This window comes from Balaenoptera physalus (genome assembly GCF_965194825.1).
Source record: "Balaenoptera physalus genome assembly, chromosome: 7".
Lineage (NCBI taxonomy): Eukaryota > Metazoa > Chordata > Mammalia > Artiodactyla > Balaenopteridae > Balaenoptera > Balaenoptera physalus.
Genome location: NC_138886.1, coordinates 2,659,131 through 2,728,574, shown reverse-complemented (window position 1 = coordinate 2,728,574; position 69,444 = coordinate 2,659,131). Strand labels below are relative to the sequence as shown.

Genomic DNA, 69,444 nt, shown 5'->3' with positions numbered 1-69,444 from the left:
CTCTTTCCCAGGAGATCGGGCTCAGCGCCAGGCCCCGCTCCCTCACCTCCCTGCTCTGAACCATGCCGGCCCCTCTGGGCGGACAGCTCCCCCAGGCAGGGGGCCACCTAACCCAGCAGATCCCCCCTGCCCTGGTCTGTCTGCACCCACCTCCAGGCCTACATAGACTCCAAGCACCAAAGTCAAGGGCAGGGCCCCAGCTGGGGACGCTCCCGGCCCTCCTTCCGCTCACGAAAGGCGCCCCAGGCGCCCACCCCCTTGCAAGCGCACACAAAGCACAGCGACCCCAGGCTGACCCTGGTGTGGCCCAGGGGGGATTCCCAGCCCAGCCTTGAACAGGGCAGGGCCTGCTGGGAGCCAATGGACGTAGGGCCAGGAGAGGGTCCACAGCAAGTGGGCCTGCCCACCACTCTCTCTGGCTGGGCTGGGGTGGGGGACCTTCCTGCACCTTCACACCGCTTCCCAGAGCATCCAGAGATGCCAACGGCATCACGGTCAGAGCTGGGAAGTGAGGCCCTGGACTCAGGTCGGGGGAGGAGTGGGAGAGATGGCGGAGGGGTTTTAGATCCAACGCCCCCCAACCAGACCCAGGACTGTGGCTTCCCTGGGTGGAGGCCTCTCCCAGACTGAATCCTCTGGCCAGGGCTCCCCCTCCCACCCAAGTCCAGGGCTGATGGACCAGGCCAGCTACCTGCAGGAAATGTACTGGGAACCTTGGCCTTGGCCCCTCCTGGTGCCTCTTAGTTCTGTACTTGCTCCTCCTCGGCCTCTCCTGGGGTTCGGGAAGGAGGGAGCCCTCAGCTTCACCTGCTCCAAGCATAGCTCAGAAGGGCCACCGTCCTGATGGCTCACTACCTCCTTGTCACTCCAGGTCGACCCCCACTCTCTGAGCGGGAATACACCTGAGCGGCTTCCTTGGGGACAGTCAGTCCCGCTCTGAGAGCAGAGAGAGAGAAAACAAAACACCCAGTGATGATGGCCGACAGGCCCGGGTCCTCCTTGGGGGCCTGGACTCCCTAAGGGCCATACGTCTGTGACACTCTAACCCTCACAGAGGCCCCGGGAGGCAGGAGCTATCATCAGCCCCATTTTTCAGACCAGAACACAGAGGCACAGAGAGAGAAAGTGACTTTCCCAAGGTCACAGAGTTCCCAAGCCAGGGGTCCAGGATGCAAACCCAGATAATGAGTTCCAGAATCCATGCCCTTAATCATCACACTGACTGTGAGGGTAAACACCTCCCACCTTCCACTGCCTTGTTTGTTTTCGGTTCTGTTTTTTTAATATATTTATTTATTTATTTATTTATTTATTTATTTTATTTTATTTATTTATTTTTGGCTGCATTGGGTCTTTGTTGCTGCGCGCGGGCTTTTCTCTAGTTGCGGCGAGCGGGGGCTACTCTTCGTTGCGGTGCGCAGGCTTCTCATTGCGGTGGCTTCTCTTGTTTCAGAGCACAGGCTCTAGGCACGTGGGCTTCAGTAGTTGTGTCACACGGGCTCGGTAGTTGTGGCTCGCGGGCTCTAGAGCACAGGCTCAGTAGCTGTGGCGCGCAGGCTTAGTTGCTCCGCGGCATGTGGGATCTTCCTGGACCAGGGCTCGAACCCGTGTCCCCTGCATTGGCAGGCGGATTCTTAACCACTGTGCCTAGAGTGGAATAATAGAATAATAATTTCTATTATTTCCTAGTCCTTTTTAGAAAGGCATGGAACTCTAGTCCCATTTTCCTGATGGGAGTACTGAGGCATGAAGGGTTAAATTGGCACCCTGCCACCTCCAGGGAACCTTCCTGGTCTACCAGTACTCACATTCCACATCCTTCTGTACCCCTTTGGGGACCCTCACCCACACGGCATGTGCTCTCACTTCTATAAGAAAGCTTGGATGGTTCGACCCTATCCCCCAAGATGGCATGTCCCTGGAACCTCACCTTTGTATTCTTTCTTTCTCCTGGAAAACTGCATGCAGTAGGTACTCAAAAATGCTGACCTACTAGATAACTTTGGGGTCACAGTGAGATCGTACCCGACAGTGGAGCTGGAGACCAGGCACCCACGTGTTCCCTGGGGCCCAAGGGGGAAAGGAAGGCAAGGGTGGGGGAGGGGAGGGAAGTGAGTCGTCACTCGCTGAGGGCTCCCACAGCCTGGCCAAGCCAGCTGCTCTGCCTACATCTCCCCCGTAACCTTCAAGAGCCTTGAGTCAGATGGCCTCCCCACTTAGAGATTAGCGAAACGAGACTCCAATCGGTGAAATTACTTGGGAAGAGCCCACAGCCTGCAAGAGGCGAAGTTTGAAATGGGCTCTTGAAGCCACATTGTGCCAGCCCCGGGATACCTGGCATGTGGCAGGTGTCAACAAGCATCAGAGGACAGAAAGCCTCACTGCAAACACAGCTGGCAGCCGTCCCAGAGGGCAAGTCCAAGGCCGGGCTGCAAGGGCATCAGCTTCCCCAGCCCCATGCGTGCAGGTTCAGAGCCCCGTAGGGTTGTTAATCGTCCCCCACGCAGAGGGCAGATGCAATTTATAAAGTGGGTCTTGGACATCCCTGCCTCCATTCAGTAGATGAACGCAGTGTTTTGGCAGCATCCGCTGTATGTGGGCTGTATGTTTGGTCCAGAACGACCCACCTTTGACAATTTCCGCCTGGTGCCTGCAGCAACTAACAGAGTCGAGTCACCCCTTTGCCAGGGGACATACCCTTACCTGGCCAACCGGGGCCGTCTCAGGACCCAGAGGGCAGGGGGAGCTGGGGGACGCTGCTGCCGTGCACACTGGCAGTGACGTTGATCCTCCTCCATCTCCTGGCCAGGTGGTCTCTGGGTGTGAAGCCAGTGAAGGCAGGAGGCTGGGATGGGGCTGAACCTCTCGGAGGAGAGGAAGGAGTGAGTCCCCCGTGCTGGAGGGAAGCAGGGAGGGATGGGGAGTGTTTCTTCTTCTCCTGTTTTCAGAGCCTTCTTCCCAATCCAGGGCACTATGAATAGCGACCACGTCCCAGCCCGGGTCACCTGCACCCCTCTGAGAATGCCCCCGTCCCCTTCAGGCACCTCCATGGTCACCTCTGGCATCCTCTCTCAGGGGCCATTCTCTGGTCCACCTCCTGAGTTAGACCCTGGAGCCCAGATTCTGCTAATGGCCAGCTCCTGAGTGGCGTCCCCTCTCTGAGCCTCAGTTTCCTCATCTGTAAAATGGGTGCCTGTGCCCCAAGGTATGTTTTCTGTGAGGCGAGGCAGGTAAAGCAGTGGGTACAGAGCCTGGTTGGAGAAATGCCCCATGGCAAGGAGCCACGATCATTAATGACGTAGCTGGGGCCTCACCCCTCACCCCACCCTCCTCCAGCCATCCACGGGCCCTGGCCTCCGGCCCGCCCAGCACAAACCCACCCCGGTTCTCTTCCTGAAGCAGAACAGTGCTCACCCGCACCTCTGCTCCAAAACTTCCAAGAATTCTTGTCCACCAAGCCAATCTCAACTCCTACTCTGCCTCCGAGGCTTCTGTGGTTGCCATGGACACAAAGACCTTGCCCGGCCCCACCCAGGCAGCTCCCAGCTAGGGAGGGCTCCGTTTGTCCATGTGGTTGGGTTGGCTCGTGGCAGGAAGGACAAGGGGCCAGAGCCCGGGGAGGGACGGACATCGCCCGTGAGCAGGACAGCTTGCCCGAGACGCAGTGAGGAGAGACCCGGGAGGTCCCGGCGGGTGGGGCCCCCATGCAGGTGGCCCTGCTCCGTGTGTCAGAGGCCCAGGCCCGAGGAACATCCAGTAGGAACATCCTACTCACAGTAAGCGTTCCGGGGATCTTGGCCCTGCTTATAAGCCCACGCGTGCCAAGTTTTTCCTTGTTAAATAATTAGCCACACAGGTTTTTAGGAGAGAGTTGGCCAAGAGTGTTCAAGCTGCATATAAATAGGACAAAGAAAGTGGGGAGTCAGCATTTCTGGGTTTGCTTTCACCCCTGGAAAGCATTTCAGGCCCATGAATGTCAATCTCCATGTGCTCATGGGCAACATGGTGATGAAACAGGGGACAGTGTCAGGGCTTAGTTTCCAAATCCACGAGGGATGCCCATTCTAGCTGCCGAAGGCCTTGGGACCGTGTGCACAGCGGTGCGGCATCTCGAGGACCGTGGGCTCACTCAGCATCAGGACCACCACCACAGCAGCCAGCCCGGGGCCCCAGGTATCACCCCAACTCCCAGGACCTCTGGGAGGCTGAGTTAGACCCAGAGCCTCGCAAGCCCGGGTCCCCGGACCGGGCTCTGGTGGTGCCAACGTCTTTTACCATCAGTGACCAACAAGAACAGGATGTGTGACGGGCCGTCCTCTATTCTGACCTCATGTGACTTTCACTCTCTGGGGGTTTAGATGTCCTTTGTTTTATGAACTCATGGTGACAGCGGGTGGAAGTTGGGTGTTTGTTTTGTTTGTTTGAGGGTCTTGACTCAGTAAAGGAAGAAGTGAGCCACTGTTCGATCCCAGATGGCTGTCTGCACTTTGTTCTGGGCGCTGAGGGATTCAAGCCCTAGAAAGCAACATGTTCTGGGCCATCCTGGGTATCTCATCTGCCACCACCATACCAGCTCCTATTTTGACGTGAGCAGGGCAGAATTTCCACCCTAAGGAGGGAGATGGATGTCTCCTAAGTAAATAAAGAGTATGGTTTCTGGTGAGTGTGATGAATGTCACACAGCAAACAAGCAGGGGCAGGGACTGAGAACGGCAGGGAGGGGTGGGCCCCTTGAGCTGAGGGAGGGAGGGAGCGGCTCCCGTGGGGAACAGCAGGTGCAAAGGCCCTGGGGTGGGATGGAAGGGCATGGCTGGGCAGAGGGTGCACAGAGGACAGTGTCTCAGCGTGTCCACCAGGGTGCGGCGGGGTCAGCGGGGCCTGATGCACAATGATGCCGTCATTTAAGGGGCAGGCGGACACGGGGAAGAGCGGGTTTCTGGTTTGGACACGCCAATTATGAGCTGCTAGGTAATCTCACAATAAAGGTTGTAAGAGGTACAGGACTTCCCTGGTGGTCCAGTGGTTAAGACTCCACGCTTCAAATGCAGGGAGCATGGGTTCGATCCTTGGTTGGGGAACTAGAATCCCACATGCTGTGTGGCACAGCCAAAACATTTAAAATTTTTTTTAATTTTTAAAAAGAAAAAATAAAGGTTGTAAGAGGTTGACACGTTGAGGCGTTGAGTGGGTGGCTGGATGAAGAGAATTCTGGATCTCAGGGTGGGCGGGTGCCCAGGAGCCATGCCCACATGGATGGCATTTGAAGGGCTGGGAGAGGTCCTGGGGGAGGGGCATAGATGGGGCTGAGCCCGGTGCTCCCAAGGGGGAAAGAGCCAGAAGGACCAGCACAGGAGACGGAGAAGGCCCTGCCCAGAGGGAGGAGAAGCACAGGTGGGGCCAACGCTTCGGACCGGAAGGCCGGCCGAGAATGAGAGCCTTTCTGATGACGGACTCGTTGATTGAAGCCGGAAGTGAGGAGGAGGAGTTTGGAAAGAGATGCGGGGAGGGGAGTGAGCTCGGGCGCAGGTTGCTAGGACCGAGCCCACGTGCAGGGAAGCTGATGACCAGGCAAGAGTGAGTGTGGCTTTGGACCTGTCCTGCCCCAAACCTGAGACCAGGTGCGTTCTGGTGCCTAGACTCACCCAACCCTTCCCCCTGAGCTGTGTGCCTCCCTCTGCTGAAGCCCCCATGGCTCCCCAGTGCCCTCAGGTGAAGTCCAGCCCCCATCCTTCCCCAGGAGGCCTGTGCTCCGGCCTTGACCTTCTAAAGCCCCTCCAGGATGCCTGCCCCCCTCCCCTGGGAGGGGGCAGGTCAGGCTCACTCCTCACTGGGGCCACTCACCTCTGCCCCCACCAGACCTCGAGCTCCCAGAGGCCTCGACCGTGTGTCCAGCCCGGCTGGGAGTGAGCACCGAGACACGGCCGCAGAGCCAGAGCGCGTGACAACTGGGGGAGACTGCCGGGGTCAGCCGGGCCAGCCACATGCCCTTCGACCTCCCACCTCTCCTTTTCCGCTCTGCTCTCAATGTCCAGCTTCCCCTTGGATGCCCCCCATGACGGGGTGCTCAGCACCACGCAAGGCAGCCGTGTCCCCGCTCTGGTTATTCCCTCCTGGTGTTGGTTCTAGGCTAGAGCAGGGAACCGGGGCCAACAGGGCCAGGGGTGGGGCGCACTCCCCAGCTCGGGGGCCCCGCCACTTCTTTGCCTCCACGACACCTGTACACACGTGTCGTTGCCTGTTCACAGGCAGAAGATGGACCCACCGCTGACCCAGCTCTCAGACGTGTACAGTGACACACACCTTTTCATTTGGACCCATTATTGTAACCTTGCTGGAAATAAAGCATCTTTCGCCCCGAGACAGAGTCACACGGGTGTTCCCAAATTCTCTTTTAGCACGGCCCTCGGAATCCTGCCCACCATTCATACCCATCATCCGAGAGAAAAATAATGTCGTTTCTATGATGCGCACCCTCTCCATGGAGGCGCTATAAACATGGAGAGATGCCATCGGGGGCAGCACGGTTGTGTGAGTGATGTCATCTTGCGGGGTCGCCTGGCAACCCAACAACGTTTGGGAGGCGCTAACTCTTGAGCGGGGTAAAGTCACATTTCTGCCTTCAGTTAATCAGCTTCCTGGCAACTCCGCCAAGATGATCTCATTTTATTCATGATTATTCGATGCGAAAGGCACTTTTGGCTCTAAGAGAACACAAAGATTTAATTCAAAATCCGCTGTTGCTTTATGTTTCCAAGGTGTCGTTAACATGGCGTCCACGCAGAGAACCATGGTAACGCATGGGTAATTAGTATAGGCGCGGCACGGTATTAATACAGAGCCGGGGCCAGCTCCCAATCAGTGGGGGTTATGACACGTCGTTGCTGGAGTGATGACCTGCGGTAACACACAAATTGAACTAAACGGTCAATTGAAGTAAAGTGAATGGCTTTTCATTCTAGTCCCTAAATAATGTGTCTGCTTGCCTGAGTAGTTCAAGGTAAATAAAACTCTCAAACTGATGGCCTCTCCCCCACCTCGCCCTGGTAGAGAATTGGGCTTCCCTCCAGACAGGTATCCCTGGGCGCCCCCTGCCGTTCCACTAGCTTCCCCATCTCCTAATGGGCACCCCTGAGAGAGGGGGACCCCCGGCCTCCTGTCTCTGCAGTGCTCTGGACCTTATTTTAAAAATCCTGAGGCCTCACACAGCTGTCTTACTCATCCCCCGAGGGAAGAGGGCACAGAACTTTCCAGATAGAGGATGGGGTGAAAAGGCAACGGCCTTCCTCCCAGGGATGTTTTCTTGCCCCTCTGGTAGGTGGGGCAGAATCTCTCGTTTCCTGTTACAGGATGTAAGGGGGGAGGGGGGTCAAAGGTTACTTCTGCCTTTATTAACAGAGCGTTTCTCAAATTCCATAAACTTAGCAGATCTTCAAACAGGAAGTCACCCTGGACCCCTGAAAGGGACCTCCGGGGCATGCACACTCCGAGTTGGAGATGCCTCGCCTTCCTTTTGGAGAAGCAGGGAGCGCCCGCAAGCGGTCCTCAGAGAACGAGACTTGTGCGGCCAGATGCCCAGCGGTGGATAAAAGGGAACCAACTCAGTCTTATTCCAGGCATTACCCACCGACAGAGGCAGAACCAGACAATGGTGAGCAGGCCGGGGGAGTCTGGGCTCAAAACACCCAGAACCCCATTTGATGGAGGTGGATTGGTCTCTCCAGCAGGTCTGGCACCAAGGGCCAGCCTTCCGGACGATGGCCATTGCCCTGCAAGGCCACCAAATGCCACCAAGGCAAAGATGGGGTGCAGGGGGGAGCTTGAAGGGGGAAACCTGGCTGGGGGGGTCTTCTCTCAGGAGTGATATTTAAACTGCGGTCAGGGAGACTGACCAGGAGGCCCTAAGTCTGAGGGCAACTGAAAGAAGGCCACTGATCTTATCACTGTCTCGACATGCCACCCACGCCGAAATTCGTAAAGGTAGAGACACATGTAGAGGGAAGAAAAACGTGACTTCAAAACCCACGGCCATGTCTGCATCTCAGGGTCGGCGGGGGGCAGATTCACCACAGGGGAAACTGGCTCTGTTTCTCAGGAAACATTCTAAAAGGCTTTGGTTTCCAGGGCCAGACCACCCTGTCTACTCTGGTTTGGAGAAACCAAGACAGACAAAGGGAGCAAATCGCACTGCAAAACAAAGGGTGCACCTAAATAGCTCATGGGTACACACTTCCCCCATCCTACTGCTCCAGTGATAAAAGCCACGCAAAGGAGGTGACCCAACACACACGGTGGGCTAAAAACGCAGTAACCTCTCCAGAAATGAGGGACACAAAGTCAGGGTGGGGCGTCCGGACTCTTGGCAGTCCCTGTGGGAGCAGGTACCTCGGTCCAGGTGGGGCCCGACACAGGTCTGTAGAAGGAGACAAGAACAGAGCAGGGCAGCTCCCACACAAGGTTGTCCTTTAGAGGGGCTGCATGCCGTGGAGATGGGAGTGGGGGAGGCAGAGGGAAACTGATGCCAGAGCTCAAGGGGAGAAGCCCAGCCAAGCTGCCTTCTGCCTCCAGGACTGGATCTGCTTGACCCCTATGTCACAACCCTCCATAAACATCACCTCAAGACCTGGTTCTGGACTAGGGGCGAGGGGCTGGTAGACAAACACAAAGCTGATCAGGGCTGGTCAGGGAGGAAGAGAGTGTGAGAGCAAAACCCCAAGTCCTCCAACTCAAAATGAGCCTCCAAACTAATGTTTGAAAAACACAGGAGGAAATGGGAGAAAGGAGAAATTAAGTTTGTATAGCAGTCTGACAAAGACTCTAAGATAACGATGCTTAGGTTCTACAAAGACATAAACAGATGTCTAACATCTATTTAAAATGAACACGATACCTGTACATTTGAAAAATACATGAAGTTAGATGAAATGAGCAAATTTCTTAAAATTAATTAATAAAATAATTCATCAAAACAAAAAAACTCAAGAAGAAATAGAAAATAATAGAAATAGAAAAACTGAGTGGTCCTATGACCATTACATGAATTTAGTCAGCTAAAAAAAAACAGGGCTTCCCTGGTGGCGCAGTGGTTAAGAATCCGCCTGCCAATGCAGGGGACACGGGTTCGAGCCCTGGTCCGGGAAGATCCCACATGCCGCGGAGCAACTAAGCCTGTGTGCCACAACTACGGAACCTGTGCTCTAGAGCCCACGAGCCACAACTGCTGAGCCTGCGCTCTAGAGCCTGCAAGCCACAACTGCTGAGCCCGTGAGCCACAACTACTGAAGCCCGCACGCCTAGAGCCCATGCTCCGCAACAAGAGAAGCCACTGCAATGAGAAGCCCGCACACCGCAACAAAGAGCAGCCGCCCCCTCGCCACAACTAGAGAAAGCCTGCGTGCAGCAGCAAAGACCCAACATAGCCAAAAATAAATAAATAAAATAAATAAATTTTAAAAATATATATTAAAAAAAATTTTTTTTTTAATAAAAAAACAAAAACCCCCACCTTCCTAAATAGGGAACCTCCGGTCATGTTGAATGCAAACAGAAGAAGTTTTATATCTTCCTTTCCAATCTGTGTATATATTTTTTTCCTTGCCTTATTCTACTGGCAATACTTATTCCAGTACAGTACTGAATAGGAGTAATGACACTGCATACCCTCGCTTTGGTCCTGATCTTAGAGGGAAACCATTCAGTGTTTCACCATTAATTATGATGTTAGGTATAGGGTTTTTGTAGACACCTTTTGTGAGATTGAAGAAGTTCCCTTCTCTTTCTGATTTGCTGAAAGTTTTTTTTCATGAGTAGATGTTGAGCTTATCAATGTTTCTTTTTACATCTGTCGAAATATGGTTTTTCTTCTTTAATCTGTTGATATGGTGAATTATAGCGATTAATTTTGGAATGTTGAACCAGACTTGCATCCCTAGGATGAATCCCATTGGTCATGATGGATTATCCTTTTGGGATATTGCTGGATTTGATTTGATAATATTTTATTAAGAATTTTTATGTCCAGTTTCATGAAGGATATTGGTCTATAGTTTTCTTTTCTTGTAATGTCTTTGTCAGGTTTTGGTATCAGGGTAATGCTGACTTCATAAAAAGAGTTGGTAGTTGTTCCCTCCTTTTCAATTTTCTGGAAGAGATTGTGTATGATTGGTATTATTTCTTTTTTAAGTGTTTGGTAGAATTTGCCAGAAAACTCTTCTAGGTCTGGAGTTTGTCGTTGTTGTTGGAAGGTTTGTTTTGTTTTGCTTTTAATATTTATTTATTTATTTATTTTGGCTGTGCCGGGTCTTAGTTGCAGCATGCAGGCTTCTTAGTTGCAGCATGTGGAGTCTTAGTTGCACCATGCAGGTGGGATCTAGTTCCCCAACCAGGGATCAAACCCAGGCCCCCTGCACTGGGAACATGGAGTCTTACCTTCTGGACCACCAGGGAAGTCCCTGTTGGAAGGTTTTTAACATCAAACTCTTTAGTATTAATGGGACTTTAACACATATATGAGCCTGTTTTTTCTTGTGTGAGCTTTGATAGCTTATGTCTTTCAAGGAATTTATCTACTTCATCTAAGTTGTAGACTCTATGGGCATAAAATTGCTTGTAATATTCTTCATTATCCTTTTAATATCTATAGGATCTGTAGTGATGTCCCCTTTTCCATTCTTGGTATTGGTAATTTGTGCCTTCTGTCTTTTTTCTTGGTCCGTCTAACTAGAGCTTTGTCAATTATGTATAATCTTTTTATAGAGGCAACTTTGGTTTCATTCAATATTTCTTCCTGTTGCCTTTCTGTTTTCTGTTTTCTGTCTCATTGATTACTGTTTCCTTCCTTCTGTTTGCTCTGAATTTGCCTCTTTTTCTAGTTTCTTAAGGTGGAAGCTTAGATCACTGATTTTCTTTTTTAATATAAGCATTTAACTCTAAGTGTTCCTTTAAGAAAATTTTCTAAATAAATAAATAAATTTTCTAAATAAATATTTAAATTTTCCTTAAATAAATTTAAGCTATAACTTTTCCTATAAACATTGTTTTAGCTGCATCACACAAAGTTGATCTGTTGTGTTTTTATTTTCATTCAATCCAAAATATTTGGTCACTTCCCTTGCCCGTAACCACTCCCCTAGACTAGCTGTGTGGCCCTGGGTGAATAGGATCATCAGGGGTTGGGTAACACCTAAGCAGAGGATTACCCTCTGGGACTCTGGAACCCCACATCCAGTATCCTGGCTAAGACTCCACATTGCCCTGGGCCAATCCCAAAAGTGCTGTTCAAAGGAGAGAAAATGAGTGAGGATTCATCAGGCCTTCTCGGATACCCTGTTCCAGCGCAGCCCTTCTCAGGCATCCCACCTGGTGCAGCATCAGGGCCTCAGCCTTTCTGATGCTCTGGCAGCAGTTGGTACCCAAGGGCCACTTAACTCATGCTCCAGGATGAGGGACTTCTCGCCTCTGTGGCTCCTTATTCACCAGCCCAAACAAATATGATGCTAGCAGTCAAGAAGCCCTCAGTATACACCAGGGACGGTAGGCTAGCAGTCCCTAAACATTATCTCCCGAGTTTGCAATATTCCTTTCAAAGGAGGGAGAATTATTATTCTTTTTGCATATTCTTTATGGTCACCTGGCCAGCAGGGGCCTGTGTCAGAGCAAAAGCTGCAGGTCTTGACTGTTTGGTTCGTGGAGATCTCCTGAGACCATCCAGCTCCCCAGGATAGCTCAGACGTACCCCGCCCACTGGCTCCATATTTCCTTCCTTCCAGTCTAGAACCTAGGTGGGTGTTTGTATTTTGGAATCAAGGGCATGGATGTTTTTAAGGAGAAGTGCCAAGTCTTGAACTGGCAGCTTCACCCTGCAGCCAGCTGGGACCCAGGCATAGGCACAGACACAGACACCCAACTTGGGGGCTGGCTCTGTCCCACCAGCCGAGCCTCTCCCAGGACAGGCTGTTCCGTGGTGTCCCTGCCGAGTGTCTCACACCACGCTCACCTCCAGGACCCTCCCGTTGCTCCCCATGCAAGGGAGGTGTTACCGACCAGGGTTCTTGACCTCCTTAATCAATAGAAACTGATCAGAGGCCAGACAAGAAATTCAGGCAAGACTTTATTGGGACCCCTGCTGCAGCAGCGGGGAGCACGAACAAGTAACAGGTTCCCTTACAAGTGACAGGTTCCCTTACTCGCTGAGCTGGCGGTGGTGGGGGGCATCTGGTTCCTTATATGGGGTGTGTCCAGGGGTCGGGCCGGAGGGGTGGCTTAGGAGGTTTGCCCACCCCCTTGGTGGCGGTGTGTGCAGGGGGCATGCGCAGGACCCTGCTTTTGCTCCCAACCCCCTGCTTTTGCTCCCGGCTCTTCAGAAGTGGCAGTTGGGCTTTTTGGTCTCTTTGTATCTTGTTGTCCATAATTTGCCCCAACTGTGCATGCACGCAGTTATTTTCAGTCCCTTATAGTTTCTTTGTATTTTGTTGCTCCAGGAGCCTTTTATCCAGGTACAAACACTGCAACAAAGTGTCCCAGGTCCCAGCCTGTCTCAAAGGGAAGAGAGGGAAACTCAGAGACACAGAGAGAGCAAGCACATGGCGACCTGCCTCAGGGTGCAAAGTGAGCCCAGGGTGGCCATAGGCGGACAGAGTCCCGGGCCTCTGCCTTCACCCTGACCTGTCAGCACGCTGGAGCCAAGTTTGCCTTTCCCACCGGCTGCAGGTGCGCACCCCAGCGCCCTGGCCGGGGAAGTGGCTGCAGGGGCCTGGGTGCCTTTGCCCACCCCCCACACTCTATAGACCTCGTGCACAGCAGCCCCTTTGGCCCCCTCTTCTTGCTGCGCCTCGAACAGTCCTCATAATGTTCCCTGTTTCTCCAAGATGCAGAAATTGCAAGTGGCATCCGTGTTCTTGTACCAAATTAGCCACACTTCAGTCAAGTGCCCGCCGCCCGCCCGCTTGCTGCCCGTCTGCCGCTCGCCTGCCTGCCCACCCACGCGCCGAGCCCGCAGTGGGCCTGACTCATTCGTCTGATGCCACTCGAAGTTCACGAGCAGTGGTGGCCCTCGCCCCCCACACAGCCTTGTGATTACCAGGCCATGATTACTGGGCGCCAGGCCAGGCTCAGCTTAGCTGCTGTGTGACTTGGGGCAGTGTGCGCCCCCTCTCTGGGCCTGCTTCCCCTCCGTGGAGCAGAGGTTTGGGGTAAGCCAGACCTCTGAGCACAGATGTGACCCAACAGCAGAGACGCAGCAGCCCGGAGCCCCTCTGCCTGTCCTCTCCACAGCCCACCTCACAGCGAGACCCTGCCAGCCCTGCCAGCAGCTCCTTCTCCTCCAGAGGGACTGTCCCCACCCCGGAGACCCCCCAGTGGCACTGAGGGAGTGGCAGAAGTCTTGCTGGTTGGGGCCAAGCCACGGAGAGGGTGGAAGTTTAAGGCAATGGATTTGGGGGTTTGGGGAGGAGACCTGCCCGAGCTCAGTTCCCCTCCCCATCACTCTCTGGCTGTGTGACCCTGAGAAAGTCTCTTACCCTCTCTGAGTTTTGGTTTCCTCTTCTTACAACATGGGGACGATAATCCCCACGTCGCTGGGTATTAAAGAGCCACTGCGTCTAAAGGAGGTGGCACAGCGCCTGGCACCATCGCAGGCTCCGGGTGTTTGTTGAATGACTGAATGAAAGAATGAACGTGCGCGCGCCTGTGTGCTGGCTGACAGAGCTCTGCATACTCTGTGCAACGGGGCTGATGGCCTCGGTCCCTGGGGCGCCTCCTGGGGAAGGGACCCGAGACCCAGGGTGTGGCTGCACGGAGAGCACTGGATTGAGAGTCCAGAGCCTGAGTCTGGTCTCCTCCCACCCGTGACTCCCGCCTTCTCTGAGCCTGTTTCTGCACCTGTTTACCCCAGACACTCACTCCTGGTGAGGATAGCTTGGACGGGTGGGGGAGTCAAGTTCTCAGCAAAGGGAGGCCAGTCGGGGGCGTTTTCTCCTTCCTACTCGGCACAGCAGAGATGATTCAGAGAGGCTCTTCTAAAATCTACGTTTCGGACTTCCCTGGTGGCGCAGTGGTTAAGAATCCGCCTGCCAATGCAGGGGATGCGGGTTCGAGCCCTGGTCCAGGAAGATCCCACATGCCGCAGAGCAACTAAGCCCATGCACCACAACTACTGAGCCTGCGCTCTAGAGCCCAGGAGCCATAACTACTGAAGCCCTCGATCCACAACTATGGAAGCCCGCGCGCCTAGAGCCCGTGCTCTGCGACAAGAGAAGCCACCGCAATGAGAAGCCCGCGCACAGCAACGAAGAGTAGCCCCCGCTCGCCGCAACTAGAGAAAGCCCGTGCGCAGCAACAAAGACCCAACGCAGCCAAAAATCAATCAATAAATAAAATCTACGTTTTGTTACCTTTCAAAAATTGTACAGGAAAAATATGTAAGAATCTCAGAGAGCTGGAGATTTACCAGTTGTGCCCTTGACTGTATACGAGCTAAACCTCAATTTTTTTCAATAGTTTTTAAATAAAAACAGTAATCCAGCTCACTGGAGAAAAATCCACCACTACAGTAATAAATAAACGTTTCACCCCATCCAATTTCCATTCCCCAGGGGTAACCAGTGTCAGAGGGCATCAGGGAGGCAGGCTTATAACTGGGGGCTCTTGGGGGGCTGGGGGCAGGTACACACTGGGGCATCTTGCATTGTTCTCACCGTGGGACGTTAGGGACTTACAGGCGCTGCTCAGGCCTCCAGGACCCAGAAAGTCCTGAAAATGGGTGCAGGCAGGTGGAGCAGGTGGAGGCCCGCTGAGCTCGGAAAGGAACGGCCGGAGTGTCTGAGCCTGACGGCGGCCCTGGGAGCCTTCCTTCCCCGTGCACGCAGCCTTTACCGCTGTGCGCGTGGTCCTTGTACGTTAAGTTAAAGTCGAGAGAGAGACTTCTGCCCAGGCAGCTCCTCAGGGCCGAGGGGAGGTAATGGGAACCCTCAGGTTCTTGGGCCACGGCCCCCCTGATTCCAGGAAGGCCCCAGAAGCCCCCCTGCTGAGAGAAAAGGTGCATTACCCCTGGTTCTGGGCTCTCCACCCGCCGGGGACCCTCGAGAACGAGTGGACTTCAGACTGTAATGGAAAACAGGACAGCAGAAGCCGCCTTGGGCCCTCAAGTGCGGTAGCCAAGGGCTCGAATCCTCTTGGTCCCTGGCCCTTCTCCTCAATTAAGAGCGGAGTGGGGAGGTAGGGGGGCTTCAAGGTGACGCGGGAGGAGGGACCACAGCCACAGGGGAGATGGCTGGGGTGCACTGGCGCCGCTGGCCTGCTTCCGCGGAAGCTTCTGGGGCAATGCCACACACAGCAAATGATGAAGGGCACTGCAAGGGGTCGAAGAAGCACTAGCCTCATTCTTAACCTTGCCCATCATGGGCCATCCGTCTGCCTCTGGGCCTCTCTCCAACTCCCCCTCCTCCTGCTTCCTCGGCCCACCTGGGCCAGGCCACGCCACCCTCGGGTACCCGGCCCCACAGCCTCCAGCTCCAGGCCCCTTGCCCCTCACCCCGGCCCGGTTCCTTCCCCCACGTAACTCACACGCAAGCTTCAGGAGCCGCCTCCTCCTGGAAGCCTGCGGGGATGCTCCACAAACCCGGAACTTGTGCGAGCTCAGCCCTCCCTCAGTCCCGTCACCGCGTGCTCTCTCGTCTGTCCCGACAGCCACCTCGGGCACGGCCGACACGTGTGTCTCCCGGACACAGGTCAGTGCTCAGGAAACATCTGGTGAGTGAGAGGGTGAGGGCGGGGAGGGCGTGAAGCCCCCAGTGGCAAGCCCCCCCACACACACTGCCTCTTGCACTTTTTGACTCGAGATTCCCAGCTTCGTGGATTCCCGCTGGGCCCAGGGCCCTGCAGCTCCCAACACGCAGGGGCCAAGGAGGCAGGGCCTGGGGGAAGCCGGGGGGGCGGGGGGCCCCTCTCTGTCAGCAGAAAAGGGCCTCCAGGAGCAAGGCAGGACCCCAGATCTCAAACTCCCGGGGCTCCTCCAGTGCCCAGAGCCTGGCAAGCCCTCAGAGACGTCACCAGATTGTTAGGAAGCCAGGTCCTGAGGGCACAGCTGAAGTCGGCCTTGCGAAGGGGGAAGGAACAGGAGTGAGACGGAGGGCGTGCCAGCTTTCGGGGTCTGGAGGGCGAAGGGGAGGGGCTTGAGCTCTACTTGAGGGCACTGGTCGGGGAGGCATGTCAGGGATTCCAGCTGGATTCCAACGGGAATAATAATAACAATAACAACGGAGATAATAGTAATCCCCAACACCCGGCCGCTGGCCCTGCTCTCGGTCCCTCAAAGGCCCCAGAGCCCCCGCAGTCAGGGTGCAGGAGGCCTGCCTGGAGCTGACCGAAGCTGGAATTCTGGCCCTTGAACTTGGGTTCTCTCTGCACAAGCCTCCTTCCTGCCCTCAACAACGGAGTCGCCACCCCCCCTCAACCCCCTCCACCCCATGCTGGGCACTGGGCCGGCCCCTCATCTGTGAAGGGAGGACCCAGTAGCTCCCTGACTTGTGGTCGCCAGGACTAAACGGGGCACCCACACTTGGAAGGCCAAGGCCACTGTGGTCCAGAGCCGCACCGTCCACCACGGCCCACTGGCCACGCTGGCCACTGAGCACCTGCAACAGGCCGGCCCGAAGAAAGGTGCTGCAATGTGAAACACGGTCCTGCCTGCAGAGACTCAGCCCGAACAGCAGATGCACCGATCACTGTTTCCTAGTCATTACGTGTTGACATGATCGTCTGTGGGGTACGTTATGTTACACAAAACATTATTGAGGCTAATTTCACCAGTTTATTTTTTTTCATGCAGCTGCTGGAAATTTAAAATTTAAAATCACGTCACCACGTTTGCAACTTGCATTCTGGGTCCCGTGGTGCCTCCGCTGCAGAGACAAGGAACGCAGAGGTTGGAGGCACCCTGGGAGCTGAGTTGGTGCCGGCTGAGGACCAGGCCGAGGGAGAGGACCGGCGTGTGGGAGATGGCTGGGAGGGCACCAAAGAGGTCCTGGTCACAGCAAAGGGGTGACTGCGTGAAGCAGCTTCCTGGGCTCTGGGCCTTCAACCCCACTGTCCGCAGGGCCAGTGTCCCTGTGCCTGGTCCCTGGTTTCCAGTCTCCCTGCTTCGGGCTCTCACCCTGCTGGCCTCTGATGGTCAGGCCGAGCCTGGCAAGGCCTTTGGGTCCTGCACCCCCTGGGGCCCAGCCTGAGCCTGTTCTGAAGGCCTGATCTGCAGGGATACAGGAAGGAAGGAGGGAGCGAGGACCCAAGTGCCAGGGTCCAGGCCACCCCACGGGCTGCCGCTGCAAGGCCAGCAGTGCCCCGCTCCGCTGCCACCCCTCCACAGACCACCAGAAACCAACCAATGACGCTTGCCTCCCCGATCCCTCGACCCCATCGCACCTCCTGGGTTTTCCCCTCCCCTGAGCTCCCCTCTCTCTCTCTCTCTCCTCCTTCTCCCTGCCACCCCCCTCCCACCAATAGCGCTGGTGGAGAGAGAACAGCAGCCCGTGCACTGTAACAAATCTTCTGCGTTACCCCCTCTCCTTTATTTACACCGGGCGCACAGTAGCAATTCAGTCTGAAAAAGTGCCGTGTTTTCGGAGGCGTGCAGCCCGAGAAATTGATGTCTGTGTTAATCAGTCTTGCAGCAGCCTGTGGGGCTCGCAGAGGTAGACACCAGAGAATTCTTCTATTGATTAATTGGACTCTGAGCGGGGAGGAATGGGGAGAAAATCAAACACTCTGTGTGCCTTCAAGCTTTGGAGATGGGTGGGGTTCTGTCTGCCCGCCCCTGCCCAGCCTGAGGTGTGTTTGGGGGGCCCTTGGCTCTGGGCCCTTCTAACTTCCTCCTGGCTCGGCATCCAGCACCAGCTGGGGGCCAGGACTCCTGGCTCCAGGGCCAGCTCTGCCCAACCCCCTGTAGGACTTTGGGGTGACCTCTTTCCTGTCTGAGAATGCTGGGCCCGGGGGCATCACTGCCTCACATGCCACCCTCTCACTGCCCACCTGGCTGGGTCTAACCCCTCCAGAGGCTCCAGGGCCTCCATGCTGAGTGGTCCCCGTGTGGCCCCTTGGCCAGTGCAGACAGGGCCTGGGCTCTGGACAAGTGTGGCTTTGTGTGCCGGTGAGGGGACCAGAGCCCCAGCACTGGGCTTCCCGTGGCCTCCGCCCAGCACCTCCCGACGGAAAGCCTCTGGGCTGGCCCGGAGCTGCCCGTCTGCTGGCTGGGCTGGTGGAAATGAGGCAGGCGCTCAGGTATTAGAACCAGCCCGCGCCCATCCGAGACAGGCCAGCCGTCAATCCAGAGGGCACACCTCCTGGGTTCAGGGATCCAGACACTCTGGCCCAGACACTCTGCGACGGTTCCTGGAGCATCAGTTGGCCTCTTTCCCAGGGCCTGAGAGAACCAGGAAGTGGCAGGTGAAAAGTGCAGGGAAGTGTCGAGGTGCTCTGCATTGTAGGACGCCCGCGGGGCTGACACAGGAACGGACTCTGCCTGCTTCTCACTGATGGCGAGGGACGCAGACCCATCTTACAGAGGAGAACACCGAGGCTGAGCTGGAGAAGGACAGCCAGGACTGGAAAACAGGCCTCAGGACCCCAGGGCCAGTGCTCTATTCCGAGGCCCCTCATCCCCAGGAGTCCAGGGACCTGGTGCCAGGACCCCAATCTCATCACCCAGGGAGGTTACAGGGACATGTGAGGTGGGCCCACTCTAGGGCATCCTTGGGAGGTTGGCCATCTGACCACTTCTCGGTTGGCTGAAGGTTTATTTGGGAGGCAGGGTACTTGCCCCAACAGGCCCATCATGAGAGCGTGAAATCATCCCTTCCTCCCCAGGCCGGGAGCCTCATGGGAATCATTAATGTAAAAACAATCACAACGTGAAACCAATTCTACACCTTTCTCTTCTGTCATCACCGGCATTGACTGGGCACCAACTGTCTGCCAGCGACTGTATTCTCACCGTCTGATGGGACCCTTGCCATCATGACCCTAGGCTGGAGGCGTCTTCCCCATCTCATGGGGGCAAAACCTGGAGCCGTGAGCCTGACCACACCTGAGTGGCAAGAGGGTGTCTGTTTCCAACACAGTCAAGTCATGAGGCAGAGACAGCCCTGGCGGGGTGTGGGGCAGGGTGGTGGGGATCCAGGCCTACCAAGGCTCCCACCGGCTCTGTGACTTTGGGCATCTTGACCCCATCGCCAGGCCTCAGCTTCCCCATCTGTAAAGTGGGTCTGAAGAGAGACATAGGCAGTGGTCCCCAACCAGGGCATGGTGCTGGGAAGCCTGTCGGCCAAGCAGCCTTTGTCCGGAGCAAACGCGACCTCTACCTGACATGACAGAATGTGCTGGACACGGCTCAAGGACTCCTGTCTTCGCCCACACTGGGGGAGCCGCCGGATGCTGAGGGGAAGCCTGGGTGCCTCGGACACCCATGTGCTGCCCCCGGCCAACCCTCCCTTTGCTTGCTGCCTCCCACCCTCCCCCTGCCCCCCACCGGCAGGGCTCTCCCATGATGGGAGGGCTAAGGGCTCAGGGAGGGGCCCAGCCCCCTCGGCACTCTGCACTGAAAAGGAAGTGGATTTTTAAGGATGGTCAAAAGGCGTTTTTTTAACTGCTAATTGGGTGAGTCTTGCTGCGCTTCCCTACACACGCTTGCACGCACACCCACACCCGTTCACATATCTTTGATTTTCCAACAAACAAACAAAGCATAATCTCTGTTACTGCACAGAATGTCCTGTTTAGGTTGACAGGAACCAAAAGGGATGACCCCAAACTGTCCCACCACGAAATGCGTTTCCAAGAACAGTTCAATGGCACGGGCACGTCCCCACCCCGCCCCGGCAGAAAGCCCCCAGTAGTGCGGGCTCCAGTCTCAGAGAGCAGTCCTCCCCACCCACCGTAGCCTCACAGTGACGGCGCCTGGCCAGGGGCTGCCCTCTCCCCAAGGCCCCCCCACCCAACGCACACCAGCGTGACCACCGTCAAGGAAAGAGCAACTTGAACGGATCCAGAAAAGCGTTAATGTTCAAACTCCAAAGACAAATTACAGACAGAGCCAAAGGACAAAAAAGACAAACTTGGAGAAGTACTTGCTGCATATACGGCTGGAAAAGATTTTCTATTATTAGTATAGAAAAGGGTCCTACAAGCACGTAACGAAGATGGTTATCCCATCAGGTAAAAAACGGGCAAAGGACAGGAACACCAATTCACTTATAGTCAACAAGCACTTCAAAGTGTTTCATGCCACAAAATTCAAAAGTTAAAAGAAAGAAGACATCTCTTTACCCCTCATGAATTGGCAGTGATTGTTCTGCTAATACCTAAAATTAACGAGATGGAGGGAAAAGGTACTCAGTTTCCCCGTTTATTGTCCTGGAAGGAAACAGGGCAATTTTCATGCACACAAACACACACACACACACGAAAGGCACAAAGACCTACACCAAAATGCTGTGGTCTCTGGGTGGTAGAACTGATTCTCTCTTTTTCACTTTTCTATTCTTTCTGTTCCATTTTTTGTATACTGAATATTTGAGGGTTTTTTTCCACAACTAAATGCTGAAACTTCCCTCTTTTCCAAAGCTCTCCTCAGAGCCCAGAAATGGGCCACAGAAAGGCACCTGGCCTGGAACAGACCGCGTGATCTTCAGCAGGTCACAGGGCCTTGGAGCTCACCTGGGAAGGGGGTGACACCTGACTCCCCCCACCCCAGGGTCTCTGGGGGTGAAATTGGAGGGAGCTGTGGCCACGTCAGCAGCAGTGGCCTTTGAAACCACCAGGTGACCGAGCGCCTTCTCAGCGCGGGAACTGAAAGTCCGCCTTCAGGACCTGGCACTGGAATCTCGCGCATCACCCCCGGCACGTGAGCCGGACCTGGTGGGCAGGCGGCCGGTCTGTCCGCTGCTCCCACATCGCAGCTGGAAAGGCAGGGGGGACCCTGCTGGAGCCCCACCCCTCCAGCGGCATCCCCACCGGCCCCCCACGCCGCCCGGGCTGGTCATGAGACTCCTGTGACCCCCGGGCAGCATGCGTCCTGGAGAGACACCTCAGCAGACAGGTGCTTCTGAGGTCAAAGCCAAGTCCCCCTGCCTGCCGGGGGCCTGCCCCTCGCTTGCTCAGTCCAGAGCCAGCGTGGAGACCAGCTTTCTCCCTCCTCCGTTTTCTCCCATCAGTGAACGAGGGGCCGCCGTCCGAGACAGGATGGTGCAGGGAACTGGTCTGGGGGCGGCAGGCAACGGGGTGGCCAGGACTCCTGGTTGGACGTGTCGCGGACACCCCCGTGCAGGAGCTGAAGGGAGAGGGGTGTTGGGTCGTCGGCCCATGGAAGGGACTAGAAACCGTGGCCTGGACGACGCCTCTAAGGAGTGCAGACAGCCGAGGGGGGCGACTGGGACCCACCAGCCCCCGAGGCCAAGCACGCGGGCAGCCCGCAGGTCCCGGCAGGGAGGGCTCCGCAGCCACGTGGAAGAAGGAAGGGTAAAGACGCTCCAGTTGGAGAGGATGGGGGTCTGCACAGGTGACCCTTGGAGGAAGGGGAGCCACGCTCGGGGCGGGGGGGAGGCTTTCCTGGGCAAAAGGAGGCGGGGCTGCAAGGGGAACACGCCTCTCAAGGGGCCTCTGGGTAAGGGGAGCGGAGGCATGGGGTGACAACAAGGGGGGCGTGGGGACGGGGCTCTGGGTGTGACGGCAGCCACGGCGGCAGATGGACGGCCTGGGAGGGAGGCGGCATGACGGGGGTGGCAACCAAAGAGGGGATGCCACAGGAGTGACCAGGGCAGAGCCCAGGGGAGGGTGGCGGTGTGGCAACAGGGAAGGCAGGCACGTGGGTGGGTCAAAGCTTCACCCTTAGACGTTGAAGCTGAGCCGGGGGACGTGCGGTGAGTGTAAGGAATGATGAGCGCCCAGGGGTTGATGGATTCAGGGCCACACGGCAGACGTCAGGAGCCCAGTGTGGGGGCCAGGACGTTCAGAGCTTGGGATCGGGAGCAGAGGGGGCTGAGCCCAAAGACGGCAGCAAAGGAGGCCCTGAGGCCCTCCGGAGCGCCACCCCTGCAGCCTCATCTGTTTTCATCCACCGAGCTCATCCCCCTCAGGGCCTTTGCACGTGCCAGACCAGGGTTCCCTTTCTCCAGATCACCGTGTAGCTAGATCCGTCCTCGCCTTCCCATGGAAGCTGGGTCGGGAGAAGCCTTCCCTGACCTCCCAGCCGAATTCAGCCCCGTCCACCTCCTGTCCTGTGCACCTTCCTCATTTTCCCTGTGTTTTGATCAGTCTCCTCCTTCTGGAAGGTGACGCCCACCAGAGCCAGACGTCCACTCACCTCTCCTTCTGTGAGACCTTCCCGAGAGCCCCCAGCTGAGGGCTTGCTTACGTCCCCGAGCCCCGAGATGTGCCCTCACTCCCACAGAAATGCCTGCCACACTCAGGGTCACACCTACTGTGCGCCCTTCGGGGCCCCTGGCGGTAGGCGGGGTCACCCCCTTTTCCAGAGGAGGAGACGCGGGGGAGGAGGCCCCGGCCACGCTCAGTCCACACTTTGCTGCCTGATGTGGTCAGCACAGGGCCGCGTGTTCCAGTCCCCCAGGCCCACCCTGGACACCGGCCCGGAAGGGAAGAGGAGCCCTGGGCCCAGAATCCCAAGGTCACGGGCCAAGTGTGGAGGCTGCTGGCTCCCAGCTGAGCAGAGGCAACGCAGGGGTTACTCCAGGCTAAATAAACAAGAGAATCGGGCAGGAAGGGATGAGTGGACCCGGCACGTCAGCTAGCCAGCCAGCCGGCCCGTGAGCCAGGGCTGTGGGGAGCCTGGGGCAGTACCGTGGGGCTCACTGCTGGCCAAGGGGGCTGCGGGCTGGGGCAGCTGCCAGCCTGTTTGGTGAGGAAAAGGCCCACGGCCACACCTTCAGGGCCGAGGGGCCCTGGGCAGAGCTGCAGCCTGGCCCCAGCCCTCCTTTCCTGCCCTCAGGCCTGAAGGTGGAAACCTAGCCTCAGCTAGGGCCAGTGCACCGTTCTGCCCCCCAGCTGCCTACACAGCTTCGCCAGCCTCCATGTTTCATTCTGGGCCGAATGGATAGCACGAAATGAACCCAGGTTCTGGGGGGCTTTCAGCCCCTGGAATCGTGAACATAGCAGCATTTTTATGGAGTGGGAAGAGGCTTCTCTCAGAGCCTAAAAGGCCTATGACTCCATCCCCCTACCCCCAGCAGGAATCTTCCCATTTCAAAGATGCAGGAGCAACTTCCCCAAGGTCTCGATGGGCCTGATGACAGAGCAGGGCCAAAGCCCAGGTCCTGCTCCCCGAGGAGGGGCTGCTTCACTGGAGGGGACTGAGCCCTCTGCGGGTAAAGGGGGAGGTCCAGGCTGGGCACAGAAACAGCAGCAGCTAGCTCTGCTCAGTCCCATCTGGTCGTCACGATGGGCCCATTTCCAGACGTGGAGACTGAGGCTTGGAGAGTATAGCTGGGTGAATGCCAGCCCCACAGAGATATGTCCCCTGGAACCCATGAATGTGAGCCAAGGACGCCTGGGCCCCCAGCAGCTGGAAGACGCAGGAAGGACCCTCCCCTGGAGCCTCTGGAGGGAGTGCGGCCCTGCCACACCTGGATTTCAGACTTCAGGCCTCCAGCACTGGGAGACCATGTGTTTCTGTGGTTTTCATCGCCCCAGTCTGTGGTGCTTTGTTACAGCAGCTGCAGGAGCCTCAGGCAGACAGCTTCATTTGCCCCTCCCCACCCCACCGAGGACACAGCGGGGATGCAGCCCGGTGGGTGGGACCCCGGAGTCCGAGCCGAAGACGACCCTGCTCCATCCTCACAGAGAGCCCCAGAGAGCAGAACCGGGCCTTCCTGCCTTTACTTTAGGCTCTGGCCACACCCCGACATCTGGCCTGGTTAGTCGGGGGTACACAATAACCACCTCCCTGCCTTTGCAGCGAGCTCAGGGGGCCAATGTGGCTCTTGTCCCCTCTGTGGGCAGCGGGCCGAGTGTGGAGCCTGCAGGGAGCTGGGGACGTGATCGGGCCAAGGCTCAGAGGGGCCAGAAATAGCAGAGGCTGCCGGGGCAACAGCAGGGTCATCAGGTCAGGGCAGGATGCTTCAGTGAGCTGGGCCGGGCCAGCAGCGTCCAGGCCTCCCCCCCCCCGACCTCAACCCCTCCGGCCCCGCCCTCTGTGGGACCTTCTCAGTCACGCCTGCCTCTGGGGCTGAGCCCTCGCTGTCCACAGAAAGTCCAGGTTAGGGCACGTGACCCAAAAGATGACACCCACCCCCACTCTGCCGTGATCCCATCCTGTGCTTGCTTCCTTCATCCGTAAATGGGAGACCACGCCCTACCTCGTGGTTCTGGGGAGGCCCAGGCTGGCACGGAGCCGGCCCCGGGCGTGGACGCTGCTGCCGCCACCACCATCCCGGTACAGGGAGGCGCCGGAAGTAGGGCAGAGGTTGAAGCAGTGACTCCCCACCTCCCTCACCCAGGGCAGCCCCGGGGAGATGCCTTATGCTCAGTCACCCCCAGGGCACCCCCTCCAAGCCCGGCACGGTGATGGTCCAGGCCTGGGCCCCCGCCATCCAGAGTGCGTATCCAGAACCGCATCCCAAAATTTCCGACATACGCTTCTCAGCCCTCTCCAGAGCAGCATGTCCTGCATCTGGGGCCAGTGGGGTTGGCCGGGAGGGGCAGGCTGCTGGGAGAGGGCCCTGGGCTGACCATCTCCCCGAGGGGACACATGGGCAGAGCCCCCGCCAGCCTCCCTGAGTGCAGCACCCTGGGGCCCCGACCAAGATGGAGGGCAGGGCAGGGGCTGTCTGACGCTGGGAGGAGCATTGAGGCAGAGCCCACCGCTCCCAGGGCAGACCAGCCGCACGTCCCACCGGACGACCGCAGTGACTCACTGGGCCACCTCCTCCGTGCTGCCCGCTTTTGCCCTGGGGAATCCAATCCTGTTGCCTGGCCCCTCCCCCTGCTGCCTCTGCGGCCTCCCAGACTCCTCCGCGGGCGTTCCTGTGCATCTCTCCTTCCTTTCGGTCCTGGAGGGCGCTGCTCTTTCCTGCCCCAGGGCCTTTTCACTGGCGGTGTCTTCACCCCAAAGCCCTCTCCTTCTTTCCTGGGCAAACCCTGACTCCGACTCCAGGTCTTGTCCTTCCCTGCCCACCCCCCAGACTAGTTCCCTCAGCCCCTGGAACCCTCACGAACCTAATCCAGGAGTCACTTGTTCACTGCCGGCTCCCCGCCAGGCCTGAAGCTCCAAGAAGATAGGGTCGTGTGCCTCTGGGGGATGTCTTCTTGCCGGAGCTGATCTTCCACAAGCCCTGGTCCCCTGAATGAAGAGCGTCTACAACCACTGCTGGGCGAGGTCTTCCACTGTGTCTCCCCTGAAAGGTGGGCACCGTTTCCATCTCCATTCACCGTTGAGAAGAGGGGTGCAGAGAGGGGAAGGTCTCGCCCCAGGGCCCTGAGGCTCCTACAGAGGGGCGTCGGGTGTTCCAGGGGCGACCGGTTGGGTGGTCCCATCCTCACCGGCCTGCCCCTGCCCCGTCCCTGGAAGGACCATGCAGGCAGGAGAGACCATCCACCCCCACGCTTCCTGGAGCTCACAGCCTTCCTCCTCCTCCTTCCCTACAGGGCAGCACTCTTCCCAATGCACGTCTGTGGAGCCCTAGATCCACGACGAGGGGGACGGGGTGCTATCGGCGCTGCTCCGTGGGGACGGGGCTTTGGGAAGTGCTGGGCGGGCAACGGGGAGCAGAATTCTTTCCCACAGGACTTCTCGGAGCCTTTAGGCGCTGTGCACACCGGCCCTGGGGGAGAACTCGAAGCAGACATCCCACAGTATTTGGCCAGGGGGTGGGACCAGACCCCCGAGTGGGGCTGGGGGCTTGGCTCTTGGCAGAAGTCTCCGTCCCCTGGTAGAGAGCAGCGGCTAGCCCGGGCTTTGCAGTTACCCGAAGCTGCCTTCACATCCCTCTCTGTTCTCTTCTGGCTGGGGGTCCTCTCTGAACCGCAGCTTTCTCCTCTGTCACCTGGAGAAAGCAATGCCCAGGTCCCAGGGCTGGAAGTCCTCCGCGCAGCACCTGGCTGCAGCCTGCACTCAGAGGGTGGGGCGGCTTTGATCGGCCTGAGGGGGAGAGGGGCAGGGAGCCGGTGCCCGCCACTTCCTCCTGGGTCAGCCGTGCTCTGTCTGGCAGCCTTTTTTAAGCAAAATTCTTTCCAGTTTCACTCTGAAGGGTGAGTTTTGGTGCCCCAAGCGAAGGGCGTGTAAATGTTTCATCATTTTGAGTCCTCCAGCACCCCTGCCAAACTTGACCCACCAGGGCCAAGAACTAAGAGGGCTGTGCTCCGTCCCAGGCCTCCGGGGCTCCGTGACCCCGGCACGCTGTCCAGGGGGCAGAACGGGGCCTGCCGGGGGGCAGGGCGATGAGAATCACTGCTGATTATCCACACCAGGCTATCTGGGTCCTTTTAACAGTGCTGGGAGCGCTTGCTTCTCCCTCCAGCAAGAGTTTTTCCAGATTCCAACCGGAGGGACCAGAACCCAGGCCCCAGGGGCTACATCCCTGCAGCCTTTTGGGAGGAGCCCAGATGCCCAGCCAGGGGCCGCAGTGGGATGGCTGCCAGCGCCACTCCTCCCGGCTGCGGGGCCCGGAGTGGGCATCTCACCCGCGGGGCGGGGGCAGCAGAGCTGTGCGTGGACCAGTGAGGAAACCGAGACAGAGCACCGGCGCAGCCGGGCCCAGACGAGGTGCAGGACGTGTGCCCGCACAGCCTCCTGTCGGCCAAGTTGTTCCGGCAATGGCTCGTTTAAACGTTTGTCTCCGCTTCCTGAAACCCGAGGGCCCGGGCCCAGGCCCAGGAGGACGGCACACGGAAGCAGAGGACACGAGACACACAAACGCCATTTACTGCCCCCACCATGTCTTCCCTGTCTCCCCAGCGAGGGGCAGGACTCCTGGCACGTGGACACAGTCCCCTCTTCTGTCCCACAAATGACCGAATGAGAAGAGAAATAAACCAGGATCCTCTGCCAGGCTGCCTCTGGGGCCTGTAAGTGGAGCCGGGCAGCGGGGCAGCCTGAGAAAGTTCTGGAGCAGCTGTGAGCCAGCTCCTGGAGGGCGGGTGACCTGTGTCTGGGTCCTGCCTGGCCCCCCAGGCCTGAGGCTCCCTCCCTCGGGGCCTCAGGACGCTTGCAGGGAGCTGGTCCTGGGACATGTATATCCTGGAGGAAGGGCAGTCCCCGTGCTTGGTCCCCGAGGAGCTTCCTGTTCATCGGGGCCCTGGGGGCCAGGGCAGAACCGGAGCGCCCGGGAGGCCGGCCGGTCACGCAAGAAAGGCCTCCGGCCGAACGCCAGCCTTGGGAACGCTCAGTCCCCTCCTCCTTCCACACATCCGGGGGTCAGCGGTCACTTTATTAATAGCAGCCCCCGAGGAGAGGCCTCACCCCCTGGACCGTCATCACCCTCCCTGTGGACTTGGCCGAGCGACCTGGGGGCATCCCTCGGAGGGACGGTTGGGGGACATCGCCACCCTGCCTGCCCGGAGCCTCCAGACACAGCAGAGAGAAAAAGCAGGTTTCAAAGATCACATTTTCTCCCTCCCGCCATCAACTGTAAGACACAGCATCAATTTCATTACAGCTCTCGGGGACAGAAAGAAACAGAACTAACTTTGTACTGTGGCACAGCAATACACCTCACCCTCAGAAACACTAGGACGAGAGGGGCAGGGTCTCAGCGCTGCAAAGAATATCCTGTCTTAAACCATCTGGGCCCATTAACACACAGAGAAAAATCTGGAAAGTTAGTCCCCTTATCTGGACCTTCCCTCCCTCCTCTGCACAGCAGACCTCTAGATGAGTCCTCTACCGCCGGGAAAAATTGTGAGGCTTTGAAATTGGCAAAAAAAAAAAAAAAAAAAAAGATTACTGCTGGTCCTGCCTAGGGTACCCCCCTCAAGTCATTGCAGACCTATTTTACAACACAGTAATTTATAGGAAACAGGAAACCAGTAAAAATGCAGAAAGTGTGCCGATCGAAATGGTTGGTTGGTAAGATGTAGGGTTATTTTGCTCCTGTGTGGTTTTAAATGAACGTGCAGTGAGTAGGTGTACCATGTATAATGAGAAAAAAATGGACTTTTGAAAGAATTAACTCCAGGAAAAGTTTCCAGGCTACACATGGATAGAGATTTTGTGTGTCGGGCGCATGTCAGGAACCGCACAAATCTGACATCTCCCCACACGGCCACCAGCCCGCAGCACCTCCCGGTACCTCCCGGTACCTCTGGTGCCTCTGGGGGCCCAAGAGCCTGGGCTCCAGACCCCACTGCCTGCCGTACCTGGGGGTACCAGGCATCCTGGAAACGCCCTGAGCCTCAGTTTCTCTACCTGGAAAATGGGGCAGTAACAGCCACCCTCTACTGAGCCCTCCCTGTGAGCCAGGCCCTGAGCTCCAGTCCCGTAGGGGAGGAAACTGAGGCTCGGCCGTGAGGTGACCTGCCCAGGGCCACAGAGAGCCAGACTCTGAACAAGGAAGTAGGCTCTGCTCCAGGGGCTGAGCTGAGGTTTAGAGAAGGTGAGATGTAGACCCTTCCCCCAGGGCCTGGTGCTCCAGCTCCATCACGGCAGCATAGACCCTGAGAGGTGCAACCCCGCCCCCTGGTGGAGGAGAAAGCCCACGCTCCCCACCCACCCAGCGCTGCTCCCACAGGAGGGACCTCCTGGGGTGGATGCCCAGCCTTGGGGTGTCCCTTCCTACAGAGAGCAAAGAACAGGCTTGGGGCAGAAACCCACCACCCAGGGGGCAACCCACCGGCCATTCCAAGGCCAGCAAGACAGGAGCCAGTGGACAGGGGCACCCCCAGGCTGGGGCCTCCCCGATACCAAAGGCCCCAAGTCTAGGTGGTGGCCGCTAGCAATGGCCTTGAAGCTGATGCTCTGAGCCCCAGCAGTCACTCCGAAAGGGTCATGACGGCCCCAGAAGGTTCCTGGGTCACCAAGGTCTCCCGTTCCAAAAGGCAACGCGTCCTCAGGGCCTGTCGCCATTCCTGGGAATGTCACTGCTCTCCCCTGCCCAGCCAAGGACCTCCTAGGAAGCTGGAAAGGGCTTAGGGGCCGCCTGGTCAGCAGGCAGAGGTCTGTGAGCTGGAGGTGAGCGGGGCAGGGGCCAGGCTCCCCCATAGCCGCCCACCCTCACCCCACGCAGCCCACAGATGCGGACGGTAAGATGTGTCAAGACAAATCCCTGAATCAAGAGCTAGCTCTCATCCCACCAAATCCCTAGTTCTACAGGACGGTGCTGGGGGTGGGAAGAGCGTTTCCATCTATGGCTCTGCCCTTCCCTGCAGGTGCCAAGAAGCCCGGGTTGTGAAAGCCGGCAGAGCTGGGCCGGCCCACAGATGGGTTTCTGGGAAAGGGAACTGGCCACATTTGGGCACCCAAACTGGCCTCAGACTTCCTCCAGCTGCCTGACTCCTGACCCTGACATTTCTCCAGATCAGGTGCAGACTTCACCAGAGAGCTGGAAAACTCAAGCTCTCCAAAGTCACCTGTACCTGGAAATAAGAGTATTATAATCGGAGCAGAAGCAGGATTATTTGGCTCTGAATAACCCGGATCACTGCCTGAAGTCGTCGACTCAGTGCCCACTGTGGAGTGCTTCCCCAGGGCTAGAAGTGGACTGAGGGACTGGAATGGGGCTGGATTTGCAGAGCCAACCATCCAAGCTCTGTGCTGGCAAATCCGGTGGCCGCCACCAGGGGGTGCCCTGGCGTGGACCCTGGCCAGTCTGGATGGACCGAAGAACCGCTGAGGCCCTTCAGCCTCCTCCCCTCTGCCTTTGGCCTTCCTCCTCCCCCTCCTCCTCTGCTTTCTTCCCTCCCCTGGGCCCTCTCTTCTCCCTCCTGCACAGACCTGCATGCCACCAGCCCATGAGCCAAGATGGATGACTAAATAACCACCCCGCTCCAGCCCTCATTTTCACAAGCTCCATGGCCCCCCAGCAGGCTTTCCTTTAAAAACGGGGTGGGGGAGGCTTCCCTGGTGGCGCAGTGGTTGGGAATCCGCCTTCCAATGCAGGAGACTCGGGTTCGAGCCCTGGTCCAGGAAGATCCCACATGCCCCGGAGCAGCTAAGCCCGTGCGCCACAACTACTGAGCCTGTGCTCTAGAGCCCACGAGCCACAACTACTGAGCCCGCAAGCCACAACTACTGAGCCCACATGCCACAACTACTGAAGTCCATGTGCCTAGAGCCCGTGCTCCGCAACGAGAAGCCACCGCAATGAGAAGCCCCTGCACTGCAACGAAGAGCAGCCCCCCCTCGCTGCAGCTAGAGAAAGCCCACGCACAGCAATGAAGACCCAACACAGCCAAAAATAAATAAATAAATAATTTTTTTTTAAAAAAAGGGGGGTGTGGAGAAGGACTCTGCAACTTGGTTCAACACAGAATTCCCCAAACAAGGTCCTTCCCTTTTTTCCATAGGGCACCTTCCCTTTTTTGCATAGTGGTCCCTGGAGCACACTTTGGGAGGGGCTGCTTCCCAGGCAGATGACAAGAGTGCCCCCTCCCCTGTTCCTGGGGTTGCCAAATTTAGCAAATAAAAATCCAGGACAATTTCAGAGAAGCAATGAATACGTTTTAGTATAAGCACGCCCCATAAAATATTTGAGGCATACTTACACTTTTAGTGCTGTTTACCTGAGATTCCAATCTAACCAGGCGTCGGTATTTAATCTAGCATCTCCACCAGGACACTTGCAGGGAAAAGGCTCACACAGGCCTGGGGCTTCGCCAGGGCTGGAGGGGACCCCATACTTCGACCATCTGGGTCTGGGTCCTCCCCCCAACCACCCAGGAAACAATGGGCGGGGGGGCGCTCAGCAAGCCTCTCCTCTCCCTCAGCTTCTGCAAAACAGGCAGGTCAGCTGGGTGATCTCACCTTCTCTTACTTCTGGGACTTTTCTGATTGTAGCCCCTGATCCCACGTGGGGGCCTTTAGGAACAACCCCTGGGGATGGTCTAGTGAGTTCCGTTCCCGGTGAACTCGGGTCCGATGATGATCGGGAGTCCTGGAGGCACCAGCAGGCGCCCGGAAAAGCAGCCTCAGTAAATGCAGCCCAGGAACCCACGTCTGCGCCAGTCCCGGGAGGGAGCTGCTCCTCCCGGGTCCTTCCCGGCTGGTCCTCTCAACGCTGCGAAGACCCTCTGGCCACCTTCCCTCACAGGCAGCCTCCACCTTATTCTGCAAATTCTTCCCCAGCCTGTGTCATCATCTTGAAGTCGCCTGGAAGAAGTGGAGTCACCCACTCTCCACCCAGAGCAAAGACAGGCCGTCAAGAGGGGGGCGGGAGGTGGGGGCCCTAAGGCTTCGTGAATGCAGATTCCCAGGCCTGCCCCTAGACACCCCCCTCCCCCAGGTTCAGACTCTGCCCAGGAATCTACATTTTAACACCAGGTGGTTTGGAGTCAGCCTAAAGCTTGAGAGGCCTGGGCTGGGGTTCCTGAGGAGCCAGCTGCCCCTTTGTTCCAAGCCAATGGGGACCAGGAGCTTGCAGACTCAAGGGAAGGGCAAGGCCCCATGTGGACTGTCGATGGGCAGGAGGTGACATCCTGGGGCCCCGGGCCACTTTGGATGGACCCTCCCATGTGCCCAGAACAGAGGGTCCCAGGAGGCCCAAGGCAGAGGTGCTGTGCGCAGAAGTCCCGGCCGTGGAGCAGGACAGTTTGGCACAAGCAGACTCCCGGATCCTCACCCCGCAGCCCAGCTCTAACCCCTCTGCTGTCCCACTGGAGGTGTGATGTCCACGTCACCCAACCACTCTGGCTTGTGTCCTCAGCTATCAAGTGTGGGTGTTCATGGCACCAACCTCGTGGGGGAGGGGCGTGAAACGGGACGACGTTAGCGCAGGGCCACCGGGGCCTTGGCACATAGTGCGTGCTGAGCACGGCCTGCAGCGTCTTGTCCTTAGTGAAGAGTTACAACCCCTCAGGTCTGGGACTAAGGAAGCCCGGCCGCTGGGACGGTGTGGGCAGCTGGACAGAGCAGTGACTGAGACAGGACCGATGCCCCTTGCAGCTGCCCACTGTACTGACCGGCTCCAGGGTGACACCCAGGCCCCGCGCTGCACCTGGGAGCGCCGCCACAGGGCAGGTCAGGGCCTTGCCCAGAGCACACGCACACCCACTCCCAGCAGTCCCCGGTGGCTGCCTGCCTGTCCCTTGGTCACGCCCTCGGCTCTTCTCTCCCACGATGCTCTGCAAACTGGGCAGAGCTCTCCCGTGCGCACTTGCTTAGCTCTCCACCTGTAACTAACCGGCTGATAGGAAACTTCTCAAAGGAGAACTGGATGGGGGACACTGCTAGCCTGCAGGCCGTGTCCACCCCAGCCAGCTCAGCGTCCCTTGGCTGGACCCACGGGCCACCCCTTCTGTCCACTGCCCTTCTGTGCTGTCTGTGCGCGCATACACGGTGTGGACGGGCGCGCTCGTGGACGCCTGGGCGTACACGGACACTGTGGACACGCGGGCGTGTCTGCACACATATGCACATATACTTATGCACACATGCACACGCACACACGCCTCAGCCCGCGCGGTTCATCGGAGGGTCGCCCCCGGCCGCACGCAGCCCAGAGCACACGCGCGTCTGGCCGGGGAACCATGCGCCCGCAGCCGTGGGGAGGCGCCGCGTCACCGCCTTGGGCCGGGGCCGCATGGCCCCACCGTCTACACTGCGGGGACGGCCAGCACCCGAAGCATCGGATTTAAATCTTAAAACTCTAGGGAAAGAACGGAGAGGAAGAGCAGAAGCCGGCTCCGCGCAGACTCCGTCCCGCCCCGGGGTTCAAACCGTCGGCTCAAATAGGGCACGGAGCGGGCTATGAGCATGCGCGGAAGACGAGCGGCGTAGGCTGGGAGCATGCGCAGACCGCGCCCCGGCTCCCGCCGCACCCACAGTTCCAAGCGCAGGGCCGCGTCCGGATGTCCGTGGAGCGGCTCTTCCTTCCTCGTCCTCTGATTCGCTACCAACCACTTCCATTTCCGCAGAAAGTTCCGAGCCATTTCCGCGAGGCGTGTCGCTGTAGGAAGTGCGCACCAACCCTGTTTTGTTTCCGGGGGAATCTATTTTCCTGAGGGACGCTCGGACTTCCGGGTATTCCTCTCAGCCTATGATTGGCTGGTTTTATGAATATATTAGAACACGAGAAAGAAGTTTTTTCATCGCGCTAAAATAATATAGCGACTTAGAAAGGACTTAGTCGCGCTCCCCGTTGGATGCGACCGCTTTCAACAACGTGTCTGAAGCGTGAACCCAAAGTCGCCGTAAGCGAAAGGAGCCGCGTGCGCGGGGCGTTTAAATAGCGAGCGGGCGAAGAGTGAGGCGTGTTGTATGAAAGGAGAGAAGGTTAGCACTCCCCTTGACAAGGATGGAAGAGGCCTTCGGGCCTAACAACACGCATACGGTTAAGGCATTGCCACTTACTTCGTGGCATCTAACCACTGTTTTTTCGTTGTGCGGACACGAGGGCGTGTGGTGCACGGGGGTGCATCGCTACACAATGTGTGCTGCATGTGTCCACACTGACACGTGGGCGTGACGCGCGCGGGTCACAGGCGGGGGTGCTACACGGGTCTGTGATACACGGCTGTGTGATACATGTGTGTGCCGCGTGGACAGACACCCATGCGACTCTACTTTCAAGGCTCTTTGAGATGCTTGGCTTTTTTTTTTTAACATCTTTATTGGAGTAGAATTGCTTTACACTGGTGTGTTAGTTTCTGCTGTATAACAAAGTGAATCAGCTATACATATACATATATCCCCATATCTCCTCCCTCTTGCGTCTCCCTCCCACCCTCCCTATCCCACCCCTCTAGGTGGTCACAAAGCACCGAGCTGATCTCCCTGTGCTATGTGGCTGCTTCCCACTAGCTATCTATTTTACATGTGGTAGTGTATACATGTCCATGCCACTCTCTCACTTCGTCCCAGCTTACCCTTCCCCTCTCCGTGTCCTCAAGTCCATTCTCTACGTCTGCGTCTTTATTCTTGTCCTGTCCCTAGGTTCTTCAGAACCTTTTTTTTTTTTAAATTCAATATATATGTGTTAGCATATGGTATTTGTTTTTCTCTTTCTGACTTACTTCACTCTGTAGGACAGACTCTAGGTCCATCCACCTCACTACAAATAACTCAATTTCATTTCTTTTTATAGCTGAGTAATACTCCATTGTATATACGTGCCACATCTTCTTTATCCACTCATCTGTCGATGGACACTTAGGTTCCTTCCATGTCCTGGCTATTGTAAATAGAGCTGCAATGAACACTGTGGTACATGACCCTTTTTGAATTATGGTTTTCTCAGGGTATATGCCCAGTAGTGGGATTGCTGGGTGGTAGGGTAGTTCTGTTTTTAGGTTTTTTTGTGTGTGTGTTTTTTTTAAGGAACCTCCATACTGTTTTTAGTTTTTTAAGGAACCTCCATACTGTTCTCCATAGTGGCTGTATCAATTTACATTCCCACCAACAGTGCAAGAGGGTTCCCTTTTCCCCACACCTTCTCCAGCATTTACTGTTTGTAGATTTTTTGATGATGGCCATTCTGACCGGTGTGAGGTGATACCTCATTGTAGTTTTGATTTGCATTTCTCTAATGATTAGTGATGTTGAGCATCCTTTCATGTGTTTGTTGGCAATCTGTATATCTTCTTTGGAGAAATGTCTGTTTAGGTCTTCTGCCCATTTTTGGATTGGGTTCTTTGTTTTTTTGATATTGAGCTGCGTGAGCTGCTTGTATATTTTGGAGATTAATCCTTTGTCAGTTGCTTCGTTTGCAAATGTTTTCTCCCATTCTGAGGGTTTCTTTTCATCTTGTTTATGGTTTCCTTTGCTGTGCAAAAGCTTTTAAGTTTCATTAGGTCCCATTTGTTTATTTTTGTTTTTATTTCCATTCCTCTAGGAAGTGGGTCAAAAAGCATCTTGCTGTGATTTATGTCATGGAATGTTCTGCCTGTGTCTTCCTCTGAGAGTTTTATAGTGTCTGGCCTTACATTTAGGTCTTTAATGAGATGCTTGGCATTTTTCATAATAAAAAGTGGATCACAGCTTTCTTGTATTGGCATCATTGCACCTGGGGCAGGTGTGCCTTCACCGCCTCATCCCCAGCCACAGGGTCGGGGGCAGGGCCGGGGAGCGGACATCAGGACACCCAGGTGGCTTCCACTTCCTGTCAGTGTGTCTCAGCGTGGGAGCAGGAGCGGGGCAGGGGAGGTTAGGCAGGTGACCTGGTGGTCAGACCAGGTCCCGCGGGTGGCTGAGGTCTGAGGCCTTGGTGGCTTCAAAGTTTCCATGTGCGTCTCTTCAGCATCACAGACATTCGGGGGACAAACAGTAATTGAGCAGCCATCCTCCGTGGGACACTGATCCAGGTAGGAGAGGACCCCAGCCCCAGGAGCTCACATCCTGGACCATTCCAGAGCCTTAGCGGACAAATCCAAAGCAGACGACCTCTGGGGGGTGAGCAGAGAAGGCGGGAGTGGTCAGGGAAGGCGAGGCCAAAGATGCCCTGAACCAGGTTCCCCCTTTATGTCCAGAGCACAAACTGCTGTGAGTTTTAAATGCAGGGCTCATTTAAGGACCCAGTTAAAATGATGGTCAAATTAAATAGAAGGAACCTGACCAACGATTTAAACAGAGAGGGGTGGCGGTCGGTCCACTCTGGCTCTCAGGAAACGGGGAGATGGGAAGGTGGTCGGCAGCCCCTTGGAGGTGCAGGCAGCAAACCCGGACCTGGACACCTAGGGGACAAGTGACCCAGTCTCCACAGAGATGCCGAGGGAGAAACGGGGGAACCTGGAGGTTCAAGAAGGAAACACAGGCGGGGGCTTTGCTGGGGCCCGGTTCACACCAAGCTTGTGTACATGTGCGCGGGTGTATACGTACGTATGTGTATATGTACCTGTGTGTACATACGTAGGCACATACACTTTACGATATTAAGACTAGGGAAACCTGGACACTAGATATTTGATTGAAGAATTCATATTTTAGGTGTGAAAACGGTACTGGGGTAATGCTTTTGGAGAATTATCTTTTAGAGATACCATGAATTCACTGCTTAAATTATAAAACATTTAGGATTTATACTAAAATAACCAGGGAGGGATGCCTGAAACAAGACGTTAAAAGGTTTTGAAATTGGATGATAGAATACAGGGATTTTCTCCACTTTTACATACGTTTGAAATGTTCTACAATAAAGTTTTTGTTTTTAATATAATAGAAGATATTCCCCAAAATGTTAGCGGTAAGAGGCATCTGGGTGATTTATTATCGTTGCCTTTTTTTTTTTCCTACTGTTGCTAATTAGCACAAATATAGAATCGTCATAGTAAAAAAATGGCATTTTTTAAAGACCAAGAACCTTCCGCTAGCACACGTGGCACTGCAGAGCCTGCGCAGCAAGAAGCACCGCCTCGGGGCCCGCCTCCCACTCCGGAAGCCGCTACACGGAAAGAAAGGTAAACAGTTCTCGCGGGGACACAGTTACAAGACAGGAAATTCTTTATTTTCAAAAAGAGAATGTATTTTTACATAAATCTACAACAGAGAATTCAAATGTAGAAAAAATAAACTATATTCAAGGACACGGAACTCTACACGCATGCCCCTCCCCCCGGGGCGAGTCCGACACCGGAACCAGCAAAACCCAAAGAACCTCAAGGTCTCCGAAATCCCGAGGCCAGGCCTCTGCCACCGACGCGGGGCCTCAGCGTCCCCCGTGCGGACGCTGCAGACACGGAGGTCCTTTCACCGGAGCAACTCGCTCCTACGACAGCCAGCGTCCGCACAGCTTCTTCCCACGTCGGGGTGGGGGGAACGGCGGGAGGCTCGTTTCCAGATGCCGGTGCGACTGTCCTCTCTGGGCCACAGCGGCCGCTGGGGGGTGGGCTACCGCTCCCCCATCCGCAGGAACCCCCGGAGCCCAAGGACTGGCCCCGCCGCCCAGCACCAGGCAGGGGACGCGCCTCCCCCGCGAAGGTCTCGGGGCCGCAGGCGGGATCGGAACCCCAGGGTGGCCTGGCTGCAGGGAGGGGTCCCCGTGGACGGCAGCGGCTCCGCGACAACACTGCCCTGCAGTCCGGTGCGCCCCACACCCCACTCCCGCCGGCAGGAAGAGGCCCCTGACCCAGCGAGCAGAGCCGCTGGGTGGGCGAGGAGGGCGGATGACACCCAGCTCCCTGCGAGGGGCCGGCTCCCAAGCCCGTGGGTCCCGCGGTTGGCGGCGGGGGCGGGCACCAGCCTGTGCGCCCCAGACCCGGGCGCCCACACCCCCGCCCTCGCCAGCGTCCACCACGGTCCATAGGACGACATCACGGGCTCCCTGGCGCCATCCCAACTAGGGCCCCCACCTCCTTCCCGCGGCCCCACATCTACACGCCATTAGCCTGCGGGGACGGCTGACTCGCCCTCTGCGGCCCCGGACCCCGCGTGGACGAGGGAAGAGTGGGCACATCACTCGGGGGACCTGTCTCGTGAGAAAAATCCTTTCAACCTCCTGCCAACTGTGAGACTTTTCCTAGAAGAGCCACATGGAGGAAAGCTTGGCGTGAGAACTCGGCTGCCGCACGCGCACACGACCCTACCTTCATTACAGCCCAAGGCGCTGCCTGTCGTGTGACCACCCGTGGGACAAACGGAAGCCCTGAGTGTGGTCACCACGCCAACAGCACGGGGCAACGACCCCAAAACACAGAAGGCTTCTACCCGGACATCAGTGCACACCGCTCTGCGCTTCCCAGAAAGACTCAGGACACGTGGCCACTGCTACAGGCAGGACGGTGTCGCCAGAGCATCTGATGAGCACGGACAGGGGCAACCCCCGAGTTCGGGCGGGCCAGGCTGGCGGCCAGAAGCCGAGGCAGCAACGGGTCACAGCGCTGGCACTGGGTAATAAAATCGCATAAACGGTACAGAACAGTTACTGGAAAAACACACAACTCGTGGTAAATTGAACTTCACCTTTTTGTAATAAAAAATTAAAAATTTCTGTTGACTCTCTTTGAACACAATACAAACTAGGAACTCTTCCCCAACGGTGAGAGAGGAATTGGCGAGAAACTTCACCAGCAACTTCTAGAACCCTCCAGTGGGAGACACGCCCCAGCCAAGTCGTCTTCAGAGGCGGCTCAGGCCCAGGCCCCTCCGGTCCCCGGGCCTGGACCACGGGAGCCCCTCCGAGAGCCGCGCTCTCGCCAGTCCGGGTGGGCTTCCCGACACTCCCTCCGCACGGCGGGCCTAGCAGTCACTCTTCCAGAGCTTGATGGTCTTGTCGTTCTCCAGGGCGGCCGAAGCGATGATGTTCTCGGTCGGGTGACAGGCCGTCGAGATGACGACATCTGGAAACGGACAGCCGACAACAGTGCCTTCCTTGGACCTGGCCCCTCCCCACAGGGCCCCGCCCGCGGTGCACTCAGCACACAGAGCCCAGGGCCCGAGCGGAAGACAGCAGGGGCACCCAGCCCAGAACCCAGCCCGGAGGCTGGGGCGCCGCATGGGCCGGGGGCACAGCTGGGGGGCCGCTGTGGGTCTCACGGTGTCAGCACTGCGCCCTCTGCACCTGGACCAGAGCCCGGGGCTGCCCCCCTGCACCAGCGCTGGGCCCCAGGGCGCCCCGAGGGGCCAACTCTGCGAGTCCACCAGGGCAGGGACGGCAGATGCCGCGAGCTGCCACTTGGGGTCGGTCCGGTTAATGCGTTTGTAGCTTTTAAATAAAATGAACCCCAGAATTTTCCCTCTGGCCTGAGTGGCTTCAAATGAGCCTCTGAGCGTCCTGCCCGCACAGCAGAGAAGCAGAAGCAACAGGCCGACGATGGAGGCCGAAGGCCGGTGCCGGCCTCCAGGGTAAGGCCCTGCTCCCGGGCGGAGCTGCCTTCTTACGGAAGAGGGCGTCACTCTGATCTAATTCTCAAAGAGCTCAACAACACTCTCCGCTGAGCACGGGGAAAGAGCAGCGGCCTGGAGGGCAGAGCCCCGGAGAGGAGCCAGAGCAGCCGGAGTGGACGGCGGGCGTCCCCGCTCCCTGCACCATCTCCACGCAGGACAGGCCACAGCGCCCGCGTGGACTTTGGGGCCGGGCAGCCCAGCCGACAGGAAGAAGAGGTTAAAGGCAGCGGAGCAGGCGGCCCAAGGTGCCCACACGCGCTGGGTCAGGTTTCCCGGGGCACCAGGCGCAGGAGGGCAGCGGCACAGATGCCGAGCTCACCTGTGTGGCCCTGAAGCTTCTGTACAATCTCCTTGGTCTGCAGGTTCCAGATGTAGACCAGGTTGTCCTCCGAGCCCGACACGATCCACTGGTCGCAGACGAGGGGGGAGAAAGCGGGGTCAGGGCGCACATGTGGACGGACAGTACCCTGCACCCCACGGCACACCCGCCCCCGTGTGGGCCCTGAGCCCCTGCCCTCCTCCCGTCCAGAGGCTGATGCACGGCCTGCCACGCGCCTCGAGGCGCTCTGGGACAGAAGCTGTTTTCTCAACTCCATCGCCATGTTTGACGTTTGCCGTCAGTCGCGGCTCAGCTGCTGGTCACCATCAGCTCCTTAGTCTGAGCCTGAGGGTTGGGCGAGGGCCGCCCGCAAGGAACCAGAACCCACCGGGGACCGACTCCCAGGAGGCCTCAGCGTGACAACGGAGCCTGGGGGCCCCAAGCAGGCGGGACAGGACATCCCCAAACAATTGAGAGTCACCAGCACTTTGTGTGGCGTGACTTCATTTTGGTTAAAAAATAGGAAATTCCTATTTGTTTTGTGGCTGAGAGTACGAGGCCCATCTCAAGAAGGGGCCGGGAGCAGCTCCTGAGCTGGGAGACGACTTACCTTCCCTCCAGTGACGGAGAAATTAGCGAATATGCAGTATTTCTCATTCTTGTGGCCCGTGTACGTCTTCAGGCACTGAAACGGCCAGGGGACGTCTGCTCAGTCACGACCGCCCTGCATCCCAGGTGATGCCCCCGTCCAGGCACCTTACAGCCGACTGGACGGCTCTGAAGAGCACCGTGACCCCCACCGCACAACCCGCCCAGGCAAGCTTTAACCCGAGTCGTCAGGCAACGTGCACCAAACCAACGCGACAGAGTCGCTTTCTGAGCCCCTCTGGCCACAGCCTAGGACCCCGCACGACCCCTCCGCGAGCCCACGCCCGCCGCTCACCTTGCCTTTGCTGTAGTCCCAGAGCTTCAGCGTGCTGCAAGGCAGAGGGGGCGGGTCAGTGCGCTCCCCCGCGGCCGCCCCACCCCCTCCGGGTGCAGGTGCCCCGCATGGCATCCAGGGACCGTGAGGACATCCGAGCAGAGTGTGGGACCTCCAGGCATTTGTGGGTCAAGGACACTTTTCTAAAGGAAGCTACTCAGTGTCCCTAAGCCAGTAAGGGGTCCTCGCTGCTGCCAGAAAGGGACAGGAGAAGCCCCGTCCAGGGCAGTCCTTCCTCCTCCCGTGGGGGCTGACCCTGCAAGCCCACCTGAGGGCAGCCCACGTTGCACAGGAGGCCGAGCGCCAGCCACCTCCCAGGAGGGCGGCCGATGGCCGGTGACATCTGCCCGGAAGCTTGTCGGGGGAGAAGCAGGGTGCCCGGGCAGAACGGGGAGCACCTCGAGGCCACCGTGCCTGCCACCACCCGACAGGACGGGCCACAGTGACCACGGAGCCAACAACCTGAGATCCAGCCCCCGCACAGACGGGCCCTCCCAGCGTGGCACCCACGTCCGGAGCCCTTTCACGCTGGGAGTCCGGCCCTGGCCGCACGCCACGCGGGGATGGAAGCACTCACTTGTCCAAGGTCGCGGCCAGGATGTACTTGCCGTTCGGAGAAAACTTCACAAACGACACGGGAGGGTTGTCATCGTCTGCACGGAGCACAGAGACGGCTGCCAGCGGGGCACTGGCTCTGCCGGGAAGGGGGCTCCCTCACCGCCACCCAGAGAGGCCACCGCCACCTGCGCCGACACCGCCCCTCGCGGGCGTCCCCCAGGGCCGGCCACCTCCCTCACCCACTGCTCGTGCCACCGTGAGAGCCGGTTCTCCCAGTGACCCCGTGACACGAGGACTTCAGGAGCGAAGGCCCTGCAGCCAGTCGGCCTCGGGATCGCCTTCCTCACGGGAGGGAGTTTGCAAACACCCAGCTAAACCGAGAAACTATCCCCCCCGAGAACGCAGTGGCTCAGGTGGGCGCTCCGGTTGCGTGGTTATAGTGGAAGGCGTGTCATTTCTCCCTGGAAAGCACCCTGGCGACGTCACAGCGCACCCTTGCTCCCGACACTCGGGGTCAGAGCGCACGCCCCGGGTGGCCCTGGGAAGGGGGGCCAGAGGCCCCGGCACCCCCTCAGCCGCTGGCACGGGAGCGCGCGCCCTGGTGGGGGCCGGCGTGGCCACGCGCCCCGAGCACCAGGCGGGGAGCGGCACGCGCGTCACCACCTCGGGAGGCCCAGGCCTGCCGCCCGCGCACCGGGGGCCTCTGCTCCCTCCGACTGGTCCCAGACACGGAGAATGCCCACGAGAAGCAGGCGAGGGCCAGCCGGCCGCCGGGCCACACGGAAGGCCGCCCCCCCAGCTCGGACGACGGGAGGCAGTGCCCAGAGGTCTAACCGGGCTCCGACGGCGAAGCACCGCGGGGCTGGCCCACCAACGGCCCGAGGTTCTAGCGCCCCAGACCCGAGGTCAGAAGCGGGACGGGACTGCGCTCCCCGCCACCCCTCCCGTCCCGGCCCCAGACCGCTCGCTGCTGCTGCCTGTCAGCCTCTCTGGCCGCGGCTTCCCGCCCAGCGGCGGGGCGGCTGCAGGGGCTGCCCGCGCTCGGCCGTCTGGGCACGGGGACACTTCCCGCCGGGTGGAGGTGGCCGCCCAGGCCTCGGGGGGGAAGACAGCGCGACAGACACGGGGTGATGCCGCGGTCGGGGGAAGGACGCGCGTCAGAAGGGCGGCCCCCCTCGCAGAGCAAGAAAACCACAGAGGCCGCTGTGTCCCTCCCCGGTTCTCCTGCTGAAGCCCTAGCCCGCACCTCGGAGACAGCGCCCTGGAGGCGGGTTAAGTTAAAATAAGGCGGGGGGCGGGGGGGCGTCCCTGTCAGAGCAGGAGGTGGGGACAGCAGGAGCCCACGCAGCGGACGACCACGCGAGCACACGCTGAGAAGGCCAAGGAGCGGCCTCGGGAGAAGCCGGCCCGGCCCAGCCCTGACCTTGGACGTCCGGCCTCCAGGGAGTGGGGACGGGTCTCTGCTACTGAAGCCGCGCAGCCCGCGGTATCCTGTCACGCTGGTCCCAGTGCACTCTCACAGCCACGCGTGTTCCCAGGACAGCCGGGGGCAGGAGGCTCAGGTAGGCACCCCGCCCTGGCGGCCCTGCCTGCTCAACAGGTCTTTGCGACACTGCAAAGACCTTCCTGCGGAGTCAGTGACCCGACCCCTCCGGGGCTCCATCCCTCCCAGTCGCCTTCCCAGGCCCGAGGCCACCCTCTGGCCACACGCCCCCCACGCCCGGCAGCACCAGCTGTCACCCGGACCACGCTGTCCTTCCACTCCGTGCTGCCCTCCCCTCCTCCCCAAGGCACAGCCCAGCCCCATGTGCAGAGACCTCGGGGCCCCTTGCCCGCATCCTCCCCGCCCGCCTCTGCACCCCCAGCAGACAGGGCTCACTGAGGGCAGGGGCTCGACCCCATCTGCTCAAGGAATGACCCAAGCGGAGGGTCCCCAAGGCCGGGGAGGAAGACAAGGGTCTGCTGAGCGCGGGCAGAGTCCGAGGGTCTCGCGGGTCCTTCAGAGGACACCGCCGGGCAGCACCACGCAGGGCCAGAAGGCAGAGCCAATCAGGAAGGAGCGGGTGGGAGCCGGAGCCGGTCAGGAGAGGAGAAGCCCTCCCAGAGGAAGCAGGTCCGGCAGGGAGAAAGGGAGGCTCCGGAGAACCACAGACGGAGGGTAGGAAGCGTGGGAGACGCTGCCACGGCCAACCCGGCAGACCGTCCCTTGGGACACGGCCCCCCTGCAAGCAAGAGCCGGCAGTACTCACCGATCAGTGTCTTCAGGCACTGGCCCGAGGCGGTGTCCCAGATCCGACTGCAAAGCAACGAGCACAGCAGGTGACTACAGGCGGCTTCCTGCATTGCACGGCTCTCAGTGCAGACGTTTCAGGACCAGTCCACAGCCAGTCCTATCTCGTTTTCCCAGTCATCGTTCACAACCACTCCCTTGAGTCCTAGGGACCAGAATGGGCGCGGCACGTGCAGACTGCACACGTGCGCTCTTGCTGCCTCCACCACAAGCAGCGTGCTCAGCGCGACAGGTGGGACAGCCAAGGAGGGAAACTGGCCCTCTCCGCACACCCACGGCCGCGAGGCCAACGGCTCGACCTGCGTCCCTGCAGGGCTCTCCACGCGAAAACACACCAAGCACACGGTCCCTGGGGCAGAGTGTTTTTTATAAAAACAGGATATCGTAGGCACTTTTCTGGACGTCCTCTAGTTCAGGAGCAAGCGAACCCACTCAAAGAGCCGCTAGTCCCCAACGGGACACGCCAGGTATCCCGTCGCTGCAATCTCAGTGTCTCTGTGATTTCTGCCAACACAACACCCTGTTTTGGGAACCATGGCGGTGTACTCGTGCGGACGCTTCCGGAGCACAGATGCCCAGCGACAGGGGCGGGCGTTGGGTCAAGGGCACGCGGGTTTTACAGGTAATGGGAATGCAAGGGTTATCGCCCAAGCGTTCACTCTGTCCCACCTGCAGCCCTTCTGAGCCAATCCCGCCCTGAGGGCCGCAGTAACGGTGTCTCGGGTTTTAACACCCAGAAACAGCACTCCCCACCTCCCTGTTCGTTTTCTTAATTCTACTGGCAGAGAACTCAGTTTACGCTTCTCTAAGAATTTTAAATTCATTTTATCTAGCTGGAGGGGTTCTAAATCGAACCGCTTACAGCGTATCAGCCCAAGAGACAGGCGTTCCCCACCGCCAGGATGAGGACGTGCCTGGTCCCCCGTCCCCCCCCCTTTGCTTTGCGTCCCTCTGGTTACATTTTACCATTTCCTGCACACAGGCCCTGCTCTCTTGTTAATCACATCCTAAGTGCCCCAATGCTTTTGTGACTCTTACGGGGGAACTTGTTCTCATCCACTAACTGGCAGCTCCCAGGGTAGCGAAAAACGGTCAATTTGCAGACAGTGACCTCACCAAATGCTTGTCCGTGTTTTGTAACTAGCAGGCTTGGTGGCTCAGAGCCTGGGTTCCAGAGCCCGAGGTGTGCTCCGGACCCTGGCTCTGTCGCTGACCAGCCGGGGGAGGGCGGGCAGGGGCTTATCCCTGCCTCAGCTTCCCAACCGAGGACAGGGGATGGCGACCATCCAGGACCCGAGTCACAGGACGGTTAGGAGGCTTAAATGAGTCCCTATTTGTACAGTACAAATACGTGATTTTTAAGTTTTAAAAAACATACAAATGTACCACCTACAAAGAGATAAGTCTCCATCCAGTTTTGACACAATTACTTTATCTTATCACATTAGCTAGAAATTCCAAATAGCACCAAATGCTGAAGGAGATGGGCATGACTTTTGCCCGATTTCAGCAGAAATGGATTTAGCACGTTACCACTTACTATAAACGTGATTATTAAGTTTCTGTTAAACAGTCTGTGATATCGGCCTATTTTGCTAGAGTTTTTATTAGGAATGGCTGCTGGATTTTATCAGGTGCCTACCTGACTTATACCGGTAAGAAATTATATGGATCTTTGCCTCCAATTTCTTGGTATAATTATTAGATTATCAGTTTCCTATTGGTTGGTACATTACTACAATCGTCTCATGACTCAAAAACCCACTTGGTCACGACATACTATTTTTCCACACACTGTGGACTCAGCCTGTAACATTTTCCTGGGGATCGTGACCTCAAGATTCACTAGTGAAGTGTCCTCCGTGGTTTTCTTTTTTGGACTAGCAATCAAGCTAGGGGAGGTAGGTCATGCTGGACCCAGAAATGAACCAGGGGGCTCCCCATCTTGTCCTGTGGTCCAGTTCCAACAGCCTTAGAAGTTTCTGTTATTTAACTCAATTCCAGTGTGAAATCATAGGGCCCATACAGTTTTCAGACCTTTAATCACTTTTCCCAGTCTCTGCCGTGGTGACCCCCTTCCTCAATTTAGGAAGATGAATTAATCGCCGTCTCAACATCCTGCTCGGAGGCGGGCCAGGCATGCTCCTGCTCGTCCCTCATCCCCGTAAACGGCTCTTTTCCACCCCCTTTATATTTTTTATTTTTTGGCCACGCCTCGCGCCTTGGGTATCAGCTTCCCGACCAGGGATCGAACCCGGGCCACGGCAGTGGAAGCACAGAGTCCTACCCACTGGACCGCCAGGGAATCCCCATCCCCTCTCTAACTCTGTCTTGCACTTTTTTGCTCTTTTTCCTTACTTAGGCTTATAAAGGCTAACCACTTTATTGGCCTTATTAAGAATACAGCTTATTTAAATTTTCCTGTCATTTTCCCCTTTCTCCAACTTTTAACTTTCCAACTTTCCTCTCCTCTTACTTTTTTTGGCATGCTTTTTTTTCCCCCTAATTTCTTTAGAAAGCTTTTAGAGGCAGTCCACAAGCAATTCTGAGAATGTGCCACACGCTTAAGAAAACTAGCATTTCTGTTTACAGGACACGCTTGACTCCTCACAGGTAGCAAATACACAGCCTGTGGCATCGTTCAGCCCTGCTAAGTCCCAAGCCCCCTGCTGTCAGAGTCAAAGCAGCATGTTGAACTCACTCACAAACATTTCAGCTCCCTGTATTTCTAGTTTCTCCAAGGCAGCTTTGGGCTGCCGTGGGGCCTGGTGCCTGAGCTTTCTCAGCCTTCCCGTCAGCTCTACCTGGTTCATTTCCGTCACCGGCTCCCTGGCTGATACTCTGTCTCTGCTTCACATCTGCCCGACCCACTTGCCCACCCTTCTTTTCCGAGCCTTGACTCATCACTTTGTCTTAGGTGTGTTTCTTGAAAACAACAAGAGTCAGAAGGGCTTTTAACCCAAACCTGACAGCCTTTCTTGAGGGTGTTCAGCCAGCCCCGCCACGGTAGCACCCGGTAAGTCCCCTGAGCTCCGTTTCTTCCACGGTATTTTTACACGTATCACTTATGTTACTCGAGTTTCTCTATTTTATTTTCGCTAAATGTAGACAAATTTGTAGCCACACTGTCTTTCTCCCGCGTAGCTGGGAGGTCCTTCTCGGGCCGTCGGTCCGGCCGGTGGCTGCTGCCGCCCCGTCCCCACCCCAGGTTCCCCTCCCCGGTAACCAGGTGAGCTGTGACGCACAACCCTCCAAGGCCAGACACCTCCTAATGCTTTATACCCACATGTGCCGAGTTAAATTTAAAACGTTTATTTCCACATCTTCCCTCGTGTGTCTTAAAGAATCCAGAAGGCACTTACACTACCAGCGCCAAGGCCAGAAGCGTGATCTGCTTAGACCGGATGTTCTGCAGGAGACGGTGCCCCCACCGCCCTTCCTCCTCACCCTCCGTGATGGGACCTGTTTGCATCCACCTGCTCAGGACCCTGACGGCCCCGACGGGACACTCTCGGATGGTCACGTCAGCACACCTTTCTTCCACCTCCCCACCAGCGCCACGAGCTTGGGACGTGCACCCTTCAGGGTCCACGGGGAGCCACGTCCAGGACAGCAGCGCCTCCCCACGTCTCTGGCTGGGGCCTCCTGCTGACAGGAGCCCACTCTCCCGGCCACGCTCACCGCCACCCCGCCTGCCCAAGCCCCTCGAGGCAGAGGATTCCGCCGGACGCCCAGAGGCACAACGGTGCAAGGGGAGGCCGTTAAACGCTTGCTGACTCAACGAAGTAAAGCTCTTTCACTTACCAGAGACCATCGTAGCTACTTGAAACTATCAAGGATCCATCACGATTAAAATGAACCTGGGGATGAAGGAGCGGGAGGGGGGAAAAGAAACTTACTTTCAGAGCATCAACACAGACTGCGCCTCACCTGGACGGCCTTCTGTTCACCGACCCCCGACAAAGGGACACATACCCTGCTGCATTCTGAGCGAGCTTTAAATTCTGATTTCCCAAGGATTCTAACGTAGACCACAAACAACGTGGATAAAACGGTCATTTTTACCTGATGGCTCAAGCAACCGTCAGTTTATTTCACGACGGAAGACTGAACCATAAAAAGAAAACCAACCCTGAAACAGGTCTTGAGTATTTAAATCACTTACTACAAGACGCACCACTGAAGAGTAACAAACTCGACCAACCCAGACCCGCTGGCTCCGTGGAGAGGCCCCGCTGCCCTGAGCGTGTCTGTGGACCCGCACGGCCGTGGGGGCAGCAGGACCAGGGCTTCCCCGACTTCCATCGAACAAGGCAGAAAAGTCAGGAGGAGGACGCCCACTTATTCAGAAGCTCCGGAGCTTTCCCGCCCACGTAACCCTGCCTGCTGAGGACCCGAGAATCAGAAGACGGCCAGGTTACTGCTCCGAGCGCCCGGACACCAACCCCTGGGACACCCGAGCTTTGCAGACGGGGCAGGAACGAGAGCCAGGCGGCTCCAAACTCCGTGCCTGGGAAGAGGTGCGACGTCCAGATCAGGTGCCGGGCCCAGAAGCCGACCTGCGATATTTCCACACCAGTTATTTTATCTGAATGCCTAACTCTGCCCACTACAGAGACAGGCGAGATACACCCTCTGATAAAGAAATGGCAACCGGACCAGTCCCTTCCTCCTAAGTGGTCTGCCTTTGGGTTTGTCCTCTTTCTTTTGTCCAACTGAATCTCAGCGTACACAGAAGGAACCGCGACGTCAGAAGTGAGAGTTCATCATAAATTCCCCTCGTTTTCATTTGAGTCCTGGGCAGGAGAAGCCTTTTTACAACACACACCCCCGCTGGAACGCCCTCTTTCCTGCTAATGTTGTGTGATGCCTGTCCCATGGGGGGGTCGCGCTCGGGTCAACCTCTCGGGGATGGGGCTGGGGCCGCCCGCCTGCTGCCACGGTTCAGACCAGCGTCCGGTCCTCACACCACTGACACACGGTTCACACGCTCCTCTGCTAAGGGCTGTCCCGTGTAGCAGCTCCCCGCCCTTGACTCACGAGATGCCAGCAGCATCCCCAGGGGACAAACCCACGTGCATCAGAAGCACCTGGAGGGCTTGTCAAAGCCCACTGCTGGGCCCCGAGAATCTGCACGTCTTGCACACTCCCAGCAGAGGCTGGTCCGGGGACCACGCTTGGAGAACCACTGTCCAGACTGTCGAGGGGCCCGTGATGGAGCCACGTGTGCCATTTAAACTTCTTAGCCACTGCGCCAGGGAAGTAACAGGTGAAACAAACCTGACAGGTTTTTACTTAACCCAACATACCTGAAATACTATTTCAACACGTAACCAACGCTAAAAGTTATAAACGAGACACTTTTTCTTTCCGTCGCACTGAATCTTCAGAAGCTGGAAGCCTACGTGTTGCCCCCTCCTGCATGTCTCAGCCTGCGGTGCTACCGCGTGTGGCTGGCGGCCGCCGCGTGGGTGGCGTGGCCCGGGAAGAGCCGCTGTCCCTGTCCTCCTCCTGCTCCCCCGGCGGTGCTGACGGAGCCCCCCCACCACCACTCAACCTGAGCTACGTGCTCATCAGCCTCCCAAAGCCATGTTCTCTAAAACTCACAGCAGCGGATCTCATCACACGCATCCCTCTGAACCTGCAAACTATGGTCTGATCGAAGCCCCTTCGCTGGGTGATGACGAGCTGACACGGGGCCCCAAAGCCTGCACCACCAGGGCCGCGCTCCGCTCTGTTCCAGCCACGTCCGGACAGCACCGCCGGCACACGCTGGCAGACCAGCACGCGGGTGTGAGGGGCAAGACGGCCAGAAAGTCAGCGCTACCCAGAAGGAATGGGGGGGCGAGACAGACCCCAGTGGGGACGCCAAGTCTTGACTCAGGCGGACAGCCGCTCTGAGCTCTCTGGAGGTGACACCTGCAGACGCACCGAGGAGGGAGAGAGTGGGCAAGTGAGGCAAACGCACAGGCCAGCGGCTGCAGAGAGGGGGCGGGATGGCTGAAGGGGACAGCAGGGGCTTCAGGAAAGCACTGACACAGGGGAGTCCAGGCAGGCAGGGGGACAGCAGCTGGACTCAAGGGGGCAGAAGACCGCAGGAAGCCCACGCACCCCGAGGGCTCTGATCCAGGACTGGCCTCGCGAAGGCTGACCGCTCGCAGACCCGGAGCTCCCCCGACACCTGCCCGCAGACACTGTGGCACAAGCGTGCAAGGCTGTTCAACAGACATGCCCTGCCCTTCTCTCCATAAAGTGCACGTCACAAGCCAGCATCCATGGGGGGACGACAGAGAGTGTCGACCACCTGCAGGCACAGAGCCGAAGGTGCCCGAGACCTTTCCGCGGTGGGCGAGCTGGAGCGGGACGCCGCTGTCCTGTAGCACCACCGCCATCCAACAAGAGGGGGTGGGCTGGAAAACACGTACTTAAAAACCCAAAACACCCAGACGGTAGCTGCCAGCTGCGCGCAGTTGCCTCTGAGGATGGGAGCTCAGGAGACTCTGATTTGCTACGCGCTACGTTGCCTTTTGCCTTTTTAAAAATAAGCACACGTTACTTTTGTAAGAAGCAAAGACTTTAAAAATCCTACCATCGTCTGCGATCAGAGCCCCACCCCTGACCACTGCAACACAGACAGAACACTTTCAACTCATGGCCCTCACTCCGACTGTTTCCTGGTTACTTCACATGTGCCCATTTGCGGCCTGTCTGGAAGCCAGCTTGGCTCAGACCGGGCCCCCAGCGCGGAGGACAGAAGAGCGACGGCACAGGCTCAGGAGGGCCCGGAGCCCAGACCACAGGGGCGCCTGCCCCGCAGCCGCAGGCACCGGCCGTGACCCAGGGCCAGCACTGCACCAGGCGCTTCGACCCGCACACGGTACACGTCCCACAAGGGGTCAGGGCTCTGCCCGCGGCCTCCGCTGGACAAAGGCCTTCCAAGGCTGAAGTCACTCACCTCCACAATTCTAGAACCTGAGGACCATCTGCTCGGTAACAGCGAACAAGCTGTTTGTATGTGATCCCTTCCACTTTTCAAAATGCAAACTTGGCTAAGAAACCACTTTGGGCTCTTTGCTGACAAAGAAATACTTTGGCCGTTTGTAAATGGAGCCGTTTATGACACGCGTGTAGTTTAACCCCTGCCTGTTCATCCTGTACACTGGTGGCAGCCTCGGCCCGCGCGTGCAGCACGCTTGCGGGGCCCCACCTTCCCGCCGCCTCACCCACGGCTGGGCCGCCGGACCCCGGGGCCCTCCGCCCACCCAAAGGTGGCTCCACGCAACACCCGCGCTGCCCCCGCGCTCCCGCCTGTTCCGTAAGCCTCCGTGCGGGACGCCTCCCCGCCCCGCCTCCCACGGGCACGGGACCCCTCCCTGCCCCGCCTCCCACGGGCACGGGACCCGGAGCCCAGTCTCCGCTCGCGGCCCTGCTGTCGGGCGAGTGCCACCCACTGGCTGGGCGGGGGGGACTCACGGCTGAGACGGGGTCCGAGTGCGCTGGCAAGGTCTTGAGGCACTTCCCCGTCTTCACGTCCCATATCCTCACGCTTTCGTCAAACTGGAGACAGAGGGGCAGGTGGCAGTGGTTCACCAGGGGGACGGAGGGGACAGACTCCCTGGCCCCCGAGCCCCCAGAGCAGCCCAGGACAGCCCCCCGCTCAACCCCGCCCCTGGGGAGGCCCCAAACTCACAGAGCCCGAGACGATGAGGTTGGACTGGGGGTTGAAGTTACAGCAAAAAACGTAATTGCTGTGTCCCTTCAGGGTTTTCAGACACTTTCCCTGAGAGGAAGTATTGTGAGACTAAGTCATCCCCAGTGGTTATTTCTTCAAATATCGGCCGTCAGGCTAAACCCACCAGCACCTGACCCGCCACAGCTGTAAAGCCCCTCTGACGACAAGCACAGCTGCTCCCCAAATGCAGTCCCACCCCAAGCCCCTTCCCCAAACGCACACGCTTCCCAAGGGGGGGGCCCGTGCGGCTTACCGAGCTCACGTCCCATATCTTCAGGGTTTTGTCATCTGAGGCAGAAACAAGGAGGTTAGAATCTGAGGACCAGGCCACATCAGATATTCCCTGGGGGAGAAAACACACAGTCACTATCTCGGCAAAATGGGATTAGCCAGCAAAAGTCAAATCCTCAACGTCCAACTGAACATAACTAAGCAAGTCACTCCCTCTATTCGTGCTGACCATACGGACTGAACCCGCAGGCCGGGCCCCGAAGCCTGTTCTCCGTGGCTCTGCCAGGCCTCACAGTTGGGCAGAAACTCATCTGGGAAAGTCAAAACTATTTGCTTGAAAAACAAGAGGCGGACCTCCCTGATGGTGCAGTGGTTGAGAATCCGCCTGCCAATGCAGGGGACACGGGTTCGAGCCCTGGTCCGGGAAGATCCCACGTGCCGTGACGCAGCTGAGCCCGTGAGCCATAACTACTCAGCCCGTGTGCCACAACTACTGAAGCACGCACGCCTAGAGCCCCTGCTCCGCAACAAGAGAAGCCACTGCAATAAGCCCGCGCACCGCAACAAAGAGTAGCCCCCGCTCGCCGCAACTAGAGAAACCCCGCACACAGCAGTGAAAACCCAATGCAGCCAAAAATTAATTAATTAATTAATTTTTTAAAAAACCAAGAGGCAAGTAACCACCCCAAAAACTGGGGGCAGGGAGGTTCAATCTTAACCTGACACGCCCGGGAGATGGGCCCCAACCCACGTCCAGCAGCAACTTCGGCCCAGGGTTGAGACCTACCAGCTTGTGACCGGAGATGGTTTTCTCAAATTTCCCATCGTATGCTCCCCAAATCTTAATGAGTTTATCTGCAGCTGAAAGAAAGGAATGAAAAGCAACCGAGCTCTCCAGTCATCCAGGGGCCAAAATCTGGGCTGCCCACAGCACAGGCCTCCCCCAGGGAGCCGCGGTCCTCGGCACCCACCCCCCGGCCGCCCCCCTGGCCCGGGCCCGTCCCTTCAGAGTCACAGCCGGCATGGGCACATCGAGGGGACACGCAGGGAGGCCCCAGGGGCACCTACACGAACTCGCCAGCCACTCCCCGTTCGGGCTGAACTTCACGGAGGACACAGCTTTCGTGTGGCCGGCCAGGGTGAACTTCAGAGCGTAGTTTGGTTTAACAGGTGTGGGCTGTTAAAGAGAGAGTACTAGTCAGCGAAAAGTAACCACCACTGTCCAAACCCACTGATGGCCAGTGTGCAGCTGGCGCCCAGGCCGAATTTCACGCTCACACCTACCCTGTGACGGCGCTTCCCAGAGCTCTCGTCCAGCGGGGTGCACCCGCCTAAACCTGGGCTCCGCGTGTCCCCTCACAAGCCCTGCCTCTCCTGAAGCCCCCGTCACCCAGGCTGCCCTCCAGGCAGTCCCCTGCCGGTGCAGCTGGAAGCCCCGGCAGCCCCAGCCCTGCTTCGGCAGCCCACCCACCCGAGGTCAGGCTCCCCGATGCACACCTGAAGGCCTGCGCCCTTGGTGAGGGGCCCGCCTGCCGCCTGCGGTCTACAGGATGGGTTTGCACACCGCCCTCCGCAGGGAACTGTGCGGCCAGGGGCGAGGTGCTGAACAAGAGGCGTTTCCCGGGTCCCACACAGACTCTTACGATCAAGACCAAGGATGTGTACTGCTGGTGAAGCCCCCTCCCCAGGTGACAGGTTGGGAATCCCCGACACGGCCCACTATCAGCACTGGTTGGCAATGTGGTTTGGAGTAAAAACTGGCAATATTTAAGTGGGGGGGGGGAGGAGGGGAACAGAGTTCCGGGCTTGAAATATTTCCGAGGGTCTCCCAGCCTTCGTGCCCTGGCGGTTCCCCAGGAGCCCTCAGGGACGCGCCTTGCTCTGCGTGGCCGATGACGATGGGGTGGGCTGTGCTCGGGCGGCCTCGGCCTCGGGCTTCTTCTCCTCGGTTGCCATGGCTCTGCAGCCCACCAGGCAGGGCGACGCGGGTGGAGAGTTCACAGCTCCGACTGGAGGACGCAAAGTGGCAAGGGCTGCCTGCTAATCCAAACCTACAGTGGGGGGCCGAGGACAACAGACAAGCCACACTTCAAAAACTAATTTCTAGGAAAAAGAATTTAAAAAATCTGACCACTTCACTGAGCCCTGTAGCAGGTGCCGTTCCAAACTAAGCGTCCTCTGCACGTAACTCCTCGCTAGTCCTCTGCACGTCACTCCTCGCTAGTCCTCTGCACGTCACTCCTCGCTAGTCCTCTGCACGTAACTCCTCGCTAGTCCTTTGCAGGTTCTGTGCTGCTCTCGTCCCTTCTGTCATCAGATCCAAGACCCACCTTCAGGGCTGCTTCCTATTTTGTCACCCGCACATCTGAAATGCAGCACAGCCCAGGCAGACAAAACTAATTCTCTTCAAAGAGCCCTTGATGCATTTTAAAAAAAAAAACCAAATCAACCAAAGACTTCTTGTCAGGAAACAAACACGCCAAATTACAGGAGACTGAGCTACAGGGTGTAGAAGTTTGGGAACTCATCCAAATCCTTAAATGCATCCCAAGTGATGCAAAAGTGCTACCAGAGCTTCCCTGGTGACGCAGTGGTTAAGAATCCGCCTGCCAATGCGGGGGACACAGGTTCGAGCCCTGGTCCTGGTCCGGGAAGATCCCACATGCCGCGGAGCGACTAAGCTCGTGCTCCACAACTACTGAGCCTGCGCTCTAGAGCCCGTGAGCCACAACTACTGAGCCCACGTGCCACAGCTACTGAAGCCTGCACGCTTAGAGCCTGTGCTCCGCAACAAGAGAAGCCACGACAATGAGAAACCCGCGCGCCGCAACGAAGAGTAGCCCCCGCTCGCCACAACTAGAGAAAGCCTATGCATAGCAACAAAGACCCAACACAGCCAAAAATAAATTAATTAATTAATTAAAAAAAAAAAAAAAAAAGTGCTACCAACCACGTTTGAAAACACAAGAGCAGGCGCCAGTGGTCCACACCTCCCGGGGACTCCAAGGTCACCACGTGTAGGCTGCAGACACAAGGCTGCTTCCAAAACGCTAACAGCCGAGAGGCTCTCCGTCCCTGGTGAAGCAACGACAAGACACAGCCGGAAAGCACAGACTGGAGCCAGCCCTGCCTGCTGGAGTCGCCAGCGCTAGCCTTCCTAGAAGCAAGCTGAAGTACGCAAGGACACTCTGCAAGCAAACTCACTGCAGAGGAGGGAAAGAGACTGCAGCTCAAGTAGGTTTCGGCATGAAAACGGGAACCTCTCAAATGCTGCATGGTAAGAAAGTGGTTTCCTCTATCACAGGGATAGACTCCGCGACCTGGGCCCGTGGCACAGAAGCACACCAGGTGACCCTGAAACAAGGGAAGGCGCCTTTCCAGAAGAGAGCCACCAAGACATCCTGCAAGCATCACTGGCCAGCCAACTCCCGGAAGCTGGCACCACCGTTAATCCAGCGCGTTCACACCTTGTAAATTCTAGCTCGGAGCTTAAAACTGGAAGCTTGCACAAGCTCCTTGTCACACCAAGGCGGAACGGAAGCCATCAAAAAGAGCACATCCCGAAGCCTTCCTCCAAGAGGAGGGGAGCGAAATCACAACGCAACACAGCTGCGCAGAGCACCCGTGAGGCCACAGCCGTTACCTGCAGCGAGGATGCCGGCCCAGGAACGGATCCGGCAGCACGCAAAGCCCAAGCAGTGGGGTGGGGGAGGGGAGGGGCAGGTCAGTCAAGCTGCCGGGGGGCAAAGTGCTAGCACAAAGCTGGTGCTCAGGAAACGTTGCCTACCTGGTGATTATCTTTAGCGCAAGCAGGCCGTGCCAATTAACCCAAGTGCTGCCTTCCCCTGGGTGGGCTGGACAAGTGGGGGGAAAGGAGCCAAGGACGAGAGCTGGATGGTCTGTTTCACAGAACCTAGCATCTGAGAAAGGCAGACCACAACTAGGGCTGAGAGGAGGGAAGCCCGGGGCCCGTCCAACCTAAACACCAGTGGGAACTGAAGAGGCTCCATCTGGGGTGGAAAGGGCAGCCCAGAGGCCTGAGCAGCTCCTTCTAGAGTAAAAATCAAGACCCACCAGGAGGTGTGGTGTGACTCCCGCAAACTTGCTGCCCTCAGGTGAGGAGCAGGGGATACATACGATAGGTGGTCTTACAGAAACGGTGCCCAACCCCTCCCAGCTCAACCCCTGCCCAACACTTCGGCCAACAAAACATTAACGCACAAAACATCAACACAAAAATTCAGCAAACTTTTAGAAATAACAACTTCTCGGCTCAAGGTTTGGAGCCGGCCTCCAGATCGCTTGCTACCTGCTCCCTCTTGGCACCTAGGGGAGCCACACCACCCAAGGCTGAGCGTCCGAACTTCTTCCCGGACAGCTGGTAAAATGCAAATTACTAGACTCCACCCCAGAGACTGGGCCCCTGGATGTGGGAAGACGGGCGGTAACGAGGCCCACTGAGAACGAGGGAACCCGGCTCTCCGCACCCCACCTGGGTTCTCAGACACGCGGGCGTTCTGGCTTACCTCTCCGCCTCCTACGGGGCCGGGCCAGCCTCAGAGGCAGTGTCGACAGCGGACCTGGGCGGGTAGAAACGGGGTGAGAGGGCTACCAGGGAGCATCTTCCACATCCCCCAAAATGGCTCTCGCAGGCCGGACTGGAAGGGGTCTGAGACTCCACAGCAAGAGCGTGGTGGTCTCTCCCTTCATGCCGGCAGCCCCGCACCCCTGGGGCCCCGGGCTCGCGCGGGGGGAGATGGGGCCTGGCTGCCCCCGGCTGGGGGTGAGCAGCAGGTTAGGGTGAGGGCGCCTCTGCAGCAGAGAAGAGCAGACAGCGCGCCACATCCAGGCACTGGATGTCTCAGTGGCTCAGGGGTCTTTCTCTGGAGGCAAAGGGGGGACGCACGCCGGCTGCAGGAGAAAATCGCAGTCCCGGGGCCGGGGGCTTGTCACCTGACCGCTGGGAGTGGGAGAAGCCGGGGGTCCCCGGGGCTCGGCGGTCCGTGCGGGTCCGTTTGGGGCGGGTTCGGGTCAGGGGAGGGGGCCGCCGGGGCCTGGGCGGTTGGCGGGGAGGAGGGGCGCAGAGCGGGCGCCCGGAGGCGAGGCGGCGGGCGCGGGGCTTCTGCGCCGGGAGGCCCGGCGGGGCTGAACCGGCGCCGGGCCGGGCCCGCCGGAACACGTGCGGCGGCGGGCGGCGCGGGGGGCGCCAGCGTCGGCCCCGGTCCCGCGCCCCCGGGGCGTACCTACCGGCCGGGCGGTCCCCACTTACCTGCCGGGCGGCTGGGGGACGGGGGCGGGCGCTCAAGGCTTCGCGTCGGTAGCCGCCTGGGCGGGAGCCGGGCCGAGCTCAACTAGGCGGTGCGGGGGAGCAACAGTGCGCACGCGCGTGCGCGCGGGGCGGGGGCTGCCGGGGCGGGGCAAACGCACAAAGCCGGCCTCTCGGAAGGCAGCTACGGGGAGCGGAGAGGAGCAGAAGGCCTCGGCCTGGCTCAACGCCTTAAAGGGACAGTGTGCCGCCCGTGCCTCCTGTTTACAGGCGTTAACCCAAAAGGTGGCCGGTTCCGGCCCTTCTCCTGCACTTTCTGAAAACTGAATTAGGAAGAAGATACCTACAGGAAATGCTCATGTGCCCCTCGATTGTTCACATCCTGAGCTCGCCCTGCAGCAGCGCCCAGGGAGGAGAGAGCACCCCGCCCCCGAGATTCGCGGGGCGGAGTCGGGGCCCTAACGTTTCTCCTGGGCTGGGGCACCTGTGCGGTCGCGTCCGTCCGTCCTCGCGCCCGCTGGGGAGCGGCGGCTACCGCGTCCCGAGCGTCCGACCGGCCCCGGCGGTGTCTCTGCGTGGAGTCTCCATCAATCTCGGGACACCCCCGTACAGGGGCCCTTACCTTCCAAGTTTGAAGCGAAGAACCTGAGCTCCAGAAGGTTCAGAAGCCGGGCTCTGGGAGCTGCGTCCCCCGCACTGCGCCCACCAGCTCTCCCGCAAGGCCGGCGGCCGGGTTATCCGGGTCTTCCCGATCCCTCCGTGCAGAGAGCCCGCGGGGCGCACCTGCTCCCTCCTGAGCCCCCAGCGCGGAGATGCGAACAGTCACTGCGTGCGGGCTGCTCTGCTGTCTGCAGGGTGATGGCCCAGACAGGTATTATCACCTCCAGTTACAAGCGGGGAAGGGGAGGCCCGGAGAGGAGGGCTCAGGGGCACAAGGAGAACCCGGAGCCGGCGTTCTGGCCCCAAAGCCTGCGCATTCTCACCCCACTGCCCTACTTCTGCTACCCACATAGGTCTTAGAGTCGTGGATGTTCTCCGCAGCCCCATTCAGGCCCGTGGGTAGAAAGACATGCAGTCTCTTATTTCCCAACTAAAAATGGGAACACCAAATATGACACAGGAACCCGTGCAAACAAAAGGACAGAGCATTTTAAATGGAAATGCCCAGGGAAAATGAGTTGTGTGGTTGTCATAGATACGGGAGCGACTATCGACATGCCGGCTGGAGTGCCCCTCCCAAGAAGGATGCGGGGGAAGCAAAGTCCCAGTCTGGCCCCGCCTGGCCGGATGTGGATCTCTGTGCCCTGGAGCCCTAGTCATCTTGGGCCAGGTGCCCTGGAGCATAAGGCCTTGACTACCAAAGGTAACAAAATCAGTTCCGGATGAAGAAGGGCATCTGCATCCACCTGGCTGCCTGGGCCAGAAACAGAGGCCATTACGTAGACCCCTCCCTCACCTCTCAGACAGCTCTTATAGCCATCCTCTTCCCTCCCTCCATCCCTACCCCAGTCCCACCTCCCAGCTGGCCTCTTCCAAACCTCTCCAAAGCACTGTCAGAAGAACTTATAAAACCCCAGGTCTGATCTGTCACTCCCCAGTTTACGACTCAGAGCCGGCTTCCCATTGCCCTCGGGTCCAAACCCAGTCTCTGCTGGCGGGGTTTACCAGACTGGCCTCCCCCTGTAGCCTAGTGCCACCCCCAAACTGTGCACCCCGGATCCCAGCCCCAAATCGGAAGTACTTCCTGACCCTGGAACTCAACTCGAACCAGGCTCCCAGGTAAATTGGTCTTGCCTTCCTCCCCCACCCCACCCCCAGGAGATAGAGCCTTCCAGTTAAAATGAGAAAATCTTCTAAATCTGTTGAGTGTTTTTGCGGTCATAGCTAAAATCCTGAAACCAAATAACATAGCAAGTAAAGCAATTTAACAAAAGCAGGTGATTTGTTTATTGTCTTAAGTTTTAAATCCTTTTATAACCCTCCCCAAATGCGGTCAGGCTCAGAAAAATCACAAGTGGAAATGGAAGGGAGAATAAAAACTAGAGAAGGAGAAAACATTTTGGAGATTTGTTTTTTTAAAACATTTATAACTGTGCTTTGGCCAGTGGGAGCTAATTGGCAAATGAACCTGTTTCCGTGAACGATTTTTATAAATACAACATATCTCCAGGCTGTCCCATCAACCAGACAACCCGAGCATGTCTGGGCACCCTCCCGACTCACCCAGGTCCCTCCACCAGGCTCTCCTGCTCCTCAGGGCACCCTTCCCACCGACAGCCAACGTCCATCTACTTGGGCTTCCTCCCGCGAGCCCCAAACCTGGTGAGTCTTCCTGGCTACATTTTCACGGCTCCCACCTCCTCCCCAGCAGAAACACTCTTCTTTCATCGTAATTCCTTGTTCAGTGTCTCCCGGCTGAGCTGCGTCGGGGTCCTCATCACAGCACTCTGGGCAGGTGGCCCAGGATGAGAGGAGTAGCACCTGCGTGCTTTATTCTTTGGTAAGTCTGTTACATATGTTACCTGCCTGCACCTGCACCTGCACAGCAAGCCTGTGAAGTAAGTGCCTTTATTCCTTTTCACAACGAGGAAACTGAGGTTGAGAATAAGAGAGGTTGAGAAGCTTCCCAAGGACCCATAGGCAGTAGCCACAACCATGGAATTCAGGGCTGGCAAGGCAGAGGCTGCATTTGCAACCACCAGACTACACGATACACACTCAGTGGTGCTTATCGGGTGGACGGGTGGATGGATGGATGGTGGGTGGATGGATACATGGACGGATGGATAGATGCCTGCATGGTGGATGGTGGGTGGGTGGATGGACGGAGGTATGAACAGCAAAGGAGCAACCTATGTCAACGGGAGCAGTCAGCAAGGGTCTATGGAAGTGGCAGAGCTGAAATGGAGAACATCACCTTCTTATAGGACTTGAAGCTTTTGAAAAACCATATTTTGTCACCTAGTGATAAATACTTCATCAGGGACAGAACTCGATCAGGGCTTGCCGGGAGGTGACAGAGGAACAGATGATGTGGCAGACGTGGCAGGAAGGCTGTGACGCTCCCCACAGCGGGCAGGACGCTGGGTGGGCAACACTGGCCCTTTAATGGCCAGGCCCAGAGCTTTGGATTCCATGGCAGTTGACGAGGGAGGGTCATGGAAGACGCCCAGGACCCAGGGCCTCCAAGCACTGCTCACCAGATTTCCTGACTGGACGGGCCACCTCTGCTGGGCCACATTTCAGGGAGCTGCTGACGCTGCCCGGAGACCCCAAGGCTCCTGCCAGCCAAGGTCAGTGGGGTTTTGTGTTAAAACTCCTTTTCCCCTGGTAACTACGCCAGGGCAGCTGGTTTGGGAGACTCTGTCCCCCTTTTCCCTCCCTGATCTCTGCTCTCCCTTTCCCCACACCTCCCTGCAGTCCATCAGGACAGGCAGTTGCCCCTCGACCCCTGGGGCCCAGCGGCTCTCAGCTCTCAACCCTGGTGCCCCAAAAGCCACTTCTAGTCCTAACTGCCACCCTCCTTTTCTTCCTCCCCTGGCCTCACTTTCCTGGGTACAGAAAGAGCAGATTAGACAGCAAGAATACCAGCTTTTGACATTGACAAGATTTCTCCTGATGTCAGCTTCCCTCCTTCCATGGCCTTTGCCCAGTGTGGCCCCCAGCCCCACGTATCCTTCCTTGTCTCCCTTCCCCCTCCCACTGGCTAGGAAGCACCCCTGCATGGCCTCCCCTCCTGGTGCCACCCTCCCTGAGGTCAGCCCTGTAGGTTGCTCTCCCCAGGGAGACTGACCATCCAGTTTGCCTGGCACTGTCCTGTTTCAGAACTGAAAGCTCTCATCCCCAGCAGCCCCTCCGTCTCAGGGAAGCGGGGACAGTCACCTGAAGCCACCTCCACTTCCATCACTCCTGTGGGCTCATAGGAGCAGGGGTGGCCCGTCTGGGCTGAGATGCCTGCTGGCAGGGGACACAGTAGGGGATAGACCCTCCAGATGAATGGATCCTGGAATGTTCGATTTCACTTCCAGTTGGATTTAAACCTACCCTCACTTGTTGGAAAGTCCCCACCACGAAACCCCTCTGCCGCGAGCCTCCGCCTGGCTCCAGGCCTGGGTGCCTCCGGGTGGGCCCTCTCCAGGTGGAGCTGGGCGCTGCGGGCACCGGTCTGGCCCGGAGCCAGGCTGGGCGGAGCGCCCGGCAGGAATCCGCGGAACGCGGCTCCCACTTCCAAAGCCAGGCCCCGCCTGTTCCGGTCTGCAAAGGGCCTGCAAGTGCCCCTCCCCGCCTCGGCCCGGGTGAGAGGGTCCCAGCAGCGAGAAAAGAAACAGCTCCTGTGACAGGCAAGATGGAAATCAGAGGCCCCAAAAGCCAGGGGATCTTTTTCAAAGGCTTTAGAGGTTTTTTCCGGGTTGGCGGGGGGAGGGGGAGGGGGAGCCGGTGTGGATTGTGCAGCAGCGGCTTATGGGGCCCTTTTTAAGGGATGTGAATCTGGCTGCTGGTCTCCCACAGGTGTTTCCCGGTCCTGTCAAACTATTTCCATTTGTCCCTGTTATAAAACCCACTGCAGCTGCCCTTCCTGAGCCCCTAATATGTGCCTTTCTGAGTCCTCCTGGCCTGAGGGAGGATTATAAACACGGTCTCCTTAAACCCCAAACGTGGCGGTGAGCTAGTCTGAGGTTCACAGATAAGGAAAGTGGAGGCGCAGAGGGTCCCAAGGCCAGAGCGAACGGCAGAGCTGGGGCTTGACCCCGCCCTCGGCCTTGAGTCTCCCGCGCGTGCCACCAGCCGCCCGCCGTCTTCCGTGCGCAGACACGGTTTCCACGTAACTGTAATCACAGCCACCCCGCGGTCACCCTTCCTGCTCAGCGCCTGTCGCGGCCTTTTCCCACGTCGCCCCGCGCAGCGCTCTCCATCCCCTTCCCACGGCCGCGGTGAGCCCCGCGCTGCACGCTTGGGCCGTTGCCAGGGTTTCACGTCTGCGAATTGTTGCTGTGGGATAAGATCCAGGAGCCCGACTGGGTCGCAAGTTGGGAACATTCTCGACGGGACACGTAACCCAGGGAAAGGGTGACCTTCGTGTAGGCGAGCGAGCATGCCAACCCGGGTGCGCCCCTCGCCCGGGTGCTGGAGGGCACCCCAGGGCCGCGGAAGGGCGCGCAGACACAGCGCCCGCCTTTCTGGGTTTCCCACGGCTCGCTGAGAATTCCCTGACGAGGAGCAACCAGCCTAAAATAGAAAAGCTGACACAGGGGAAACGCCAGGGGCCGAAGTCTGTGCCCAGGCGCTCTGGCTGCAGCTGCCGGCACGCTCCCTCCAGCCCTGGCTCCCCCGAGGAGCCTCGGTGCCCCCTCCATCTGCGTCCCCACTTGCCTCCATCCTCGGGGCCTTTAAATCCCCCTGCCAACAGCTAAGGGCCTCGCATTTGCAGGCACCGTGGGCAAGGCTTCTCCAAGGCTGGCCAGCAGCCAGGGCTTCCTCGCAGCTGTCTTCCTGTGTGAGCCTGACCTTGGGGGATGGAACTGGCGGCAGGGAGGGCCACCCCACTCCACCCACACCCGTTGCCAGAGCTTCCAGCTCCCAGCTCCCAGCAAATGGGACAGGCGTTCCCCACTGTGGGCCCGCTTTGGGAAGTTGGAGCAAACTCGAAATTGGGGCCGACTGGCGCAGTCTGGGGCAGAGGAAGTGGGGCGTGGAAGTCCTGGCTAGTTCTAATCCCAGACATGAATTCATGTTAAAGCTGTCCGGGGACCAAAGAGGAGGGGCCACAACGGTAGGAATGCCATTTAAATAATAGAGACAGTAGTCCCTAAAACCCCAATGAAAGATGGACCTCAGTGCCCTTTAGAACACACAGACCCTGCGGCGGTTCCCTTCGGGGAATCGGAAACAGCTGCAGAAGGCCGCAGGCTGCCCAAGGAAGTTCACGGCAACAATTTTTTTTTTTTTGGGCGCGCCACAAGGCCTGCGGGATCTTAGTTCCCCGACCAGGGAGCAAACCGGGCCCCAGCAGTGCAAGCACGGAGTCCTAACCACTGGACCACCAGGGAAGTCCCACAGCAACATTATTTATAAGGATGAAATAATCGGAGACAACGTAAATGTCCATCCCTAGGGGAAGAGGTGAATCCGTCATGGTACATTGGATACTGGAACGTTCTGCAGCCTCCAGGAGAATGAGGTAGCTGGGGGCATCGTGAGTGGAGGGACGGCCGCCATGGCACATGGAGAAAGAGAATGTGCACAGGACAATACAATTGTTGTAAAACAAAGCTGTGTGTAGGGAGAAAGTGAGAATCTACGGGCACAGTCTCTGGAGGATTCATCCCTGTCACAGGTGCCCGGGGGAGGGGACTAGGAAGGATGGGAGGGGGCACCCTTCAGTTTTCCTTTTACACCCCCCGGAGAGTCTTCCAATCGGATGTTCTTTGTGATTAAAGGGAGTAATAATGGGTCTCCTGTTTCCTTCATTTCCACAATAGGAGAATGACATACGATTTAAGTAGGCCATTACAAACACTTCTCCCTCCATCCAGCCCATTCCCCGGCCCCCTCTCACCCACCAGCACCCCCGGGATGGGCCCACATACCCCGTGCTGCCGGGGGCCAGAGATGTGAAGCTGGCCCCGCAGGGCCCCTGCCCGGGGGAGCTCTCTGTCTAAAGGGAGCCAGACCCACAAGCCAGTGGTCCCAGAACGTGGTGCCAGGTTCTAGAATAGGCTTCTAGCGGGTTGGTGGAAAGTCAAGGAGGCCTTCCCAGATGGTGTTTGACCAGAGGCACCCGAAGCGCAGGGGCTGGCCCACAATCAGGATGCAGGCCGGTGGGGGAGGGCGGTCGGGGAGGGGAGAACGGGCCACATAAACAAAGGCCAGCGGCGTGGAGGAGCGAAGGCGTGAGGCTGGAGCAGCAGGCAGGGCCCAGCCAGCAAGCTGCGGAGAGCGGGGCTTCAGGATGTAGACAGTGGGACGGGAAAAGCTCAGCTCGAGGATGGGGCCTGGCAGGGAGGCGAGCCTGCAGCTCCCCACACCCGGGGATTGCCCCAAGCTTGCAGAGGGTCCAGAAGACACAAGGATGGAAGAAACCAACCCTCCTGGGGCAGCAGTAGGAACGGGGCTGAGAGCAGGGCCCTGGGCTCAGACCGTGGCACCCAGAGACTGGCTGGGTCACCCAGAGTGGCCTGGACACTCATTCCATGGGTTCTGCTTCCTCCCCTGAAAATGAGGGTGATGTGAGGGCGGACTTGCCTTGTAGGGCTGCTGCCAGAGCAAAGCCATCGTGAGCCCGAGGCGTTCGGCCCAGCTCTCAGCTGTGCAGGAAGCCCGACCCTCGTTAGGAAATGCTGGGAGAAGGAGGTGGGCCTGGGCCTGGATGGAGCAGCCTGCAGTGAGTCCGAGGCAAGGAGACCAACGTGGCTGGGTTTCAGTCTAAGAGGGGCTAGGGTTGCTGTCTGCGGCCCTCGGGGCCCTGAATGCGGAGCCCCCCCAGTGCCCCAGGCTACCTCTGGTGGGTGCAAGGGCAGCAGGGGAAGCCCCTCTGAGAGCTGCCTGCCGCAGGTGGCAAGGCTGCAGGGGGCCTTGGCTTCTGGGTGCCTCACGGGGCGTAGAGCCTCTCAGACCTGGGGCCCCCCGTGGGCCTGGCGGGAGCCCAGGTGACTGCAGCTCCAGCTGGCCCCCTGCAGCATCCTGGCCACGCTCGGAGGAACACTGTTCTGGGGCCAGCCCCGACGTACCCGTGCCTCGGGCGAGTCCACCCCCGCCATCTCTCCCTGTGGCTTAGACCTCGGTCAGGCCTGCCGTCCCCCCTGCTTTCCCAGCCTCTGCTCCCTCTGACGCTGCCCCACGCCCCCCCGCGGCCCTCGCCCCCAACCCCGACCCCATTCAGCCTCAGCTCGTCCTTCTAAGGGCCTCAGTCTCTCCTGATCCCATTCCCAATGGCAAGCCTGGGGGAGGCCACTTTTGGCCAGTATCCCCTCTTCAGCTACGCTCTCGGGGGTGGGGAGTGTCCTGGCCCAGGGCTGCTCCTTTGGCAGGGCCGGTGCTGGCCGACGGGAGCTTCGAAGCGGCCGTGGTGTGACCAGCTGCCTCGGCCTGCCTGGCACGGTATCCAGACAGCTCCAGCCATCCTGCGGTGCTCGCCCAGCCAGCCGGCCCGGGTGATCCGCTTTGGCTCTCGGCCTCTGTCCCCCTCCCATTGGGTGGTCTGTCCAGTGCCAGAGTACAGGTTTATCCCCGAGGAAGCCATGGGCATCTTCTCAGTCTCCCTGAAGGCTCCGTGAAGCAGGCCTGCTGGCCCCACAGCCTGAACACGGACTTCACTTTTACAAGGCTCTCAACTGCGTAGTCGCTACCAGCATGAGTTCTGCAGTCAGACACACCCAGGCCCCTCCCTACACCTCAGTTTCCTCATCTGTAAAATGGGGATGGTGAGCCCAACCGGTGGGGTGTGTGAAAGATTCTTATGTAATAACGTGGAATGCGGTGCAGGGTCTAGAACCCAGTGAGCACTCAGTAGGTCCAGTTGTTTACAAGTCTTTTACTTCTTTTTAAATTGATATATTATAAAATTGAAATGGAAGGGGCGCTCTCCAGTTCTATGAGTTTTACACACATGTGTATTTGTGCCACCACCACCATAATCAGGACTGTCGAATACCAAACCCTCACATTCCTCCTGCTGCCCTTTGCAGTCAAATCCCCCCCATCCCTAACCCCTGGCCATCACAGATGTGTCCTACATCCTACAGTCTTGTCTTTTCCAGAATGACGTACAAACGGAATTAGACGGTAGGTAACCTTTGAGGCTGGCTTCTTTCACTCAGCATACTGCCTCTGAGAGTCATGCATGCTGTTGCTGTATCAAGTCTGTTCTTCTTCATTGCTGAGTAATATTCCATTGCATGGATGGACTGCTGTTTGTTTAACCATTTACTCACTGAAGGACAATTGGGTTGTTTCCAGTTTGGGGTGATCATGAATAGAGCTGCTATAAGCATTCATGCAGAGGTTTTTTGTTTTTTGTTTTATTTATTTATTTTTGGCTGCTTTGGTTCTTTGCTGCTGTGCACGGCTTTCTCTAGTTGCGACGAGTGGGGGCTACTCTTCATTGCGGTGTGCGGGCTTCTCATTGCGGTGGCTTCTCTTGTTGCGGAGCACAGGCTCTAGGCACGCAGGCTTCAGTAGTTGTGGCACGCAGACTCAGTAGTTGTGGCTCGCGGGCTCTAGAGCGCAGGCTCAGTAGTTGTGGCGCACGGGCTTAGTTGCTCCGTGGCATGTGGAATCTTCCCGGATCAGGGCTCAAACCCGTGTCCCCTGCATTGGCAGGCGGATTCTTAACCACTGGGCCACCAGGGAAGCACCATGCAGAGGTTTTGGCGTGAACACAAATTTTCATTTCTCTTGAGTCAATACACAGGAGTGGGATTGCTGGATCTTTTGGGGAGGTATGTGTTTAACTTTTAAGAAACTGCAAAGCTGTTTTCCAGAGTAACTGGACCATTTTGCATTCCCACCAGCAGTGTGTAAGAGCTCTCGTTGTTCAACGGCCTCACCAGAACTTGGTATGATCAGGTTTTTCCCCATTCTAACAGATGTGTAGTGAAGTCTCACTGTGGGCTTTTTGCCAACAGTTTTTTATTGCGGTAAAATACACAGAACATAACATGTACCATTTTAACCATTTTTAAGTATACAGTTGACCCTTGAACAACTCGGGGGTTAGGGGTGCCAACCATCTACGTAGCTGAAAATCCACCTGGAACTTTTAATCAGCCTCCTTGTACATGGTTCCTCCGTACACACAGTTCCTTTGTATCTGTAGTTCTGCATCTGCGGATTCAGCTGACTGTGGATCCAGCAGTATTCACTGTTGAAAAAAATCCGCATATAAGTGGAGCCACACGGTTCAAACCCATGTTGTTCAAGGGTCAACTGTATAGTTCAGTGGCATTAAGTACCTTCAGCACATTGTTGCAACTATCACCACTATCCATTTCCAGAACTTTCTCATCATCCTAAACATCCTCAGCATAAACTCTGTACCCATTAAACATAAACCTCCTATTCCCACCTCCCCCAACCCAGCCCCTGAGACTCTCTATTCTACTTTCTGTCTCTCTGAATTTGCCCATTTTAGGTACTTCATACCAGTGGAATCATGAATTCTTTTTCCTTTTGAGTCTGGATTATTAGCATAATGTCTTCAAAGTTCATCCATAGTAGCATGTGTCAGTACTTCATTCCTTTTTATGGATGAATAAATTCCTTCATATGTCTATACCACATTTTTTAATCCATTCATCTATTGACAGACGGTTTGTTTCTATCTTTTGGCTATTGTTGTGCTTATTTTTCACCTCCATATCTTCTTTGGTGAAGTATTTAAATTATTCCGTTTAAATATTTTGCTAATTAAAAATTTTTTAAAATTTTTATTGGCCACACCATGGGCTTGCGGGATCTTAGTTCTCCAAACAGGGATCAAACCCATGCCCCCTGCAGTGGAAGCACAGAGTCCTAACCACTGGACTGCTGAGGAATTCTCTATTTTGCTAATTTTTAAATTTGGGTTGTTTGTTTTCTTATTTTTGAGTAATGAGAGTTATTTCTGTATTATAGATACATTCGTTTGCAGGATATGTAATTAACAAACATTTTCTCCCAGTCTGTACTTATCGTCATTCTCTTAGCAGTGTCTTTCACGAAATAAAGGGTTTTTAAAAAATTTTTGATGAAGTTCAATTTGCCAATTTTTTTCTTTTATGAATTGTTTTTGTAATGTCCTATCTAACAACTCTGCCTAGTCCATGGTCTTTCTTCTAAAAGAGTTATAATTTTACATTTTACATGTAGATCTATGATCCAGATTGAGTTAAATTTTGTATTAGGTGTGAGGTATAGGTATATTTTAATGCAATAAATGTACAATTCTTCCAACACCATTTGTTGAAAAGACTATCCTTTCCCTATTGAAATGTCTCTGGACTTTTGCCAAAAATCAAGCAAAGGAAATTTACTTTAGATCTAAGTACACAAATAGGTTGAAAGTGAAAGGATGGGGAATTCCCTGGTGGTCCAGTTGTTAGGACTCTGTGCTTCCATTGCAGGGGGCCCGGGTTCAATCCCTGGTTGCGGAACTAAGATCCCTCATGCCTGTGGCATGGCCAAAAAAAAAAAAAAAAAGGTGAAAGGATGGCAAAAGATAATCCATGTAAATAGCAACCAAAAGAGACCAAGGGTGGCTACACTAGTATCAGACAAAATAGACTTTAAAACCTTTTAAAAACTATTAAAAGAGGCAAAGAATGACATTACACACTGATAGAAGAGTTGATTCACCAAGAAGATGTAGCAATTATAAACGTATGTGCACCAAACATCAGTGGTCTAAAATATATAAAGCAAACTATAAACCAATTGAACCTAACAGACATATACAGAACACTCCACTCAACAACTGCAGAATACACATTTTCTCAAGTGCTTATGGAATATTCTCCAAGATAGATCATATGTAAGGCTACCAAACAAGCTCTAAAAGATTATAAAGATTGAAATATGCAGTGTCTTTCCCCAACACAATGAAATGAAACTAAAAATCAATAGCAGAAGGAAGGAAGATTTTTAAGTGTGTGGACGTTAAATAACACTCTATTTAACAACAAATGGATCAAAGGAGAAATCACAAGGGAAGTTGGAATATATCTTGAGACAAATGGAAACAAAAACACAGCATGCCAGACTTAATGGATGCAGTGAATGCAGCACTAAGAAAAAAATTTATCACCATAAAGACTCACATTTAAAAAAAGAAAGACTTCAAATCAACAATCTAACTTTACACCTTAAGGAACTAGAAAAAGAAGAACAAACTAAACCCAAAGCTAGCTGAAGAAAGAAAATAATAAAGAGAACAGAGATAAATAAAATAGAGAATAGAAAAAAACAATAAAGAAAATCAATGAAATCAAGAGTTTGTTCTTTGAAAAGATGACCCCCCCCCTTTTTTTGCCTTATTGCAGGAAACTTCTCAGGGCTGGAAACTGAGAGTGGACTACCTTGCCTTATTCCTCATCTTAGTGGAGAACATCCAGTCTCTGACCATTCAGTATGAAATTGACTGTAGGTTTTTGTAGATGCCCTTAAGGTTAAGAAAATTTCTTTCTATTCCTAGTTTTCAAGGGTTTTGTCATGGATTGATATCGAATTTGTGTCAAAAGCGTTTTCTGCATCAATTGTTATGATCATGTGATTTTTCTTCTTTAGTCTGTTAACACGCTGGATTACATTCATTGACTTTCAAATGTTAAACCAACCTTGTATTCCTAGGATAAGCCTCACTTGGTAATGAAGTGTTATTCTTTTTATTTATTGCTGGAGTTAACTTGCTAATATTATATTAGGGATTTTGCACATATGTTCATGAGGGATATATGTCTGTAGTTTTCTTTTCTTGAATTGTCTTTGTCAGGTTTTGTATCAGATTAATGCTGACCTCATGATAGGGGCTAGACTTTCCTCCTCTTCTATTTTCTGGGAGAGATTATGTAGAATTGGTGTTATTTCTTCTTTAAATTTGAGTGGAATTTCTAGTGAAACTTTCCGGGCCTAGATTATTTTCTTTTTTGTAAAATTTTAAACTGAAAATTCTATTTACTTAATAGATATGAGACTGTTCATGTTATCTATTTCTTCTTGGGTGAGTTTGGGTAAGATTGTGCTTTTCAAGGAATTCATCCATTTCGTTGAAGTTGATGACTTTATGTGCATAGTGTTGTTCGTGGTATTCTTTTATCATCCCCGTAATGTGTGTGGGGAGGTGTCTGTAATGATATCTTCTCTTTAATTCCTGAGATTGGTAAATTGTGTTTTCTCTCTTTTTTGTCAGTCTAGCTATAGTTTTACTAATTTTATTGGACTTTTCAAAGAGCCAGCTCTTAGTTTCATTGATTTTCTCTATTGCTTTTGTTTTCAATCTTATTGATTTCTGCTCTTGTTTTTATTTCCTTTCTTCTGCTTACTTTGGCTTTATCTTACTTTTACTTTTCTAGTTTAAGGAGGGAGCTTATATTATTTATCTGAGACCATTCTTCTGTTTTAATATAAGCACTT

General features: G+C 56.7%; 1 protein-coding gene and 1 long non-coding RNA gene across 6 annotated transcripts; one reads left to right on the top strand and one right to left on the bottom strand.

Annotated features, from left to right (window-relative positions):
• Nucleotides 1-38,023: 38,023 nt before the first annotated feature.
• Nucleotides 38,024-56,469, bottom strand: WDR5 (WD repeat domain 5). 5 transcript variants are annotated; one of them, XM_082470568.1, is made up of 16 exons: nucleotides 56,344-56,469; nucleotides 55,601-55,654; nucleotides 54,862-54,994; nucleotides 52,950-53,125; nucleotides 52,143-52,251; nucleotides 51,862-51,935; nucleotides 51,097-51,186; nucleotides 50,802-50,891; nucleotides 50,585-50,668; nucleotides 46,916-46,971; nucleotides 43,071-43,117; nucleotides 40,841-40,916; nucleotides 40,225-40,258; nucleotides 39,892-39,966; nucleotides 39,282-39,369; nucleotides 38,024-38,415 (listed from the first exon to the last, which is right to left on the bottom strand). In XM_082470568.1, the coding sequence occupies exons 4-16, from the start codon at nucleotides 53,028-53,030 to the stop codon at nucleotides 38,315-38,317; spliced, it is 1,005 nt and encodes a 334-aa protein (XP_082326694.1). In that variant the 5' UTR covers nucleotides 53,031-53,125; nucleotides 54,862-54,994; nucleotides 55,601-55,654; nucleotides 56,344-56,469; the 3' UTR covers nucleotides 38,024-38,314. The 5 variants fall into 5 exon arrangements, with proteins under 5 accessions (XP_082326694.1, XP_082326695.1, XP_082326693.1 ...); XM_082470569.1 differs by lacking the exon at nucleotides 54,862-54,994 and adding an exon at nucleotides 53,405-53,490; XM_082470567.1 differs by lacking the exon at nucleotides 54,862-54,994.
• A 161-nt stretch (nucleotides 56,470-56,630) lies between these two features.
• LOC309664796 lies at nucleotides 56,631-58,276 on the top strand. The gene is made up of 2 exons (XR_014266051.1): nucleotides 56,631-57,211; nucleotides 57,536-58,276. It is a non-coding gene; the product is annotated as an uncharacterized lncRNA (long non-coding RNA).
• Nucleotides 58,277-69,444: the final 11,168 nt, after the last annotated feature.

Excerpts from the sequence above, each read along its gene's own strand:
- WDR5 (XM_082470568.1), bottom strand. The coding sequence starts at position 53,030 with ATGGCAACCGAGGAGAAGAAGCCCGAGGCCGAGGCCGCCCGAGCACAG. Across the intron at positions 52,252-52,949 it reads CATCGGCCACGCAGAGCAAG|CCCACACCTGTTAAACCAAA; the intron begins GCGCGTCCCTGA and ends TCTCTTTAACAG. Across the intron at positions 40,259-40,840 it reads CTGGCCGCGACCTTGGACAA|CACGCTGAAGCTCTGGGACT; the intron begins GTGAGTGCTTCC and ends TCTGCCTTGCAG.